We start from the raw sequence: 72,089 nt of genomic DNA, 5'->3' as shown, positions 1-72,089 counted from the left end.
TACAAATTGGGAAAGACTGAAAACACCAACAGAGGTAAGAAGTTTCTTGGGATTAGCGGGATATTATCGCTGATTTGTTCAAAATTTCTCAAGGATTGCAACACCAATGATGAAGCTTACACGGAAGAATGAAAAGTTTATATGGAACGATAAATGTGAAGAAAATTTTCAGGAATTGAAGTGAAGATTAATCACGGCACCTGTTTTGTCACTTCCAGATGATCAAGGGAATTTCGTAATCTATAGCGATGCTTCTCATAAAGGACTCGGATGCGTTCTAATGCAGCACGATAAGGTTATTGCGTATGCGTCAAGGCAATTAAAACCACACGAACAGAAGAATCCTACTCATGATTTGGAGCTAGCAGCCATAGTATTCACTTTGAAGATTTGGAGACATTATCTATATGGAGAGAAATGCAAGATTTATACGGATCACAAAAGCTTGAAGTACATATTCACACAGAAGGAGCTTAATATGAGACAAAGAAGATGGTTAGAGTTGATTAAGGATTATGATTGCACAATTAACTATCATCCCGGTAAAGCAAATGTTGTAGCAGATGCATTAAGTCGGAAAGAAAAGTTGAATGTGTTATCAGTACCCGAAGAGATATACAAGGAATTTCAGAAATTGGAATTTAAAATCAGAGTTTATAAGCCTTATGAAGCAAAAACGTATAGTATGACTTTCCAGCCAGAGTTGTTAGAAAAGATAAGGAAGTGTCAAGCAGAGATAATGGATCAGGACATTAATCATTTGGTAGGAGAAGAATTATGCACGCAAAAGGACGATCAAGGTATTCTTAGGTTTTCTTCTAGAATTTGGATTCCACCAGTAACGGAGTTGAAGAATGAAATTTTACAGGAAGCTCATAATTCAAGGTATTCAATCCATCCAGGAAGTACCAAGATGTACAGAGATTTAAAGGAAAATTATTGGTGGCCCGATATGAAGACGGAAATTGCAGAATGTGTTAGCAAATGTTATATATGCCAGAGAGTTAAAGCAGAGCATCAGAGACCAAGTGGATTGTTGCAGCCATTAGAGATTCCAGAGTGGAAGTGGGAGCATATTGCCATGGATTTTATAGTCGGATTACCAAGGACGAAAGCCAATCATGATGCCATTTGGGTTATAGTGGACTGACTTACCAAGTCAGCTCATTTTCTGCCTATAAATGAAAGATTTTCACTAGACAAGTTAGTTCATATGTACCTGAAAGAAATCATAGTTCGTCATGGAGTTCCTGTGTCTGTCGTATCTGATCGAGATCCGAGATTTAATTCGAGGTTTTGGAAAAGTTTTCAAGAATGTTTGGGAACGATACTGAATATGAGTACGGCTTACCATCCACAGACGGACGTCCAGAGTGAAAGAACAATCCAGACAATCGAAGACATGTTACGTGTTTGTGCAATTGATTTCAAAGGAAGTTGGGACGAGCATTTACCCTTGGTATAATTTGCTTACAACAACAGTCATCATGTCAGTATTGGGATGCCACCCTACGAAGCTCTTTATGGACGCAAATGTCGATCTCCTGTATATTGGGACGAAGTAGGAGAACGCAAAATACTTGGACCTGAATTAGTGCAACAGACGAATGAAGTTGTTAAAGTTATCCAGAAGAAATTGATAGCAGCACAAGACCGTCAAAGGAAGTATGCAGATCAATCAAGAAAAGATATAGAATTTGAAGAAGGAAAACTGGTATTACTGAAAGTATCGCCGTGGAAAGGATTGACAAGATTCGGGAAGAAAGGAAAACTGAGCCCTAGATATGTCGGACCTTTTGAGATTCTAAAGCGTGTTGGCAAAGTAGCTTACGAGTTGGCGTTACCTCCGCACATGGAGCACATTCATAATGTTTTTCACGTATCGATGCTTAAGAAGTATAATCCAGACTCCAGGCATGTTTTTCACGTATCGATGCTTAAGAAGTATAATCCAGACTCCAGGCATGTAATCGAATACGAGCCAATAGATCTTCAAGCAGATTTGTCATATGTAGAGAGTCCGATAGAGATTCTAGAAGAAAGAGAGAAAGCGTTAAGAAATAAATTGGTAAAATTAGTAAGAGTACAGTGGAGAATCCCAAAGGTTGAAGAGTCAACCTGGGAGTTAGAAAGTGATATGAGAGAAAAGTACCCTCATTTGTTTTCCTAGGAGATTCTGAGGACATAATCCTTTTGAGGGGGGAAGGATGTAAAATCTGGGATATATCGTGTAATTATTTTGCAAATAAAAAAATATTATGCATGTTCCGTATTTATTATGTGAATTATTTGTTAAGTGGTATATGTGTTTGGATGTTTAAAAATAATATAAATTGAGTATTTTAATTTTTTATATGTCCAAAATAAAATATAGATAATTGTCATATCTTCGTACTTATTTTTATTTTGATTTATGATTTTATAGGAAATTTATGGATTTTATCTTTTTCCAAGTAATTATAAACTATTTTATATAATCGGGAACCAGCCGACTTCACCCGTTTTTACATTTTTATAATCCGAAACTCTTCCGAGAACTCCTTCCAAACCGAATTACAATATTCAGAGCATTTTCCATGTTTCGACTTTTTCAATCTGGTGTACGGTTTGTCCTGTGCGGGTTCCGGCGTAATATTTTCGATACAATATTCGTTTCGGTAAATCAATAAAACCCGTATTTTCGATAAACGGGATCTTTTTATTAAACTATTATAATTATCACCTTGTAATACGTGTAACCAGGCGCTGAGACCAAGACCGCAGTACAAATTGTACTGATTTGGATAATTATCCCGAAAACCGGTACCGTTTGGATCTGTTTTTATAAATAAATGTACTATTTTATATCCGGAATGATCCAACGGGATACTAATTTTCTGTAATTATAAATAGCCTTTACCATATTTTATTTCGTACCAAAAATCATTTGCAAACACTAATTATATAATTTTACAGAGAAAATACATATATTCATATAACCTTTGAAGAATCAAACTGCAAATGAGAGGTGTTATTGATCTTTGTTTGGAAAGCTCGAGTAACCAAATCGAAGGGTTTGAAGAGTACTATCAGATTATACAAGTGTCAGAACTGCAGAATCAAAGGTTATTTTTCTATAATTTTTATTAATTTCGAATTATTTTGATTAAAAATATGAATTTTTGTACGGATGATTGTTTGAATGATTTGATACTTGCATGTTGTAGAGCTTATTTTATTGATGATTTTAATATGTCATATGACTGATTTGGAGTTCAATAACATGTTCAAAATTGAGTTTGATCTTCGAATTTTGAAATTAGGGTTTATAATTCGTTTAAATGTTCTTTATTGAATTTGGGGGTTTCTTATTTCGGAATAAATAGATGTTCTAGAGGGGTGGGTTGTGTTCCTTATGGAATTTGCAATCTATTCGTATAAGTCTTGAAAATCGACGAGGTCTGTAGAGTAGGGAGTTGTCATTTGAAGTTTACGTCGAGCTCGCCGGAAACCAGCGAACTTTTCGGCCAATTTCCGGCCAACTTAGGGATTATTAGAATGAATTGATGGCATGGTTGTGTTCCTGGTATTGTGTAGATGTGATCTGGAGGTGGTAGTGGCCTGAGCATCCCTGGATCGTCTTCTCCGGCGAGACAGGGGTGTTTTCTGGCAAACCCCTGTAAAACTTGTAGTTTAGTACCTGTAGTTTTGGAGAAGAAACAATTAGGTCCCTGAACTTTCCAGAAATTTCAAAAATAGGATTCCTGTTTATAAATTATTTAAAAAAATTATATTTCTATTTATTTTAATTATAAAAATTCATTTTTAATTACTGAAAATTTCAAAAATTATTATTTTAATTTCCAAAATTATTTTAAATTCAAAAATAAATCTGAATTAATTAGTTAATTAATTTTAGTTAATAATTAATTAGTTAATTGGTCAATTAATTCGAAAATTAATTGATTAATTGATTTAATTAATTATTAATTGATTTTAATTAATTATTTAATTAGATTTATTTATTTATTAATGATTTAAAAATTCCGCAAAATAGTTTCGAGGTTTAAAATAATATTTTAAATTATTTTCAAGGCTCGATAAGTATTAGAAAGTTACTTTGAAGCCAGATGTGGCCAACCGAAACCTGTTCATTGCTTTAAAATCTACCCAACGACCCGTTTTGACTCTGAAAAATGTTTTAAAAATCATATTAATACCCGAACGACTGTTTTCTGACCCGAGACTTCCTTATAAATGAAATTGCATTGATTGTCTGACATGCTATGTGCTATATGTGACTTGTTTGTTTGACTGTCGGTCTATATGTTTAGTGTTTACTTGGTTTTAGCATAAATTTCAATCCGTTAGTCGGATTTGGGTAAAACGAAGGGTAGATAGAAGTGTATACCAAATAGAATCGTATGAGTTGAGTATTGATAGATACTTATGTTATGTGAGCATAAGAGGCAAGGCGTAGGAAAGGGAAACAGATAGTCAAGGAATAGGAGATTGTGAATGGAAATTGGTGAAGTATAGCAAGCTAGTACCAGGCAAGTGCTCTAAACTTTCTCGAGATATATTGTAGATTATTGACAGACCTATATTGCAAGTGCTTTGAAGCACTAAACCCTAAACCTTGTTTTCAGCTATTGATCTTTGAGCCGTAAACCTTATTCTTTCTGAACCATTGATTGTTAAATCCCCGAATACGAACCACATATATACGATACTACTCCACAAATACATGAAAACTAAATACCAAACACTGAATCAGATTGCTTACATATTCAAACCATTGCACCTTACGCTCTGAAAGACCAAATCCTTGTAACCTTGAAACTTTGATTCTTTTGTTATCCATTTCTTTCATCATTTAATAGCCATATTTCATATGTGAAGATTGGAACCATCTCATTATTGGACATCCAATATTACTTATGATTTTTGTTTACTGCTTTACATTATTTATTCTGTTATTATGTTAGAATTGGATTGTTTTATAAAATTGTGGACCTGATTCATGGTCAGACTAGATTGGTGGCCAAGTTAGGCCAATGTGTGCCTTGGATCCAGTAATTAGAGCATATATGTGTGCCTTGCTCGGGGTTAGTGCGTGACTGATCAGCAGCCTAACCTTGGTATTTAAAATAAAAATATAATATCCAATTCTAAATCATTATTCATTGTTCACTTGATACCATAACTCTTTTCACTTGATGATCATTATTCTCAGTCTTGTCAATGTAACTTGCTGAGCTAGTTAGCTCATTTATGCGATGTTGTTTATGTTCTTTTCCAGTTAAGAAGGAACCTGTTAGTAGCGAAGATCCCCAATCCAGTGCGAGAGCTAGGGGTCCAGGTTGATCGAGTTAAGCTAGTTGACAGCTTTTGGAATAGTTTATGTTTATGAAGTTTGTAATAATGTTTAATATTCAATTGTAAGTTTGAATAGTTGGGATTTGGGCCTTTGTAATATAAGTGTGTGTGTGTGGCTTGTGTGCATACTTTAACCTGTTGCGGTCTGTGGTAGTTGGTAAGTAGGGTCACTGCATATTATTATTATCTTTATTATTATTATAAGCAGGTTATAAATAAGATGTGTGTGTGTGTATGGACCCCAAACTTCTGACCCGTATTTGGAGGGCGTCACATGAGTATCTTCAACCCCGCCTTCATGATGTATGAAAGAAGAGGTGGTCACTGGTTGAGACTCTCCTGCATTCACAATATGAGGATCTTGATATGCAATTGGCATGTCAATTTTGGTACTGTCTGAAGCCTCTTCCCATCTCCAACCTTCTTCTTCATTAAAGATGACATTCCGGCTTATGAGAATCTCCATCTTACTTGGATTATAGAGAAGGTAAGCTTTATATTGTGGACAATAACCAACATGGATACATTGAACCGATTTCTCATCAAGCTTACTACGTTTACATGTATCAATCATGGCATAGGCAATACAACCAAAAACTTTAAGATGGCTCACTAAAGGCTTCTCTCCGCTTCAGGCTTCGTTGGAGTCTTGTTTAGTACAGCTTTAGTTGGTGAAAGATTTAGGAGGTGTATTAATGTTACAACAGCTTCTTCCCAAAATTCCTTAGGAAGACCCCTTGAGTTCATCAAACTTTTGGACATCTCCACAACCGTACGATTTTTGCGTTCTGCCACCCCATTTTGCCCCGGTGTATATGGGGCCGTTGATTCTCTATGGATTCCTTCTTTTTCGCAAAAGCTTGTGAACTCTTTTGATAAAAAATCACCACCCCTATCTGTGCGTAATACTTTCAAGGCTCTGCTACTTTGCTTTTCAACAAATGCCTTAAACTTTTTGAAGGCCTCAAATGTCTCCGACTTTAATTGCAAGAAAAATACCCAACTCATGCGACTATAATCATCAGTGAATAATAAATAGCAAAGAGATCCCCCTAGTGACATTGTTTTCATTGGACCACACAAATCAGCATGTACAAGATCAAGACATTTAGATGCACACCAAAAATTTCCTACATGGAATGATTTTCGAGATTGCTTACCAAGTACACAGCTCTCACACAAGTTTATAGCCTCAATTTTGGGAAGACCAGAAATCATTCCTCGCTGGCTCAATAATTTTAGACCATTTACATTCAGGATTCCATACTTTAGGTGCCATAACCTTGACTCATTATCTTCTTTAACAGTAAGAGCATACTTTTCTATATTTGACACCACAAGTGGGAAGAGTTTGTTTTGAGTCATGGGAATATTAGCTATAATTTTTGCAGATTGTTTTTCTTTAAGATCACATGTCCCGTCATCAAATATAATTGAGTACCCAGATGTCATAAGTTGTCCAGCACTTAGCAAATTTTGAGATAAACTAGGAATATAATAGACATTATTCAAAAATTTAGTCATACCGTTGCCATTGATTCCTACGGTACCTTTGCCAGCCACTTGGATAAGCTTGTTGTCCCGAGTCGTACTTTGACATTGCAATTCTCATCTAATTCTGTGAACATAACTTTTACACCAGTCATATGATTAAAGCACCCGCTGTCCAGGAACCAAACGTCATCAGCGAGCTTTGTATCGTCAATCTTTGCCATGAACAACTTTACTTCTTGTTCTTGATCCCCAATCTCTTCTTCAACATAGCTTGCTTGGTTGTCTCTCTTCCAATAATTCGCCATGACATGTCCATATCTTTTACAATAATAGCATTGGACTGATTGCCTTTGTCCTCTGCCCCTCCCACCTATTCCATGATACACGTGTCCACGTCCCCTACCTGCACTTTCTCGTTGGTTGTAATTCTCTCCTACAACATCAAATGCTTTGTCCTCAACTTTCTCCTCAGTTCTACGAAGCCTTGATTCATGCATAAGTAGTGAACCCTTCAACTCATCAAATGAGTAAGTGGACAGATCCTTTGATTCTTTTATTGCTGAGACAACATAGTCAAATTTTTGTGGTAGGCTCTTCAGTACTTTACAAACGATTTTTTTGTCGAAAACCACTTCACCTAATGCCCTCATATGACTAGCAATTCCAGAGACCCTACTGAGAAAATCCTGAACTGATTATCCTTCCTTGATTAACAAGGTCTCAAAATCACGACTAAGAAGTTGTACCTTAACTTCAATCACCTTGGTTGATCCTTAGAATTCAGTCTTCAAGATGTCCCAAGCCTCCTTCACCTTTGCTGCTAACGCGATTCTTGAAAAGATTGTCTCGTGCATTGCTTGCTGAATGAAAAACAAAGCCTTAACATCTTTTTTCTTGTTTTCCCTCAATCTATCTACATTATTATCTCGGTCCGAGTATCCTTTCTGAACAAGATCCCACAGCTCCATTGACTTGAATAAGGTCCTCATTTTTATGCTCCAAAAGTAATAACTTTCTCATGAGAATTGTGGAATCATTGCATGCGAGATGTTCTCTGAACTATCAGCCATAATTGACGTCGCCCAACTTCTTAATCGAACCTTGCTCTGATACCACAATGTTGGATTTTTTATTACAGATAATGAACAGAATGAAATACTAGTAAATTGCAAGAATGAAACTTTGATTCAGCATAAAAAAAAGATGTGCAACAAGCCCTTATATGCAGGTTTTACCTCCCACAATGCAACTACCAGATAATGGAGAAAAACTAGCAACCCACTATGCCTAATATGCTAAAAAACTGCTACTAGTTACTATCTAAAATGAAACTGCAAAAGAGAAAATATCGGAACATATGTACTGCCCCCTTTGACGTGCTCACTCTAACTTAGCTGTTTTTTTCAATCACTCTCCAACAACCACTACCTGTTACAACGAAATAATATAAAATTAACTTAACACATTGATCGATTAGAAACATATAAAGATCAAATACTAGTCAAATCTTATAAATACGCACACTTACATTCTACACTTGTTTTGTGACATATTCCCTCTAGTAATAACTAACTTCATGATGTAGTACATTCAAATTTCTCATTTTTATTTTTTCTTTTGAGAAAATATCAATAATTTTATGATTTTTTGACAAATTAGGGAAATTGAATAATCGATATTAATTTTCTAAAAAGATTTCAATCAATCCGAAAAAGTTATACAACTATAACAAAATAATATACAGTTCAATGTACATTTTATAAAATAAATTATTGTTTATATAAATATATATATATATATATAAATGATTTAAATATAAATATCATATATTAATACAAAATGATTTAAATATTATATTATAAATCTTATTTTCTAAGTTAAAAAATTTTAAAAGTAAAAAAAATCAAACAAATATAATATATAGGATTTGTACACCTAGGATTAAAATTATTAGATGGCCTTTTTATTTCCACCAAAATTGAAGTGCCTATATGGCTAAACTAATTAGCTACCTTTGTACTAGACTAGTAAATAATTTTTTCTTACTTTCACTTTGTTTACTTTCACTTTGTCAAAAATCAAAACTCTCATCGACATCCTTGGTATTTTGAAAAGGGTGGTAAATAACTTGTTTCAAAAAGACTATTAATTATATATAAAATATATATTAATTTATGTTTTTATTATAATTAAATCAATTATTTTACTTTAAAATATACCTTAAATTGTAATTAGAAAAATTTATACAAGTGATTAGTTAATATTTATTATTTGTTGTATATATAAATTTTATTCCAGCGTCGAGTTAAGGAGTTGGAGCCAAGTCTGAGCTAAACGAGCCGAGTCCGAGCTTAACATATAAAAAACTCGACTCAGCTTGGCTCATTTACCTATCCGAACTCATTTTCATATTCACGATCGACTTATTTAAGCAAACGAATCAAACTGAGTTCACTTAAATAAACTGATTTCAAATTTCGTTTATGAATGACTGTTCGTTGCAGTATTAATAATGCCATTACGCTGGTCGGTGAGATTGCATATTATAGATTATTAGTAGCTAGCATTAGATTAGATTGATTACTTTGAAGAAGTGACAAATTAAAAAATTCTTGTTCAAATCCTCTCATTCTTCTAAATTAAATCGATCATTGTACGTTAGCTGCAGTCGAATCTGAATTTGCATTATCCATATCAGCCTGTAAAATCAATAAATATAAATATCTATAAAAGATCAACGGTACCATTATATGTGACGATTTGACATTTTAGCATGTGCGGAAAGTTAAACTAGCGTTATGAGTTGAATGAACTGAAATTCTAGGAAAAATGGTTCCATCCCTCCAGCTAGAAAGAAATGGACATTAGCCTTGGTAAACTCTACCCAAGGGTGGTCCTAATAATAAATACCTGCTTATGTAGCTTACACCTGTTACGAATATAATACTGCATCTGCGTGAAGATATCAAATCGATACCTTGTCTTCTTTGTGTTGCACTGTAGTCGATCTGTACTCTGTCTGCAGATAGATACCCGAGTTCTGGATATTTTATGTGTGTGTTTGCCGTGTTAATATAAATGCAGCCATTATATTTGGAGAATGACATATGTCAACCTCAAATTTCAGTTCCCGACATGCATCTGCATGTAGTTCAAGTTTCACTACTATTATTCGACCAAAAAAGTAAATAAAGACCAAAGGATTATTCTACCGGGCTTATCCCTATCGTTATTTGTGAATATCGACCGATTTTATCCTTATAACGATTAAAAGTGCGGTTAGTAAAGATCATATTTCTTGTAGTGACGCTAAGGTTTAACGAAACTCGAGATTTATCGACTTATCTTCAGTTCTTGTTGCATGTACAGTGCACATTATTCTGGATGGGTATGTAAATTAAACAGGCTTATTGCTGTCAAAATATTTCAAAAAAAAACAATAGCCAAGTTCGAGGGCAATTCAACAGATCTAATTTATTGTTTTTCTTTATCCAGGACAATTATTGGAGACCAGAATTCTGTACTGCTAACATGGTACTTAAAATGGCATATAGAACTTGATCAATAAATAACAAAGAGTTCTATCTTATTGGCCTCCTTCAGTTATAGGGGGCCACATCTTCTTCTTGCTCTTCCGGTTTATGGATGTGTATCTGATAGAGAAATATGTACCGTATTTGAATCAATAGACGTGAATATGCTGCAAAGCTGCAATGCTTAAAACTAACTCCAAAGCTGTAATGCTTAAAACTAAATCCAAGAGAGTCCTTCATTCCTTAAATGTATCATAAAAAATTGCATCTTAGTAAGTTAGGATGTGAAGAGGTAAAAGCTGAAGGGGCAGGAAATCTTAGTGATTTAAGGAATTAAGATCTAACAGTGTTTTGTTTAACAGTGTGCTAGTAGTTTCTTTATAAATAATATAAAATATAAACTCTTAGCAATTTAAGATATGATTTTATATTTTAACTCTAACAGTGATCGCTATTTTCATTCCTTATAAGTATCATATTAATAAATTTGAATAGATATAGACAAAAAGTGAGAAAGAGGAGAGAGCAAAAAGTAAAAACAAGAGAGATAAATGAATTTTTTATTGATAAAAGTGATATAAGGGAGTACTAGTGGTTTCTTAAAATTAAGGAATGAAGGTCATGGATTAATGATTTAGGAAACTACTAAGACACTGTTGAAGTGTCAATTTATCCCAAATTCCTTATAATTCAACTTAAGAGTTAATCTAATTAAGTTGTTGGACTTGCTCTAAAAATACACTTTTGAAATTGATTTTTTTCCATATTTCTTATAATCTAGCCTTGGAGTCCAAATAACTAATTTATTAGAATTGCTCTTGGATGTTGGCCACTAAGAGCATCTCCAATCATGTAAAACCCTTAACAAAAAATCATTAATATATACTATAAATAAAAAATATAGAGATTATGTAAAAAAATATATATTCAGTGGTACATTACCCTGGTCTATAAATATAGGCAACGTCTTTGATATTGACTATATTTGTTGAACATTATAATCATTTATTACCATATTAAAGTAATATATTTTATTTATAACAACATAAAATTTTAATAATATACTATTTTCAAAATATAGCTAACCAATATAGTCAATATTATCAAAATACAATGTCTTACACATTCAACAAATTTTACCTATTATCTTACAAGTCTCGTTTAACCAACCAATTATAGCTAACACCATTTAAGATGCTCTAAACACCTACTAGTCGATGTATCCCTAGAGCATATGTAATAGGGTTGCCAAGTGCCAAATCTTATGTAACATGACAATTTTAGTTAATAACCTATTGAAATTCTATATTTTCAAAGAGGTTGGCCATCAAAATTGTGAATTTTCAAAATTTGGCAACTTACCAAAATGATTAAATTATATATACAAGTGTAAAAAATAGATATCAATAATACATATTTTAGTTTATGTAAAATTTATAATTTAATTTCAGGACCACATAAACAATTTTTGGTGGTTATTAATTATTGGAGTAAAATATCGTCAAGTTAATATAAAATCGAGTGAAAATAAAATAATAATATTTATGATAATTTGGCAAAATTGATAACTATTTTAACAATATCTTGTCGAAGATGATCTTAGTTTACATTTGTAATTTACTGATTTTGTACCTTGCCAAACGTTACATATACCTTCCCTAACGATATATTCTAATCCGATCCATTTTGTGATAAATCTTACTCCCTCCGTCTATTTCATGCGAGCCAATTGAATTTCACGTATATCAATGTGTCTGAAATATATTTTTCCTTTATAGTAGAAAACATACAAATCATATGTTTTTATATAAAACAAAAAAAATCTGAGCATAATTAATTAAAGTACCTCTTATAAGTTATAAGCATACCGAAATGCATGCAAATAAAGAAGTGATTCACGTGAATCACGTCAAATAAGATGGAGTGAATATCACTGATGTTCTTGTTTTTTCCCTACATATGTATCATCTAACTAATTACAGGTGTAATTCGTTTTAATGGTTCGCAAATTCACCTGACTCGAATTCGTTTAAGTGAGTTCGGATCGATTTGTTTAGTTAAACAAAAATGAGCCGAGTTCGGATAGAAAAACTGGCTCGACTCAACCTATAAAATAAATTAGCTGAGAAGTGGTAGAGATTTAGACTTAATTAAGCGTAAAACTAAACGAGCCGGTTCACCCGACTCGTCAAATCGGCTCCATTAGCCTGATTGAAACTGAGTTCGCTCGGCCCAAATTACAACGTTCTAACTAACACAAGCTAGGTAGATCATGATCTGTTTGGAAGTATATTTCGACACCAGCTAGATCATATATCAAGTTCTTTTCTATTTCCTTTAAAAGAACTTCGTGAAGTTTATTTGGTTATATTCGTTTTACTTTAGTTCCGGCTAGTGTAGTCATAACACACTTGGTAAATAAGCAACGGATACACCATTCAAAAATGCGATAAAAATTGAAATAGGAGTTAGGTTAAGTAGGTTCAATTATATTAGTAACGTGGGAAATGAGCCCACTAATACTGGCGCATGCGAAACCCTCATGCTAGCTAATTTCAGCACTTCTTGAACATAGATATGCTGGTTTTGACCTAGAAAAGAATGTTATAAGCACGTATACACAAAGCCCCCTGCTCAGATGACAGAACCATAGAGTATTAGTGTATCAACATGCATTATAAAATATCATGTACAGGACTAACACAGTAACACTACTACTCTATTATACTCTTGATGGGAATGATCAGTAATGAGGAGAGCACGAATGCGAGATCCAAGGAGTCAAAAGAGAATTCCAGAGGAGAAAGTGCAAGTGCTTTACAAACTACTAATATAATATACTCACTCGGTCCCCCAATTGTTATCCGAGAGAGTGTCACATGTAATTTTAAGATAAAATATAAAGTATAGTTCTATAATTTTTTTTAAAATTTTCTTTTTCTGAATAAAAATAAAATGTTTAAACTTTTATTCAGATTTTTTTTTAAAAAAAAATGGTATAGAACTATACTTTTTATTCATCTTAAATTTTGTGTCGGACATTCTCTTATAAACGATAACAATTGGGAGGGAAAGAGGGAGTACTATTCTATTTAGAATAATTGAATGTGAAAGAAAATATTTTGTGCATACCGTTTTTTTGTAATATTTAATTTGGAAATAAATTTGAATAATTTATGTGTTTCTATATTATAAGAAATAATTACGTAACTTAGGACGAAGCAAGAATTATCTAGCATAATATCGATAATATTTTTTTTAGTCCCCACAATTTTAAAATCCTATTACACACAGCTGCATCCAAGTTGGACATTTGTTTTGTTCAAATAATAAATAAACATAGTCTGTACGGTCAGAAAATAATGATACAATGTTAGCAATTGGATCAGTACCAAAGCATGATGAAACAGAAGCGCACTCGAGAAGAGAAAGAACAACAGTAACCTTTCTACTAATATAATTTAAAATGTGTGTGGTGTATTGAGTCTTGACTGATGCGAGCCCTGAAGTGAGTCAGTGCGCATGCGAGTACTAGTACAACTAGCCTTTCGCGCATGATCCTATATATTTCAAATACCAAACCCATGCCCCTCCTTAAACCTTGTGCTAACAGTGTTTTAGGACGAAAATCAAGAATCTAAGTTTATGCATTACATCTCTATGTCATTATAATCTGTATGCATAATTAGTAGAGTAGTGCATTTTTTTGTTCCCGAAACTCTTGTCTTGCATATATGGACGAATGTGAACAATTTTGCAATTTACGAGGAGTGTGTTTGTAGGTCACCCTTTATGCTCCCCACAAATATAAAGCTAGGATGATGTCACTGCTTGATTGAGTCATTCGACTCTATTAAAATGCCCACAGTTGTCGGTATGGGAGTCCGAAACGTGTCGCTCTATTTGAAAATATTTCGAGTTCAAATTGTAAAATTTTTGAATTGAACTTTAATTTCGAGTTCGAACTTTTCAAGCATTTTATTTAGGGGTGAGCAGAAAACCGCAAAAACCGCAAAAACCGCTCGTGCCGCACCAATCCGCACCGTAAAACGTGGTTTTTAATTTTCGTGGTGCGGTTGCGGTTTGAATTTTTAATAAACCCCGCCGTGCGGTGCGGGTTGTGGTTTTAAATTTCTGAAATGCGGTTCAAACCGCACCGCACTGCAATATTTAATATATATATAATAGTTTTATTTCATGATTCCATTTATTAAGTTTGATTCCATTTAACAAACTAGGAGTGCTTTCTTAGTGATCATCTTGTTTCTACAAGATCAATTGTTGCGTGGTGATCATCCTATTTATGTTTTCTCAAAAATAATGAAACACATGGTACAAAGCCAACTATTTAATAGTGAACTTATTTAATTGCCGAGCCAAACTTCTACGTTGAACTTTACAGTGTAGAATTTCTAATTTGTATTATTGAAGAATATTGGCGACTTTGTTATATTATTCGGAAATTTAATTAATTTAAGTTTTGTATTTATTTAAAAATTTTGAACTTGTAATGTATAAACCGCAGTGAACCGCACCGCATTTTTGTGGTGTGGTTTATGCGGTTTTTTAGGGTACACGGTGCGGTTGCGGTTTGAAAATTTGATCAAACCGCATGTGCGGTTTGGTTTGCGGTTTGAGTAAAAAACCACACCGCCCGCACCGCGCTCACCCCTAATTTTATTACATTGAGCACTAGTTCTCGACTATTTTATGTGTCAGCGTATGCAGCCCATTAGGTGAACAAAACCCAATTGAACTACTAGGTCCGAAGAATAGAAGCCCGTTACTCAAACATGGACCGACCGTTGAGTAAGCCTCTAGAAACAATGAAACAATTTATGATTCCATTCTCTAATGTTCGCTCGCTTTTATAGCATAACGGACGAATATTAACGAGGTTTGATTGTATATATTCACTTGAGGGAAAGATATATAAACAATTCTCTATACACTCTACTCTACTTTCTTGTATTCTCAAATCATTTACTTTCAAATTAACTGATTCTCAAATCGAAGGTGAATTTTTTGGGGATAGTTACTCGCATTCTCTTTTATTTCAAACAATTTCGAAGGGCGTTATAGGTAATCGAAAGGATGTTATAGCATCCACATAAATCTAGGCATATAAACCCAGAAAAGTGCACGAGTGGATATATCAATAGTCGTTGTATAACTCTTTTAAACTTTTGTTTTGAAATTTTTGAAAGATTATTGGCGGCGGGATATAAAGCATGAAAATTGAAAAGCTCTCGTCCAGTTTGTTCGGGCTTGGCATTAGAGGGATCAGATGCTTCGTTCGTCCAATCCATATTCCCGCATTCAAAAGTGAAGAGATAAGTTAGCCATGTACTCGGACTAAGATACACGTACATTAAAATAAAAAAAGAGGGGTCGAATACAGAAGGCCTGAATCGAACGAATGACCCTACGATCTGGGACAAAGCTGGAAAATGTCAAGGATTGGTTCCCGAAGGATGTTTTAAGGTATGAAGAATCTTAAAGAAAATTCTTTTCTTATAACAATTCGCATACCTTTAAACCCAAAAGTCACCAAGAAAAAAGGTATGTCCGAGAAATTGGAGGGCAAAATTCCGTCTGCTAAAAAACTTACCCATAAAATAAAGTAAACTCCTAAATAAAATCCCCTTTCACAAAGACAAAAAATTTCAAAAACAGAGCGCACAAAAGTAGAGTTGATGTTACACGTTTTGTAATAAATTTAATCCTTTGCTGAAAATTGAAGAAATCTGGGAGAGTTTATTTTTATGTGTTTGTGAGAAATAAAAATGATAAAGTGTTACCAACACTTATATAGGCGCCCAAGACAGACGATTGGGTACTAAAAAATCATCCATGGGCGGTTTGAAATCAATGACCCAGATAGGAGACGGTTGAGATTCAACGGATAAGATGAAATGTGAATCTCGAGGGTGTGAGGGCTGTCATCAATGATGGTTCCGGCTTTATCAAAATGAATATTACGTGCCTTAACACTTTGTGTCCAAACCGGACAACAGGAGTAAGCGATGAAAAATCCTAGGGTTTTCCTAGAAAATGTGCATCTATCGTTCATGTTTGGGGATTCGACCGAAAAATAAGGACATATTAGCGTCGACAACCCATTTGGCGAACGAAGCCCAATTGACTACTAGGTCCAAAGGATAGAAGCCCATTACCCAGAGATGGGCCGAGTGTTAGATAAGTTTGAGGCAACAAAGAAATGCTCATAATTCCATTCTCGAACATTCTCCCGCTTTTATAGCATAAATGACGAACATAAAGAGTTTTAATTGTATATATCACTTGAGCCAAAGATACAACACAATTATCTGCACACTCTACTGTAATTTCTTGTGTTTTTAAACCTTTTACTTCCTCACATTGGAGGTGAATTAGGAGAACAATCCTTAATATTTTCTTCAATTTCAGGAAAATCTAAAGGGTGTTCTAGACAATCCTAAATACGTTCTAATATCCACAGAAATCTAGATGTAACAATATGAAAAATGTTAGGTAATCAAATTGACCAAATTTTCTCCAAAGATGATACATACTTATCAACCCACAAACTAACATGTGCCAAATATCGTGTCTATGTCATTCGTTCGTGAATGTGCTTCTAGTGAAACCCTTAAATAAATATTATATAGTAAATTACCTGATATACAAGTATTTTATACAGTGTAAATTTGTAGTAAATAGTGATAAATAATTTTCTGTAATTATAATAAGACCCTCATATATTTATATATATAAAAAATTGAACTCAAAAAATTTATATGAAATGATCTCAGGAAATTCAATTTTATATGTTGACTCATATTCTTTGTAGAACCCTTAACCAAATAATTCTTAGAAGTTGTACAATTTAGGTAACTCATATAAGGTTTTCCAGAAGAATTACTCTTATTAAGCACTTTTGTATTTTTCAGTTGAACTTTGTATTTTGTAAGATATTTTATATTAAAAATTGAATTCGAAGAGTCCATTTAAAATTTAGTGTTATGCAGCAGAATTATCATGAGAGTCTATTTAAATTTTAGGATTCTGCATCAGCATTTGTCTTATATATAGTATTAATTAGAGTTCTATAGCAGAATTCGTTTTATTATATAGTATTAATTAATTTGCTATTTACGTAGAGTACAAGTGTATAACATAACATTCTAGAACAAAATTTGCTTTATTCTAAAATATTAATATACTATTTATGTATAGTTCAAAGGTAGAATTTTGCTTTATTTATAATATTAATTAGAGTTTTACAACAAAATGGCACATGTAAATTAATTATCCCGTTTATATATTGTATTTTGAAAATGTTAATAAGTATACACAACGATCCAAAAAATATGTATATAAGTTTAGATCCTAAGACTGTTTAAAAATTTAGTATTCTGCAAATCCTATATTATAATGATTCTAAGTTTGTATTTTAAAGATTGATTTTTAACTGAACGCGAGCCTATGCGAGCCTATGCGAGCCTATGCATGCCTTCTAAATGTCAAAATGAGCTAAAGCAAACATACGGATGCGAGATATACACGTGAGAATAGCAATATAACCATAGAGTGTATCATAATTATAGATATGATTAAGAAAATGTTACGGGTATAAATTATTTCTCTAATTGATTTCAAAATATCACATGAATTTTTTTTAATTTGTTATAAGGTTATTAAATAAAATAGAACCTGCATTTATATTAACAACATCAATAAAATGATTTCCGATTTCATATGACCACCGGAGACACGGTGCGCTATTTGAAAACAATATTTTGAAACCCATTTTTTAAGTCCTAACACAGTAACACTGCTAATGTTACCTTACAATCAGGCCCGGATATTTGAGTAGGTCCAAATGCAGTTATATATTCAGCTAGGAGCCTTGAAGGATACCAAAATAATGGAGTGCTGCGAGAGGTCTTTGAATTACCCCGATGGACGTCAATATATCAGTTTGGCCCAATTGAAATAAGGAGGATAACGAGCCATCTGCTGGTTCAGAAAATTTTAGGAATAGTATTTATTTGAAATATTATTATTATTATTATTATTTGACAGACTTCTTCCAAAGCTCTTCATCTTTGACTTTATTTGCTCACACATTTTAGAAAGGGAGAACAACTTTAAAAAATAAATAAATTATAGGCATTTTCGTGTGAAGGGATGTGAATTATAATTTATGAAGTTTTCATGTACTACATTAGTTTATTCAAGAATGGGATGGCAGCAAGTGGTCAACGTTAGGTTTTGTAGAATACGTAGAGATCATATTATCATTCATTCATGCTTTTACTCGCATTATTATGCTGTTTTAGACAAAGTTTTGACCAAAATCCTGTTGGAATTAATCTTAAACTTAATATTTAAGTATTTGTTTTATGTATTTTAAATAAATTTGTAGCTCTGTAGCTGTTTACATGGGTGACCAGGTCGTGCATATGAAGAAGTTTTAGGAGCTGCATGGAGTAGTTGATAGAGTCGTGGAGTTTTGTTAGGAGTATAGTTGCTGGTTTTTAGCTACTACTTTGTTCCAGTTGTTCTTTATATATACTTTGTATTTAGTTTTATGTTTAAGGAAAATGAACCGCTAGTTTCCTTCTTTTCCAGTTTATATGTTTTTAACATTGTCTATAACACTTCTTAAAACATCAGTATTGATACTACACTTGGTATCAGAGCTCTGGGTTCTTAGCTAGTGCATGCCTAAATACCAACCTAAACACATGAAGTAGTTTTGACCAAAATCCATCACCCAATATAGTAGTTTTCAACGTTAGGTTTTGTAGAATACGTAGAGATCATATTATTATTCATTCATGCTTTTACTCGCATTATTATGCTGTTTTAGACAAAGTTTTGACCAAAATCCATCACCCAATATAGTAGTTTTCTAATATTGTCTCCGTCCCTTTTTATTCTGTTACACCTGTGCTCCCTAGACTGAAGAAAGTTTTTACATGTTTTGATACTATAAAATAGTCTTAAGCTTTAATGACACTGCAGATCGACATTGACCCGCAAAAGGATGACCGTGTATTTTGATTAAACGATTAGATATTGTCAACTTCATACCAATTTGTAATTGGAATATATACATAGCAAGTCGTTGAACTTGGCTTCAAACTATGAGCTAAACTTGACTTCATGCTCCTGCAAGCTGTAAAACATAGCTGGTCAAGCATGTGCTTTGTTCTTTCGATTAAATTTTAACGACTCAAGTTACCGCAATAACATTAACAACTGCATAGTTACGTACGTCTCAATATTCAAATCTTATGTTTGAAGTACATTTCTCAACAAATTTGTAAAGTTAGAAGTGTGTTCTGCATGTATTTGTCATCTTCGCACGTTACAGCTTTCTACTAAACCCTAAAGTAATCTGCATAATACAGTAAAGTTGACAATGTGATTAGCTTAGCTGGAGATATTAAATTATCTAATCTACCTGCATATCTTTCCCCATCACATAAGAAATTTCCTATATATTCTCCATCTTTTCCTCTCCAAAACATAAAAACTTCACCTTCATATGCAGTGATCTGATCGCGCTTTAGGTAGCTTGTTTTCGAGGAATTCAACATTCACACATGAGCCCTCATTCTTTCGATCAAGATAGACCAGAAAGGGTGATCAATGGACCACGTCCCTCGCCTTTGCAGATCAACAAGCATTCGAATGTCATACAAAAATCAGCCCAATACCATCGAAAGCTTCCTGTGATAGTTTACGTACGTTCTCCCAAGATCATCCACACGCGGCCTAGTGAATTTATGGCGTTGGTGCAAAAGCTTACCGGCTTTATGCACCAAACTGATGATGCAGTACCCAATGATCGTGATGTAAACGAGTCATCTACTTCTGATGATCAAAACTTGAAATTAAATAAAGATATTTCAATTAGTGATATTTGCTACGAGAAAAAAGGATTGTGTTCGAATGCTGCAGAGGAGAAGTATGATGAAAATGGTGATGTTAGGGAGGCTTCTTCCTCTGTTCCTCCTACACCTCGATCACGCAATCGTACATTATTGCAAGATTTTCCTTTATACACACCTAATTATTCTGCTGATCATGTTTTGAGATTTTCGGACATGGGATATCAATCTCCGAACATTGGTAATGTTCTTATGCATTCTCCTTCTTTATGGAAGTCATGAAAGATGATCCCCAGTATTAGATTTTGTTCAAGAAAAGACAATGTAAAGAAAGTTAGCTTTTTAGATCTATAGATCTTGCAATTCTAATAAATATTTGCTATCTTCCGTACTTTTGCTTTAACTATAAATGTATTCAGTTGTCATTTGTAGTTCATCACTTTAAGCATTGGAGTGGAATAAATTTAAAATAAAATATTTATTAAGTTCAAGGTGTCAATTAAACTCAAACTTTAGAACTTACCCCGGCCCATTCAATCATTTATTATGTGGCCACGGCCCAATATATAGCACACTAATATTCAATATTTATTCAATATGGAGTTGAGGGGAATATTATTATTTTTGGTGTCAACCCTCAACACCAAGAACGAGCTTCCTCAAATCCGGATTTAACAAAATAAAACAAGGATAAAAAAGTAGCTCCATTATTTAAAGAGTTTTTAAATAATTCAACACTTGAACTGAACTAAATGGACGCACAAATGACATTATTATAAACGTGTACAAAAGAGTTAAAAGGTCGAGTATTAGTTTTCTATAGTTGGTGGTTCATGGTCATGGAGCAAAATAACTAGACAATAAAGAGATGAATAATGATTATAATCAACCCTCTTAAATATTTGTTTGGTGCAACCACTAATAGTTGTTGATTAATTAAATTACTAAAATAGCAGTTTTTTTCTGATTTAGGTTCGGTATTATATATAATTCAATTTTTGCTCAGTTCTGAAAAAAGCCACATTTAATATTTTTTTAAGGCTCTCACCTACTGGAGTTGTTTTGCTCTACAGCACTAATTTCATCAACGTACACATGTTTTTTTTATTATGTAAATAATATATATGTTACTTTGGTATAAATATATATGTGGATGGCACCATGTAATTCAGGTTAACCAAATTTCGCACGTTAGGTTTTGCTTATTTTCAAACCCGTTTGAGACCAAGAGGGAAGCTGTCAGTGAGACTACATGATTGGGTGTATGTTATTTTATCATTTTATCGCGTGATACACATTTTGTTCTAAATTGACAATCAAGACAATGACCCAAATAATATATATTTCACTACAAGAAAAATGGCTAAATTTAATCGAAAATTTTCGGTCATATTTAGCTAAATTTGACCACCAGCGGCCATATTTAGTTAAATTTGACCGAATTGTGACGGTCTTTTTTAGAATGGTCAAATTTAGAAAAATCGGTCAAATTTAACATAAATTTGACCGATCAAAGTTGACTGCCTAAAATTGACCGATTAAATTTGACCAAATGTTTGAAATTTTGAAATTTGTTTTTTTTTAAATTGGGGCCTAAAATTTGAATTTTTATGAATTTTGCCGCTAAAAAAATTAAAATTTGAAAAATTGTGAATTTGCCGCCTAACATAAAGCAAATTTGACCGAAAGCAGTCAAATCTTATGTTTGAAGTTACCGCAATAACATTAACAACTTCAAAGTTCCGTATGTTTCAATATTCAAATCTTATGTTTGAAGTATATTTCTCAACAAATGTCTAAAGTTAGAAGTGTAGGGAAATAGAAGACCTCTGAACCCGGGCTTTACTATATTAACACACTGGTTTTGCACGTCAAAAAAGCTGTGTGTGTTTACTGGTGTAAGTGAAATATAAACCAACAGATATGAGCAAAGCGCTATGATTTTTGTATTACTGAAATGAAAAGAACTGAATTACAAGGCCATACATTCAGTGTATATCCTGAACGTATATATAAGCAAAATTACTAATAGAGGGAAAGATAGTGGCTATAAAATAGGTGCCACTCCTATTCAAGCTCCACTACTTTTAACCAACTTCATCACCTCCTAACGACTCGTTACTGGGTTAGACCTAGTCTTTGCTGACAATTACAAACATACAACTATTTATTTAAATAAAACAACTAAAACAATAAAACAATAAAACAATAAAACAAGATATAAGTTTAAGATTAAATCCCAACAATCAACCCCTTAATCTTAAACTTGTTATCCGCCCGTCTGGCTTTCAAGTTAGCCCGTCTGGCTAGCCCGTCTGGCCTTTTGTTTGCCCGTCTGGCACATCATTTCTTTGCCCGTATGGCACGTCTTATTTGCCCGTCTGGCACGCCACTTTTTTTATAACAAAGCTGGTTCATCATCCTCAACCTGTGCAAGGTTCACTTCTTGTTTGTGTTCTCTGTCTTGTCTAGGTTTTCTACACTCTGCTGCATAGTGGCCAAATATGTTGCAGTTATAGCACTTTATTCTGCTCTTGTTACGTCCACGAGCTCTTGCCTTCTATTCTTCCTGAGTTAGCAGCAGCTGATTCGCATTATCTTCAACATGCCCACGAGTCCGCTCTTCATGAGCCTTTAGCCTCCCTATTAACTCCTCAACAGACATGTTGTCCAAATCACCAAATTGTTCAATCGTTGAAGCAATCTGCAGAAACTTTGATGGGATTACCCGTAGTAATTTCTTCACAACATAAGACTCTTCCACTTTATCTCCTAGAGCTCGTAGTTACTCACAATATTATTTAGTTTCATTGAGAAATCATCAATAGTTTCTGTCTCTTTCATGTTGAGAGCTTCAAACTCAGACCTCAGAGTTTGCACTTTTGCTTTCTGGATACGATCAGCTCCGACACACATCGTTTTGATAGCATCCCAGGCCTCTTGGCGGATTTCTTTTCTGCAATGGATAGTAACATGTCCTCCGGGATACCTTGATAAATAGCAGCGAGGGCCACCTTATCTGTCTTCACTGCAACAGCTTCTTTGGGGTCACTTTTCTCCACCGCTTCCCAGACTCCTCGTGCCTGAATGAAAACTTTCATTTTTACTGACCATGCAGTGTAATAGCTTCATGCCAGCATAGGGTAGCTGAGGCCTACTGCTCCATCCTTTCCCTTTGTTGCATTCATTATCTCTGCTCTAAACTTTGATATTCACTTAACCTGGCTCTGATACCACGTGTAGAGAAATAGAAGACCTCTGGACCTGGGCTTTACTATATTAACACACTGGTTTTGCACGTCAAAAGACATGTGTGTGTTTACTGGTGTAAATGAAATGTAAACCAACAGATATGAGCAAAGCGCTCTGATTTTTGTATTACTGAAATGAAAAGAACTGAATTACAAGGCCATACATTCAGTGTATATCATGAACGTATATATAAGCAAAATTACTAACAGAGGGAAAGATAGTGGCTATAAAATAGGTGCCACTCTTATTCAAGCTCCACTACTTTTAACCAACTGCATCACCTCCTAATGACTCGCTACTGGGCTAGATCTAGTCTTTGCTGACAATTACAAACATACAACTATTTATTTAAATAAAACAACTAAAACAATAAAACAATAAAACACGATATAAGTTTAAGATTAAATCACAACAAGAAGTTTGTTCTGCATGTATTTGTCATCTTCGCACGTTACAGCTTTCTACTAAACCCTAAAGTAATGTGCATAATACAGTAAAGTTGACAATGTGATTAGCTGGAGATATTAAATTATCTAATCTACCTGCATATCTTTCCCCATCACATAAGAAATTTCCTATATATACTCCATCTTTTCCTCTCTGAAATTTTTACCATCAAAACATAAAAATTTAACCTTCATATGCAGTGATCTGATCGCGCTTTTGGTAGCTTGTTTTCAAGGAATTCAATATTCACACATGAGCCCTCATTCTTTCGATCAAGATGGACCAGAAAGGGTGATCAATGGACCACGTCCTTCGCCTTTGCAGATCAACAAGCATTCCAATGTCATACAAAAATCAGCCCAATACCATCGAAAGTTTCCTGTGATAGTTTACGTACGTTCTCCCAAGATCATCCACACGCGGCCTAGTGAATTTATGGCGTTGGTGCAAAAGCTTACTGGCTTTATGCACCAAACTGATGATGCACACAATGAACGTGATGGAAATGAGTCATCTATTGATCAAAACTTGAAATTAAACAAAAATATTTCAATTAGTGCTATTAGCTACGAGAAAAAAGAAATGTGTTCGAATGTTGCAGAGGAGAAGTATGATGAAAATAGTGATGTTAGGGAGGCTTCTTCCTCTGTTCCTCCTACACCTCGATCACACAATCGTACATTATTGCAAGATTTTCCTTTATATACACCTAATTATTCTGCTGATCATGTTTTGAGATTTTCGGACATTGTACATATATCAATCTCCGAACATGTAATGTTTTGATACATTCTCATTCTTTTATGAAAGTCATGAAAGATCATCCCCAGTATTAGATTTTGTTCAAAGAAAAAGACAATGTAAAGAAAGTTAGCTTTTTATATTTATAGATCTTGCAATTCTGATGAAGATTTGCTATCTTCCAAACTTTTCCTTTAACTATATATATATATATGTATTCAGTTGTCATTAGTAGTTCATCACTTTAAGCATTGAAGTAGAATAAATTTAAAATATTTATTAAGTTCAAGGTGTCATTTAAACTCAAACTTTAGAACTTACCCAGACCCATTCAATCAATTATTATGTGGCAACTGTTAGTTGTTCACGTTTATGATGATAAGATTCTTCAACAACAAAATGCAGAAAACAACAGAATGGAAGTATTACTCTATTCGAGACTATCAATGCAGTTTTCCAGGATTGCAGTTTGGGTTGGTTAGGATTTTATGTATATCTTGTTTGACTAGATAAATATATCTTTAACTTATCTCAAACAAACCCTATCTTATAAACTAAGTTTGAATCTTTCAAGACTTATCCTTTACTTAGTTTATCTTTTTCAAATAACTAACAGATTAGTTTCAAAAGTCTCATTCAAATATTTTCAAACAAACTTATTTTCAAATCTTATTTATCTTATCCTTTGTTTGAAAATCTGTTAGAACTTTGCTTATAAATACAACTCATTTTTTTTCAGATTTGTGGTCAATGCTTTCACGTCAATCTTTCATCATCTGAAAACTCCTTCTTGTTCTCTATATACTCGAGATACATATCTAGTAAACAAGAAGCTTAGTTTGAGTTGTAAACTTTCATATTATATTCTTGTATCTGAAACACGTGTCCCGGGTTGTGGGAGTTTGATTACAATAGGAAGGCCAAGTAGCTTTGTGCTAGGTAGCTGTGTGCTAAGGAAAGGTTTCTTTCAAGTGGACCAAGTTTGTAATCAAGTAAAGTTTGTAAGTAATTTGTTTTAAGTGGATATAATACATTTTCTATGCTAGTTGGCATGGGGACTTGGATGTAGGCCATAGACTAGGTGTAGGGGCCGAACCAAGTGAAAACTTCTGGTGTTTTTACTTTTCAGTTTTTCAGCATTCTGCATGTCCTATTTCAGCATTTTACATTTTGTAGTTAATTGAGACTGTCCCATCCATTGTCTCATTTGTAAAGGGACTGTCCCATTTGCATAAGAGACTGTCCCATTTGCCTTGACAGTTAGATTATTATATTATCTATCGAGCCATCGAATTTCAATTGGTATCAGAGCAGGTGCATTTAATTCCCTCTTTAGTGTTTATTTTGCTAGCGATCCATGGCTCAACCAGATAGCTATTCAAACAATTATCCACCACTACTTCATGATGCTGAAAACTACAATCACTGGAAGTTCCGGACAAAAATCTTTCTCCAGCGGGATGTTTTCGAATGGGATGCTGTAGAAAATGGCTTTACAACTCATAAGAAAGAAGGGAAGCCAAAATCTCTCAAGGACCTCTCTCCTGAAGAAGTGAATGCAATGAACTCCAATGCTAAAGCTATGAACTCACTTCTCAATGGCATGATAGCTACAGAATTAAGAAAAGTATCAGCATGTACTACTGCCAAGCAGATCTGGGATACGATCAAAGTCAGCCACGAAGGCACGTCTAAGGTACGCGAAGTAAAATTAAGTATGCTCATGAGTGACTATGAAGGTTTCAGGTTGGAAAGAGATGAAAGCGTGCGAGATGCTCAAGGGAGGTTTTTGACATTGATGAACTCTATCTCACTTCTGGAAAGGATCATTCCTCAATCTGAGATCAACAGGAAAATCCTCAGAGCAATGCCAAAGAAGTTTGCTCCAAAGGTTACCATTCTGCAGGATTCAACGCTGCTTTCAACTGTGGACACTTTAACACTGTTCAGTGAATTGGAAGAATTCGAAAATCAGCTACGCAGATATGATGAAGAAGATAAAGCTCCTCGTAAGAAAACTCTTGCACTTAATGCAGATGCAGACGAGTCTCCTGATGATTCTGATGAAGAGATTGCTCTTCTAACAAAGAAGTTTCATAAATTTCTTGCCAAACGGAATTCCTCCAAATGACCTATGAAGTCACAGTTCCCAAAGAAGGACTTCAAATCTAATCCGAGCAAGGAGGTTAAAATGAATCAAAGCAAGGATACCTGTTTTGAGTGTGGAAAGAAAGGGCACTTCAAAAAGGACTGCTACAAGCTGAAAAAAAAGAAGGCATTAATTACTTGGAGTGATGATAAATCTGACGTGGAGATCGATTCAGACGATGAAGTTGCTCAACTTTATTTTGCAGGACTCGAGGACAACTCCAGTGACAATGATGAGGTACAAAATATAAAGTATAATTCAAATATATCTTCATCTATTTTAAATTTGCAGGTCCAGGTTAAGAAGTTAAAAGAAAAGAATGCTTATTTAAAGCAAGCATTAAGTGAAGTTCTTAGTGAAATGGATGACTCCATGAAGGAAGAAGCCTTGGTTGCTGAAAATAAATCTTTGCTTGAAAAGGTTTCAAAACTTACTGAAGAAAATCAATATCTCAAAAATGAAATTGAGATGAAAGATGTATGCCTTGAAGCCTTGAAGAAAGAGTCAATCTCTGTTGATCCAGAAATCGTTAAAGAAGACAGTGCTCCTGATCCCCTGGTTCCTGAATTAAAGCAGAAAGTTGAACAGCTTGAAAAGGATTTAGCTAAATGTTTCCATGAAGAAGGAACTTTGAATGTTCTTCTTGGTGAACAAAAATCTTCTCTTGATAAAGGAGGTTTAGGATGTGAATCAATCAAGACACGTGCATTTTAGGGAGGATATAAGCGAGTTCCTATGAAATATAAGATGTCTTATGAGAAATGTCGAGATTGTGGCAAAGCTGGTCACCCTACATCTGAATCTAGATTATGTGGTATCAAGGGCCACTCCTCTAACTCATCTTATAAATCGTCTGCTAGATATAAATCTGCTAATACATCTGTTAATATTGTTCAGATGTGGATGAAGAAATCAGATAGACATTTATATAAGATTTGTGATACTAACCAACCAGGACCCAAAGTTAAGTGGGTACCTAAGAGATAAAGAAATTTTTTGCAGGTCTGTTTGAAGGTCCATGTTTCGCGAAATAAATGGATCATCGACAGTGGTTGTTCACGACACATGATAGGTGATAAATCCAAGTTTCTATCTCTAGTTGCCAATGAAGGTGGCTTAGTTACTCTTGGAGATTCAAACACCCTGAGAATTATTAGAAAAGGCACCATTGGTAATGACAGGTTTGCTATTTCTAATGTTCGTTTAGTTGATGGTTTGAAATATAATCTTATTAGTGTAAGTCAACTTACTGATGCTGGTCATAAGGTTAAGTTCGATTAAGATGTATGCTATATCGGTACTAAGACTAACGAGTTTGCTTTAGTTGCCAAGAGGAAAGGAAATATTTTCGTGTTAGATTTTGATGAACATCAGGAGGAAATCTGTCTTGCTACTGTTCAAGATCAGCAGAATCTTTGGCATCGACGTGTAGGTCATGTCCACATGGATCTTCTTCGGAAGATATCTTCTCATAATCTGGTACGAGGTCTACCAAAGCTGAAATACAAGAAAACAGAACCTTGTACAGCCTGCCAACTTGGAAAACAGGTGAAAACTTCCTTTACTGCTAAGAATAAAGTATCAACTTCTGTTCCTTTACAGCTTCTTCACCTAGATCTTTTTGGTCCAGAAAGGTATGTAAGTCTGGGAGGTAAGAATTATGCTTTTATTATAGTTGATGATTATTCTCGTTTTACTTGGGTATTATTTTTACGAACTAAGGATGAAGCTTTTGTTGAGTTTAAGGATCTTATTACTAACCTTGAGACTAAGTATTCATATAAGCTCAAGACTATTCGTAGTGACCATGGAGGTGAATTCGAGAAGGATTTCATAACCTTCTGCAAATCGAGAGGAATGGCTCATGAATTCTCAGCTCCGCGAACTCCTCGGCAGAACGGAGTAGTAGAACACAAGAACAGGACTTTACAGGAAACTGCCAGAACTCTACTGCATGAGAGTAAGCTTCCAAGAAAATTTTGGGCTGAAGCGGTACACACTTCTTGTTATGTTTTAAATAAAGTACTTATTCGTCCTATTTTGCTTAAAACTCCGTATGAATTGCTTAAGAAAAGGACTCCTAACATTAGTTATTTTCAAGTATTTGGTTCCAAATGTTTTATTTTAGATACTCAAAATAATCGAGGCAAGTTTGATGCAAAATCTACGGAAGGAATTTTCTTGGGATATTCTACTACAAGCAAATCTTATCGTGTTTATAATTCTGTCAAGAACAAAGTAGAAGAATCCATCAATATTGCGTTCAATGAATCCTCAAGGAATATATCTCAAATTGATGAAGACACTGCGGATCTATCGTCTCATTCCCAAATGAGACAGTCTCATTCTGAAAAGAGTCAGTCTCATTCTGACAAATCAAGCAGTCAAGACTCTCCAGGTCCATCTCAGTCTTTTGATAATTCTTCAGGATCTACTCAAGCTTCAGATGAATCTTCTGGCTCTCCAACGACTCCCGATAGTGTTTCAAATGTGATTTCTGTTACTCCTCCGGATAAATCTTCACAAGCGGAAATGAGGCAGTCTCTTTTGAATGAGACAACTCCTATTCATTTCCAGGCAGATAACTCTAATGAGGAAGAGATGAGTAATATTCAACTTCCTAAGTCTTCTAGGACTGTGAAGAATCATCCACCAGATAATCTTCTTACTGATTTAGATCAAGGGATTTCTACTCGAAGCAGATTTCACAATTTGTGTGCATTCTGTGCTTTTGTTGCTGAGTTCGAACCAAAGAACGCTCAAGAAGCAGTTGCAGACGAACACTGGTATGTTACAATGCAGGAGGAATTGAACCTGTTCGAGCGTTGTGATGTTTGGGAACTCGTCCCACCTCCTCAGGATGCCAAGATCATTGGTACTCGTTGGGTTTTCAAGAATAAGAAGGATGAAGATGGCAACATTATTCGAAATAAAGCTCATTTGGTTGCTCGTTTAGAAGGGGGAGAATTTTATTTGTTCGTGTTTATGATGATAAGATTCTTCCACAACAAAATGCAGAAAACAACAGAATGGAAGTATTACTCTATTCGAGACTATCAATGTCGTTTTCCAGGATTGGAGTTTGGGTTGGTTAGGGTTTTATGTATATCTTGTTTGACTGGATATATATCTCTTTAACTTATCTCAAACAAACCCTATCTTATAAACTAAGTTTGAATCTTTCAAGACTTATCCTTTACTTAGTTTATCTTTTTCAAATAACTAACAGATTAGTTTCAAAAGTCTCATTCAAATATTTTCAAACAAACTTATTTTCAAATCTTATTTATCTTATCCTTTGTTTGAAAATCTGTTAGAACTTTGCTTATAAATACAACTCATTTTTTTTCAGATTTGTGGCCAATGCTTTTACGTCAATCTTTCATCATCTGAAAACTCCTTCTTGTTCTCTATACACTCGAGATACATATCTAGTAAACAAGAAGCTTAGTTTGAGTTGTAAACTTTCATATTATATTCTTGTATCTGAAAGGTGTATTATATCACTTGTCCCGAGTTGTGGGAGTTTGATTACAACAGGAAGGCCAAGTAACTTTGTGCTAGGTAGCTGTGTGCTAGGGAAAAGTTTCTTTCAAGTGGGCCAAGTTTGTAATCAAGGAAAGGTTGTAAGTACTTTGTTTTAAGTGAATATAATACATTCTCTATGTTAGTTGGCATGGGTACTTGGATGTAGGCCATACACTAGGTGTAGGGGCCGAACCAAGTGAAAACTTCTGGTGTTTTTACTTTTCAGTTTTTCAGCATTCTGCATGTCCTATTTCAGCATTTTACATTCTGCAGTTAATTGAGACTGTCCCATCCATTGTCTCATTTGTAAAGGGACTGTCCCATTTGCATAAGAGACTGTTTCATTTGCCTTGACAGTTAGATTATTATATTATCTATCGAGCCATCGAATTTCGGCCACGGCCCAATATATAGCATACTAATTTATTCAATATGGAGTTGAGGGGAATATTATTATTTTTGGTGTCAACCCTCAACACCAAGAACGAGCTTCCTCAAATCCGGATTTAACAAAATAAAACAAGGATAAAAAAGTAGCTCCATTATTTAAAGAGTTTTTAAATAATTCAACACTTGAACTGAACTAAATGGACGCATAAATGACATTATTATAAACGTGTACAAAAGAGTTAAAAGGTCGAGTATTAGTTTTCTATAGTTGGTGGTTCATGATCATGGAGCAAAATAGCTAGACAATAAAGAGATGAATAATGATTATAATCAACCCTCTTAAATATTTAATCGGTGCAACCACTAAAGGCTGTTGATTAATTAAACCAAACGATTCGAACAATATCTGAATTATTTGCAGCTGGCTTAAGCGTCTAACGACGTCCAATTATTTTTTAAGGCTCTCAACAACTGAGTTGTTTTGCTCTCCTTGCACTAATTTCATCAACGTACACATGTTTTTTTTATTATGTAAATAATATGTTACTTTGGTATAAATATATGGATGGCACCATGTGATTCAGATTAACCAAATTTCGCACGTTAGGTTCTGCTTATTTTCAAACCCGTTTGAGACCAAGAGGGAAGCTGTGAGACTACATGATTGGTTGTACGTTATTTTATCATTTTATCGCGTGATACACATTTTGTTCTAAAATTGACAAGCAAGACAATAATGACCCAAATACAATACATTTTGCTAAACTTTTAATTAATCCACAAAGTTTTCAATTAAATAGTGTTCCTCAACCCGGCTACGTTCGGAGTGCGCACTAAATAAATCTCACGTGCACTCATGCAATACTTTGCAAATCACGTGAATCAAGATAAATCGCACTTAACCGATATGCTCTCGTTCAAAAAGCATGATCATAAATGCTCATCCAGTGGAATTCAAACCTGTGACCCATAAAATAATTATCCCTTATTTATTTAATTAATTGTGCCAATTCTTATGAACATTTTATTTTATTAATTATACAAGCACATATTAAAAAATTGATCTTCCGCGAAAGGATCAGAACTCAATCATAGTCGCTAAGTATATAAATGTTAAGGAACACATTCTTGTAATTATTTTTACATCTCACAAAATGTTGAATGAGCTTTAAAAAACTTCGTCAAAAAAAATATTCCATAATTCCAATTAATGCTACAATTATTTTATACAACGAACACGTAGTCACGTACTATACATTTCATAATAGTGCTACAATTATATAAGATAGATACTTTTATCATACAATTCCATTAATTACTTAGCTGTCACGGCGGCGCTTTAAGTCTCTAAAGCGGTGCTCAAAACTTTCAAGGGACTCCTCAAATTCCTCATATCGCAAACTGTGCACGCGCCACCATGCTTGACGTACACTACTTCAACGCCGCCGTAACTTAAACCCGCCACCTTTCCAAAACTTGAGCCCCACTCTGCGTACATTACAGGCTTCTCAGCCCTTATTCTCCGGTCATAAGCACCTATTTTAACGCCGTTACTGCCATTACTCATTTCGGTTAAATAAATAATCGCCGGAGATATCTGATGTGTCACGTCGAAAAATGTACCCACATTCTCATCTTTACTGATGTCGTAAATGGAAGGTTCACTCGTTAAATTTTCTTGAAACCCTAAACCTAAATAATCCCATTGTTTCACCACGCTCTTCCCTGTTGTAAATAATCCACATATATCAAAATTAACGTTACCTTGATGCTCAAGATAACTAATTTGACCCTGGTTGTCACAATACGAATACGACCCAGCAACGCTATAGTCTTGCTCACCTTTGTATGGTGCATGAACATCTTGATCGTCGTAGTATGCAAATATCGAGTCGAATTCATCATCAACTGATTCTCTAGCTGACAATGAATTGTTGTCATCGTCGTTATCGGAGAAGTCTGAGTCGTTGTTAAGCTGTTGTAGATGATCATGTAGTGAAACAGAAGAAGAATGTTTGATTGAATGTAGCCGAACGAGATACAGTTTGATTCTAGCGAAAAGACTAGTACAAGTTGCGAATATGGCGAATACTAAAGCGCCCCATTTCCAGAAACTAGCATAAAATTGTGGTACTCTAGAAATTGGTGAAATAAAATCAGTGATAATATTGAGTCTCGCAATCTCCATTTATGTTGCGCGTTTTCAATTTACGCGAAACAAGTAGTATTATGTATGCGAAGATGGAGAATAGATTGGAAGAGTGTGTGGAGATGCGAGAGTCGGGGGATTTATAACGATAGGGATGATAGAAGAAAAGGGTAGGGGTGACAATATAAAGAAATTTCAAATTTGGTGTTATGATTGAGAATCGGTGATTACTATTGACCAAGAAAGACTAGTTGGCAATTGATCAAGACATGTCCGAAAAGAGAACAAACTTTACTGAATAGAATTAGATAATTATCGGTGGACTCAAGAGCATTTGGTCCAACAAAAATTGATCACAAAAATTTAAAAGTTTAAAGATACATTATCTCTATTAATTAAATATCAATTATATAGAGAAAAGTTCTATGAAGACCACATTTTCATCGGAGATCTTGGAGACCACATATGTTCGTCAATCAAAACACTATAAAATATTTTATTTTGTGAAGTATGTTTTACGAGTATCACTAATTCATTAAAATTATTGAAGATCATATAAGTTTAATAAGTAGAATGTATATGTTTTGTAAGCTGAACAAATGTTCTGCAAAATTAACATGTTTTGCAGAATAAAATATTTTTGTAATATTTTATATGCAGTACATATATGATATTCAAGATGTTAAATAAAATAAGGATCTTTGTAGAGCATGATTCGCAAAATAATATGTTTTGCAATGTTTTTATGTAATATTTAACTTGCAGAACATAAGTGGTCTCAAAGAAAAGGTGGTCTCCATAGAACTTAACCTATATATATATACACTATTATATTTAAAACGAAATATTAAAAATTTGGTTGTGGGTCCTTAATCACTCAATTTAGAGTCTTCAGATTAAATTGATGAGAACCGTTAGATATAATATAAATATTATTTTCAAGTAATATAAGATCGAATATTACAAATAATGTATTATTAAATTTATTATAATTTATAATATTTAATAATAAAAACGATCGTGAATCGTACAAGATACATGAAAAATTAATTAATATATGTATAAATCTCGACCTCTTGGTAACGAGAATTAAGGATCCTAGCATCATCAAGGCTTGGGCGGTGCACTGAGGCAGACAAATTTACCAAGTAGACCTCAAAAAATGAGGGGGACCCACCCAAGTGTATGTGTGAAGGATTGAGTTAACACGTGTTCTTGGATTGTCCAATAGCCTTGTTTGGATTGGGACCTTGGGTGCCCAATAATAATGTTGAGTACATCCGCTTTTGCTTTTGGTAGGGACAATGACTATTGCTTCACAATTTTGCTGGACTGGCTCTGGTAGTTGCTCTCTATTTTATCTTTTAGTATAAACAACCACATTTTTTTAATCAAAATTAGCAAAAAAAGATGTTAGAGCACGCCCAATGTAATACTATCTTTGGTGTTATTGATATAGTATAACACAAAATACAAAACTAATCAATTTCAAAGTGGTGTCATACTTAGATGTAAATACGCATCTTTGGTTCTATATTTGAAATCAAAGATGTATATATACATCTTTGTCACATCATCGATTACTACAAATGAAGGAAAAAAGTTAAATATTTATTGTCTTGTACATGTTAAAAAGATTTATGGGAATTTGAAACTAGTTATGAAACTAGCATTGGAGTGCAACTTTTATTTTAGCATTAAAAAACACTTTTTTATATCAAATTATAACAGTGGTTATAGCCATTTTGCATCTAACATTAGACTTGTTCTTGCAAATAAGATGTTAACAAATAAGGGGTCAGCTTTCAATAAACGTATGATATATTATTTCGTACTTCCCAATTTTTTATTTGAATATATACATTTATATTTTTACTAATACGTCATAAAAAATCATTTTTCCAAAATTATCTCCCAGTACATAATCGAAAATGTTTTTACAAGACCTACAATTAAAATGTACTTCTCACTCACCCAGAGATACTCAATTGTAAGGCATATAAGCCAAATTAGTAAAAAAAAATGCCATAGAAGTCTTAACCTTAAAATCTTTCTTTTCAATAAGACTACTTTACATAATCCAAAAATGATGCAAGGTTGATTACAAGCAAAAGCTACGGAAGGGTAATAAAGTTAACTAAAATTAGAATTTACAAGCAAAAGATTGGCAGCTATTGATTCGTGTTGTTGCAGAGTGTTTTATTCTCATGTGTGCTATGATTAAATCAGGTCGAAACTACGTCTTAATTATCGATATCAACTGTACAAAGAAGTAACATTTCAAAAGAATATGATCTAAAATAGCAGAATTTCATAATGTGACATTCTGTAGATGATCTTTCTCTGCCAGAAGATGAGTTGCAGAACTTCTATTCTGCATTTTCACCATCAGTCTAATTCATAGACCATTAAATTTGAATCCTAGTGCAACTTCTACCTTAGATGGGCCATTTTTTGCTTAGAAGTGCAGAAACCACAAGGGGCTTCTCATGGCAGCATCTGCACCCATTTCACATACTATTACAATCAGTCCCCGCACGAAACGCACAAGCCTCAGTCTCACCTCCTCTTCTCTTGTATATACTGGCTGGTAATCTTTGTTAAGCCAAACTGCTGTAGCCGTTGCTTCCATAACTCGCTGTACACAAAAACACACGAGCCGTTGTAATCATTAATAATGTGTGGCGACCAGCTATGATAAAGATTTCTGCTTCTTGTTTTTCGCTTTTCATCAATAAAAAGAGAGGAGAAGAATGAAGCTTACATACCTCTCGATTTGGTAATTTCAATATGTAATGTTCAAAGTATAGTCGAGCAGCTGAATAGTCTGATGCGCGCACTGTAACAACAAATCTGTCTCCTTTCTAGTTTTATAGAACAATAAAAACAGTAAATACAGTGAGGCCACATAAAAAATATGTGTGTTTCCGGAGACAAGATCAAGTAATGCTTTAACTCACTGCTACAACTACAGAGTGGCGGAACCAGACTCTAAAGTCAGGAGGGCAGAATACGAGTTTTTTAAGAACAAATGAAGATTTAGCATCAAGAAGCAAAATAAGTGCATACTCTTAGGGGTGCAAGGAGATTGAGTGACAGTTCAGTCAGTGCCAAAGTACCACCAGCTCGAGCAACTTCATCAACCACGCCAATCTTTTTCAAAAGTTCATAACGAACTAACCAGAAGGAAGCGTAAAACATTCGAGTAATATGTAAGTTACTGAAACAAGAAAAGCTTTTTCAAAGACTAGTTGGACTTCTTGCAAAATTATAACTTAAGTATTTTATGCTGGTAATTATAACTTAAGGATTGCAAAATTATCCAATAGATCAAAATCTTCATCCATTGCCGATTAAGTATTTCAGTGGCGAGATTAAGGAGGAATCAGTTAATTATAAACAAATTTCCCTGCTTCCATCTTCATTCAGTTTGATCAACATCTAGGACCGACTCCATACTTTTATCCCGGACTTTTTCTAACTCTCATCAGATTATTTTTACATCGTTTTTAGCATACATAATCATTTTCCATAATTAATATTTTATCCTCCAAACTCTACAAATCACCGGTCACATACAAATCGCCAGTCAGAACACCAGAAATCATGAGTCCACCGCTTTTTAAATAGTAGGCGAAATTTGTACTTAACAGAACAAGTGAACATGTACATGCCTACAGTGTGGAGAACTCACCCTGTTGGCAATAACTTGCATACTGATCATTGTTCACAACTCCATTTTGATCTAAATCGCAGTCACAGACCTTAAGTTCCATCCTGTGGATTCCACTACTCCGGCCAAGGTGTAGATAAAAAGACTGCTTATCCGCCCACATAATTATATCTTGGCACCACCTAGCAAACACAATTGCAACCTCTGTTAACTCTTTGCTTTAGTTCTTCCATTATAGCTATATACATAAGAAATTGAAGTACCTTTTAACCTCTAATTTAAAGCCGGATGATGCGACTACACTCTTATAGCGACTGATATGTGGTACTGCTAACGGTCGCAGCTTGCCATGCGGGCTAGAGACTGGAAATATCGACGATGATATGTGAAATGCAGGCGACGACAACGGTGCTGGAAGTGTCATTTGTGCATGCTGCGGGGAGATCAAAGCTCGGGACATAATAGAATATTTAAAACATATAAAACGATGAAAGTAAAGGTTTGGTTTTGGTTGGGAGTTTATATTTGAGTACGTTAAACGGGCGTTAAAGCTTATAAGGACTGCGGACTATTTGATGTTATTTGATGTTCTGGCCTGCGACGCATGTTAGTACAATTCCGGACTTTTATCAATTCGGTCTTCATGGATGATTATTACAATTCCGGACTTCTATTACTAAAGTAAAACCTCCATAAATGAATATTCGAGACATGATATACTAATAACTTTATCAAAAATTTATTTTTTTAATCCTAACATAATAGTGGTAATGTATTTGTGAACTCAATATATAAAAAGTGAACAAAATTTTCTTGTTCTTAAGTAGTTAGTAATTTTCATTCTTGTTCATTTTGTACACAGTAAATATGTAAAGTTAGATAATATCATTCTCTTCTTAATACACAATATATATTTATGAGAAATTGATCTAAGATGCAGAAACTTTCATGGTATCAGAGTCTAATCGATCAATATTCCGCAAATTCACGAATTGAGATTCTAATCGATCAATATTCCGCAAATTCACGAATTGAGATAGCTCAGCTTCGCTAAATTTCGATCGTAATTGCAAATTTCAGTCAATTTTCTAGATATTCAGGTGTTTTCTGATCTCGTTTACTGAAACTCTTCTATTTTCTGCAATTTATGCAAATTTTCTGTGAAAATACATAGTTAAACAGTTCGATTTCATTGATCTCTATAGATATGGTTGATTGTCTTCAATCTGTTTGTTATCATGTATACTCGTATTGCACAAGATCCTTCAAATATTTAATTCATACATCCGTCTGATTCAAGCTCGAATCAGTTAGTTTTTGTTAAATTCAATGACGAAGGTTTCAATAATTGGAAACGAAGCATGATGCTTACGTTATTTGCTAAAAATAAGCTAGGATTCGTTAACGGTACAATTGAGACTCCTGATGTGTCACATGCTGATTACAAGTTATGGGAGCGATATAACGATTTGGTAATATCCTGGTTATTGTTCAATTTGGATGAATGTATCGCCAGGAGCGTGTTGTTTCTGAAGACAGCAAGATCAATTTAATTAGATCATGAAAATCGCTTTGGATACACATCTGTTACTTATTTGTTTTCACTGTAACATAAATTATTAGAATTGAATCAAAGATATCAATCTGTATCTGAATTCTATACTAAGATTAATACTATTTGGGATTCCATTGACGATGTTAATCCACTGCCAACTTGTACTTGTGAAAAGTGCACATGTGTTTTATCTTGGAAATTTAGGCAAATGCAACAAAATGGCAGGGTTCTGCAGTTTTTGATGAAGTTAAATGATCAATATTCCATGATTAGAGCTAACATTCCGATGATGATTCCTCTTCCTGATCTAAATCAAGTATACAGAATGGTTTCTCAGGAAGAGAATCATAAAGAATTATGTCAAGTGTCAAATTCTCCGATTGAAAATCTTGCATTTGTTGCGAATAAGAGGTTTTCTCAAAATTCCAAATTTCATGCACCAGGTCATGGAACTGGAAATTTTCAGAAGCAAAATCAAAGTGTTAATTCCTTTACTAAGAAGCCTGTTCAGAAATCTGGAAACACCTATTTTTACACTCACTGCAAGATGGCTGGGCATAGTAATGACAGGTGTTTTAAGCTACATGGCTGCCCCCTGGTTTCAAGAATAACAGAGAGAGAAAATTTGCTGCTAATGTTACTTATACTACTCAAGACTCAGAAGATTCTACCAAACAAGACCTTTATTCTCCTGTTTCTATGTAACAATACAATCAACTTCTTGAACTCATCAACAAGCTGAACATTGGTTCTATGGATCAAAACACAAAGTCTCTTGATATTGTAGAACATGCTTTACTTGCAGGTAAAGTATGTTTAATGTCATATTTTTCTTCTGAATGGCTTCTTGATAGTGGAGCAACAGATCATATCAGTAACCCCCTCTCTGATTTTAAGGAATTTACAATAGTGAGTGATGTAGGTAGTCACATTACTATACCTGATGGTAGTCAGAGTAAGGTTACACATAAAGGAACTGTTAGACTAAATGACAAGATCACACTTCATAATGTGTTGTTGGTTCCTGAATTCAAGTATAAGCTGATATCAGTACACAAGCTTTGTAAAGATATGCAATCTAATCTTTACTTTTCTGACACAAAATGCTATTTACAGGACCTTCATCTTGGTGACTTGCAGAGTGGTTTATACACTGTACTTGCTACTGAATCTATTGATGGTGCTCCTTTACAATTCTTTCAGATGTCTAATCAGCAATGTAAAGCTTTCTTTGGTATTACAGAAGAGGCAAATTATGGCATTTAAGGCTTGGTCATTTACCATTTTTACGACTCAAATTTGTTCAACCAGTTTGTTTAGTCAAAGAGTAGGCATAATTAGATGTTTTTTGTCAAATATGTCCAAAAGCTAAGCAAACTAGATGCTCTTTTCCTATAAGTTCTATCAAGACTACAGTTGTGTTTCAAATGATTCATGTTGATATTTGGGGTCCTTATAGCTAAAAACCATAATAATTGTACTCAATTTGTGACTGTAGTTGATGATTTTAGTAAATACACTTGGATCCATTTAATCAAGTTTAAATCTGATGTGATTTCTATACTTCATAAGTTTATTAACTATGTTGAAGTGCAGTTTCATACTAAGGTTGAGTGCATCAGGTTTGACAATGCAAAAGAATTGACAGAAGGAGATTTACAGATTCTTTATCAAGTAAAAGGGATTATCCATCAAACAAGTTGCAGCTATACTCCCCAACAAAACGGGATGGTGAAATGCAAACATAGACATCTTTTGGAAACATCCAGGTCATTAGTTTTTTAATTTTAATTGCCTGCTAGTTATTGGGGTGAATATGTTTTATGTGCATGTTATCTAATTAATAAAATGCCACTTAAAAGCATTGATAACTTGACTCTCTTTCAGAGGCTATACAACAAACCTTCAAATTTAAATCACCTTAGAGTCTTTGGATGTTTATGTTATGTGTCCACTCTCAAACACTCTGGATCTAAATTTGATCCTAGGTCTACTCCTTGAGTATTTCTAGGGTGTCCACGTTCTCAAATGGCTTATAAAGTTCTTGACTTACACACTAGACAAATTACAGTGTCAAGAGATATTTCATTTCATAAACATCATTTTCCTTTTCATCTGATTTCAAAAACCAGCTCTCATCCTTATAAAACTGCTATTTTTCTTCCAAATATTTCTTCTCCTAATGATTATTTTGATGATGATACTGATCATCAGCAGTTTGTTAATTTTACTACTAATTCTGATTCTCAGAATCATACTTCTTCCACCATTCAACACTCTCAACATTTCCCAAATTCTCATCATTCACAAATTCATGATTTTTCTAATTCTCAGAATGTTTCTAATCTTTCACTCCACTCTGATTCATCTGATCACATTACACGTTCCACTAATTCTTCTACACTTGTTGACATCAACCAGAATTAGAAAACCTCAATCTTATTTAGAATCTTACAAATGCAATGTGTCCCACCTGGCATCACCACCACACTGGTGCAATCTGGTCAGATATGAATCTTTCCCCACTTCACATAAAGTCTTCTTATCTCAAACTGGTGTTCTCATTGAGCCAAAGAATTACAAAGAAGTTTCTCAACATCCTTTGTGGCTTGAAGTTGTTAATAAAGAATTAAAGGCATTGGCAAATAATAATACTTGGGACTTAGTTGATTTGCCTGCGGGCAAGAAACCAATTGGTAACAAATGGGTTTTTAAGGTAAAACTAAAGGCAGATGGCTCATTGGAATGATGCAAAGCCCGGTTGATGGTAAAAGGGTTTAATCAAAAATTTGGAGTGGATTACTATAAAACTTTCTCTCCGGTCATTAAAATGACAACAGTTAGGTGCTTAGTTACTTTAGCAGCTAGTCGTAACTGAAAGTTGTTTCAACTAGACGTTAATTATGTATTTCTTCATGGTGATTTACGAGAAGAAGTTTGCATGAAAGTTCCAGATGGTGTGCCACACAAAGCTAATCAAGTCTGTCGTTTAAAGAAGTCTCTGGTCTCAAACAAGCTTCATGAGAATGGGTTGCCAAATTATTACATGAGCTTATTTTTCAGGGTTATAAGAAGTCCAAAAATGACTATAGTTTTGAAAGGCATATGTCATAGCCTACTCGTTTATTCGAGTATTTAACTCAACTCAAATAAGAATGTAATAAGTAAATAGTGGATCAATCATCAGAGAGATCTCACAATGTAACATCTGTCAAAGAATAAAGAAACATTGTTCATCTGCAGACTTGAAGATTCACTGGAAGAAGTTCAAGAATTAGATCATGCCTCAGTGATATAAATCAAGATCGTGGATTTAATCAAGTGACAGAGATCTCGTCAGGGTATCATTTATTACAAGGATTCAATCAGAATATCAAAGTCAAGACATGTAGAAACGTCACTGAAGTTAGTCACTCATGAACCAGACAGTACATCGAGTGTCAGCATTGAAGTGGGGGAATTGATTTATAAGTCTCAGTGACTTTCAGAAGATTGTCAGAAGAATGGATGTTGCTCAGGGTTAGTATTAATTCTCTATTAATTAATTAAGTCATATAATTTAATTAAGAAAATAAATTATATCTGCAAAGATTAATTTATTGATTAATTGAATTAAATTGATTAATTAATTTAGAATTAATATTAAGGATTTACAAGATTTTAATTGGTTTAAAATCTGCTTAAATTCAGCAAGACAATTTATTTGAACTAGTATGACAATCGGTATGACAATTGATAGTCATACCGAAAGTCATGCCAAAACATTTAATTGTCTTATTAGAATTTCTGTTTAGATTAAAATCTGTTATTAATTCAGCAAGACAATTTATTTGAACTAATATGACAATCGGTATGACAATCAATAGTCATACCGAAAGTCTTGCTAGCTCATTTTAATTGTCTTGCTAGTTGTAAATTTTGTCATACCGAAAGTCTTGCTGGCCAAAGAGATTGTCATGCCAGTACATGTTTACATTCGGCTGTTTGATAAAAAGAAGCAGAAGTCTATTATTTCACTAGCAATCAAACAAAACACAAACTCAAGAACAAAAGAAAAAGGAGCAGAAAAATATTTCATCTCATCTGCAACTTCAAGATCAATTTCTAGATTGTAAAGTTAAATCCAATCAACTAGAAATACTTATCTTGTTCTTGTGTATCAATCTAGCGGATTAAAATCCCTAGAACTTAATCTCAAATCGCATTTAGCATTTGATCTTTTAATTACAAAAATAGAAAAAGTTCATGTCGAATTTATTCTAGATTTGTAATAATTGATTTGAGATTAATCCCTTGTAACCGATACCGTAGTTGTAACACCTTTCAAGTTTAATAAAAGTTTTATTTAACTTGAATTTTGTTTCACAATTTTATTCCGCATTTTATTCGATTAAACGGTATTGTTTGCATTCAACCCCCCCTTCTACAAACAAATTGGGACCTAACAATTGGTATCAGAGCCTTCTGATTAACGTACAAATCTAGATCCTAGACTTTTGTGTTTCTTTCACTTCTTGAATTTTTTATTCACTCAAAAAAAATTCATAATGACTACACAAAAAGTTGGAACCGTTAAAATTCCACTTTTCGATAAAGAAAATTATGTTATGTGGAAGAAGAAGATGCTACTATTTTTACAGGTTGCTAATCCCAAATATTTGCAAGTGTTGAAGAAGGGTCCAAAAATTCCTATGGTTATGGAACCAGAGGTAATAGAAAATGATGTGGTGATCACCAAAGCGAGAACTTATGTGAAGGATCCTGAGGACTTCTCTCCTGCTGAAATAGAAGAAGCTTCCCTGGATGCTAGCCTTCAATTAATCTTAGTAGATTCCCTTAATCCCCTGATGAATAGACATGTGATGAATTGTAAAGATTCCAAACATATCTGGGAAACTATTGAGATTATTAATGAAGGCACAGAGGAAGTTAGGGAGAACAAACTAGAAATCCTAACCTCTGAGTATGAATACTTTAAATCCAATCCAGGAGAAGGAATCACTGAAGTGTTTGAGAGGTACAATGCATTGATCAACAACCTGAACATTAATGGTAAATACTATTCCATCAGGGAGGTCAACAAAAAGTTCCTTTTAACACTGCCAACTCATCTCGAACATAGAATCACTGCCATAAGAGAAGCAAGAGATCTGAGTGAGATTTCTTTGGAAAGGCTCTATGGTGTGTTAAAGACTTATGAGTTGGAGCAGATTCAGCAGAAGGAAGTTTATGGGAAAGGAAGAGTGGTCAGCACGTCTACTGCTCTAGTAGCTGATGAACAACAACAACAACCACAATATCAACAACAATCTCAACAGTCAGAAAGAATGGTACAGTCTTCCAAGGTTGAAGATAATGTGATAGTAGCAGAATTTGATTCTCCTACTACAAATCAATCAGGAGATGATTATTATTCCTTGGAAGAACTGGAGCAATTGGAGGATGAGTCAATGGCCCTGATTGTCAAGAGATTCTCAAATGTCAGATTCAAAAGGAATCCCAAGTTCAAGTACAAGTCCAACTACAACAGATTCCAGAAAGGTGGATCTTCATCCTCTAACACCAGCAGTGGTGGGTATAAAACAGGGATGGTTGATCGAAGCACCATTCGATGCTTCAACTGTAATGAGTTGGGACACTTTGCCACAGAATACAGGAAGCCAAAACAAGCTAGGAAGAACTCTTACGATTCTAATCAGAAGAGTAAATCTGAAAGGGCGTACCTGGCAAAGGGAAGAAGCTGGGATGATACTGACAGTGAAGATGAAGAAGTTGGGAATCTTGCTCTCATGGCTAGTAATGCAAGCACCTCATCGTCAAGAAAAGAGGGCATTAAACAGGTACAACCTGTAGTGTGGATTTTTGACAGCGGATCGTCAATACATATGACCGGAGATAGAGCCCTGCTATCAAATGTGGTTGAGAAAGCTGGCCCAGTGGTTACCTTTGGAGATAACAGCAAAGGTTTAACGGAGGGATATGGCTGTTTGCTAGCTGGAAATGTTATCATTGAAAATGTATATGTTGTGCAAGGACTTGAACACAATCTGCTTAGCATTAGTCAGTTCTGTGACAACGGCTACAATGTTTTATTCGACAAGCTGAAGTGTCAGATTCTGCACAAGAAAAGTGAAAAACCCTCCTTAATGGGAATCCGGAAAGGAAATCTGTTCGTAGCTGACATGAACTCTGGAAGCAATCTTGAAGTCAATTGTTTCTATGCAAAGGCATCGTCAGATGAGAGTTGGCTATGGCACAAGAGACTTTCTCATCTCAATTTCAAAACAATGAATTCTCTTGTCAAAAGAGAATTGGTAAGAGGTCTGCCTCAGCTGGAATTCTCTCCAGAAGGACTATGTGAGGCTTGCCAGAAAGGAAAGTCAAAGAAAGCAAGTCACAAAGGCACTGACACATCTTCCATAACTGGTGTTCTGCAATTATTGCACATGGATTTATTTGGTCCAGTTAATATCCATTCTATGTCAAAGAAGTGTTACTGTCTTGTGATAGTTGATGACTATTCCAAGTATACGTGGGTTTTATTTCTTCACTCTAAGGATGAAACACCACAAGTTGTGATTGATCATATCAAGATGATTGAGTTAGATTCTAACGTCCCTGTTAGAGCAATAAGGTCAGATAATGGGACAGAATTCAAGAATGCACTTCTCAATGGATTCTGTACAGACAAAGGGATTACCAGACAATTTTCAGCTCCTAGAACCCCTCAGCAAAATGGAGTGGTAGAAAGGAAGAATCGTACATTGATTGAAGCTGCAAGAACGATGTTAAGTGAATCAGGTCTTCCAATGTACTTTTGGGCTGAAGCTGTCAATACTGCATGTTATCCTCAGAATCGAACTCTAATCAACAAAGACTTCATGAAAACTCCTTATGAGATTTTGAATGAACAGAAACCTTCTATCAAATACTTTCATGTATTTGGTGCCAGATGCTTCGTGCTCAAGGATGGAGATGATCGTCGTGGTAAGTTCGAGGCAAAGACATATGAGGGTATTTTTGTTGGATATGGAAGAAGATCATATAGAGTGTATATCATTGATCAACACAAAGTAACTGAAAGTGTCAATGTTACATTTGATGACACTAAACTCCCTAGTATCCAAACTGAAGATCCTTCTGAGAAACTGAAGTTTGATGATACGTCAGATTCAGAATCAGAACATGGTCAAGAACCTGAGGTTGTTGCTGGTAAAGAACCTGTTAATCCTGATGATACTCAAGGTAATAGTGATGGAAACTTTGGCAACAATGGAGATACCACTGCTACTGACGGAGAATCTTCAAGTCAACATGGCAACAACTCAGGGGGAGATGCTGAAGGATCATCTAGTAGGACACAACATCACAATGAATTTCAAGGCGAATCATCAAGATCAAATCTTCCAAGACAGACTGTCTGGAATAAAGCTCACCCTTTTGAGTTGATTATTGGTGATCCAGATGTTGGAGTCAGAACTAGACGTGCTACTCAAAATGAGTGTCTGTTCTCAGGATTTCTTTCTGAGATGGAACCTAAGAAAATTGAAGAAGCACTGACTGATCCAGATTGGGTGATTGCTATGCAAGATGAACTCAATCAGTTTGAAAGTCAACAAGTCTGGAAACTGGTACCTAGGCCTGTACACAAGAAAGCTGTTGGTACTAGGTGGGTATTCAGGAATAAACTAGATGAAGATGGTGTGGTTACAAGAAACAAGGCAAGACTGGTAGCTAAAGGGTATTCTCAAGCTGAAGGCATTGATTATGATGAAACCTATGCTCCAGTGGCTAGACTTGAGGCCATCAGGATATTTCTGGCATTCGCAGCATTTTCAAACTTTAAAGTTTATCAAATGGATGTCAAGAGCGCCTTTCTGAATGGAAAGCTGGATGAAGAGGTATATGTAGAGCAACCTCCTGGTTTTGAAGATCCAGATCATTTGGATTTTGTCTTCTTTCTTTTCAAGGCTATCTATGGGCTAAAACAGTCTCCAAGAAAATGGTATGACACTCTCTCTGAATTTCTTATTGAAAATAGCTTTATTAGAGGTGTCATAGACAAAACTCTCTTTTCTAAAACACATAAGAAGGATACTATATTAGTCCAAGTCTATGTGGATGATATAATATTTGGGTCTACTAATGATAATCTCTGTAAGAGATTTGCTAAGTTAATGCACAACAAGTTTGAAATGAGCATGATAGGAGAGCTGAAGTTCTTTCTTGGATTACAAGTAAATCAAAGGTTAGATGGAACATTTATTTGTCAATCCAAGTATCTCAAGGAACTCCTCAAAAAGTACAATCTAGAGGATTCTGCATCAGCAAGGACTCCATCAACTACAGCTGTCAAGCTTGGACCATGTGAAAACTCCATTAAGGTAGATGTCACAAGCTACAGATGTATGATTGGCTCGTTACTCTATCTTACTGCAAGTAGACCAGATATTATGTATGCTACATGTTTATGTGCAAGGTTCCAAGCGGATCCTAGAGATATTCATCTCGTTGCTGTTAAACGAATCTTAAGATATCTTAAGGGAACACCAAATCTAGGTATTTGGTACCCTAAAGAATCTGGTTTTAACCTTGTTGGATATACAGATTCAGATTACGCAGGAAGTGTTGTTGATAGGAAAAGCACCTCAGGAAGTTGTCGATTCCTAGGAAGCAGGCTAGTCTCATGGTACAGCAAGAAACAGTAAACAGTTTCCAACTCAACGGCCGAGGCTGAATATATTGCTGCTGGAAGCTGCTGTGCTCAGATCTTGTGGATTAGGAACCAACTACGAGACTATGGCTCTGTATTGAACAAGATTCCTATTTTATGTGACAATACAAGTGCAATAGCCATCACCAACAACCCTGTGCAGCACTCGAGGACAAAGCACATTGACATCAGGTATCATTTTATTAGAGAGCACGTCATGAATGGTACTGTTGAACTATTTTTTGTTCCAACAGAAGAACAAATAGCAGATATTTTCACTAAACCACTTGACGAATCCACATTTACCAGATTAGTTGGTAAATTGGGCATGTTGAATAGTTTTAGTGATTAATTTAGTTAATATCTGTGATCTGTTCTTGAATAAATTTACAAATGAATTTTTCATAAATAAAAAAAAAATTTCATTTGCAAATTTATTTTATCATTTTATCATATTTCTTGCTTATTTCTATGTAATATATATTATCTTATCTATTTTTATTTTCCCTACTTGTTAATTTAAAATATCTCAGAATATTTTATTTCCTCTAAAAATATTTTACTATGAATTTTATTTGCTAAAATTCAATAGAAATCTATTTTTGAAATAAAAATAATAAATTCTGATATATTGTCTTTGTTTCTGTAAATATTATAAGTCTGTATTTCAGTTTTACTATTTTGTAAATATTTTCTGATATTTTTACTAAGTTATATAAGTCTTTATAAATTTATATATGTGTGTGTTTCTGTGTTTAAAGCTGATATGACAATCGGCAAGACAATTGAAATTGTCTTGCTGAAAGTCATTTCAGTTTAAATTTTGTTTATTATATTATTCAGTACAGTTTTATACTGGCAAGACAATCGGTATGACTATCAATTGTCTTGCCAGTTATAAACCATATATATAATTATTTTCCTTTTATTATTATACTGGTATGACAATCGGTATGACTATCAGATTGTCATACCAGTTATAATTTTAGTATTTATTCTATTTTTTTCTTTTCCTTCTTTTGCCTGGTATGACAATCGGTATGACAATCCCGGATTGTCATACCAGCTGTAATATAAAGGCGTGTGTTTGTTTTTTTTTTTTTTTTAAAAACCATTTCAACAGTTCATTTTTTTTAAGTCGAACAGTTTTCTCTCTTCTCTCTCTTCGAACTAAAACCAACGAATTGCTTCTTTCCTTGCTCGAGTTTTTACTCAGCAAACTGAATCTTCACTCCTGTGATATATACTTACATATATATACATACAGGAGTGCTGTCAAAATTTTCAAATTTTTTATATATATCAGTTTGCCCCTTCAAATTCAATTTGTGTTTGTTGATTTTGAACTTTTTATTTTTATTTCAATTTCTGATTTGTGTCTTTTGGTTTGTCAAAACTGCGTTTGTGAGTTAAGAATTTTAACGAGATACATTTCTGTCTAAATTTTTCGATTATAATTAATTTAATTCGAATTATTAAATTAATTTAATTAATTCGAATTTTCTTAATATTATTCTTAAAATTCTGAAAAGCGTGTGTCTTATTATTATTTTAAATGGCTCTCAATTTCCAAATTGTCGCGCATAATCAGGTTGGTTATTTTAATCCGGAAAAATGTGATGTTGAAAAATTTAAGCCATGGATTAGATTTTTAAATGACCATTCGATTGTTAGCTCTGCTATTAAATCAAATGTGATTTTAAACGTCGATCTACTTAGACTGATTTGCACAACCTCTACTGTGGCCGATGATTCAAAATCTTTTTCATTCACCGTCGCAAACACACAGTATGTAGTTGATGAAACAGTCGTCAATCGTGCGTTAAATTTTTCACTAGACAATTTCTGTAATTTACCCTCTGAAAATGATATCACAAATTTTTTCAATGCTATTCACTATCAGGGGGTGATCAATTTAACCAAACTTTCTAAATCAAATTTGGTGTCTGAATGGGATATTTTCTTCGATACACTTTCCAAAGTGTTTGCCAACTGCACAAAATCCAATTTTCATAACATCACTTCCACTCTGCAGTATATTGGTCTGGCGGTTGTTTTCAATCAAAGGATCAATTTTGGCAAACTACTTTTTCCCATTCTCTTGAGACGTCTAACTTCTGCTTTACGTGATCATTCTACAAATCGTAGGGTATCATGTTACTATGCTCGTTTTCTCATGCTTATAGCAGATCATCTTCTCACACCTGAACACAAAGCCCTTTTTGCTAACTCTGCAGTAACCGAACCCCTTCCAGTTAGCAAAAAGATTTACACTCGCCAAGACACAACCTTCAAATTCATGCAAGTTCCAGTACTTGTATCTGCTTTCATGGCCACTTATATTCCTTTACCTATTTTCAATCTTCCCGGTCATGAACAGCAACCTCAACCTCCAGTGGTTCAAGCCACCCAGGCTCCTCCAACATCAGATGCTCTTCCATTACAGGTAGTAATTCCTCACTCTCACTCTCTTCCTACTTCTGTTGAAAGACCCCCAGTGGTTGATAGGGCTGACCATGAAGTTGTAGAACCACAGCTTCAATCCCAGGTCATAGAGCCAAACACAGAGTCACATTCTATCTCAACCTTTCCCCCACTGTCTAAAATGTTACCCAGAAGATTACTAGGAAGTAGTACATTGTTAAATATGAGTGAACCCTCAGCTCTGCCTCCTCCTAAGAAAAGAAGAACATATTCTGAGGCATCTGAAAGCCCATCCTTGTCCTCCCAACAGGACATGGACTTTGAAATGGCCAATGAACAGTTACTAGAGGCATTCTCTCAACAGGATGCATCTATTGAAATTCGCCATAGGGCCATGGCATCTTGTACTGAGTCAAGCACAATTCCATTACTCACAATGGAACCATACACTTCCCCAGATCATACTCAGGACACACAGCGAGGAGTGCACATAGAGTCGGTTACAGTGCCTGCCATAGTTACGGCAGAAGAGCAGTCACATGCTTCAGAGGGAAAATCTGACTCTCCGCCATCTTTAATAGAGTCATTTTCTCCCCTCCCAGATCCAACACCTCTGGCTCCCTTATGGGATTCTCCACTCGCAGATTTATCTGGAGAAAGTGGAGGGCAACTCGGTCAATCTATCCCTGAAGCAATTCAGACATCTATTCCAAAAGATTTGATAGTATTGACTGAGGATCGGGACTCGCGAATTCCCATTGCACCACCACTGACCTCTCTTGAAGAGGCTAGGGTGATTTTTAATGCAGGTACAGAAGAACAGCAACAGGAAGACTCCTCACGAGCAATTATATTGAGAGAAACACATGCACGTGAGGTGAGTGAGCCAAACACGAGTGAAATTCAGGTGAGAGCACACACAGACACTGATACTGTAAACCTGTTAGCTCAGATTGCTGCCCTAAAAGAAGAACTTGCTAAAAGCCAAGCTAAAGCTCAAGCATTCAAAGCACAAGTGGTTGAACGGTCTTCTTCTTCCACCTCTGTCAACAATCAGCTTGCAATCATAAGGAATGACATCTCAGATCTAAAGACCACTGTAATACCAAAGCTCAATTCTATTCAGGACACTCCAACTTTATCAGCTGATGACATATCCAACTTCTGCTCTCTAAACACAAGAATGACTTCTCTTGAAGACCTCGTTGAGATGAATCATTCACTGGACTCCTCAAGATTTCTAAAGATAGAGACGGGCATGGAACATCTCAATGAAGGGATGAAGCACCTATATTTCATGATCAAGAATTCTCATTGCCCTAATGAAGAATAAAGAGCTTATTTTGAAGGACCGTCTGGTGGAGGATCAGGCTCTGGAGGTGATGGAGGTTCCAAAGGAAGATCAGAAGAGGATCCCTCAACTAAGGGGGAGAAGAAAGGGAGTAGTGCCAAAGGGAAAGAAAAAGATACCTCTGCTGGAAATAAAGGAAAGGCTGATGATGTCTACTACAGTGGAGAACAGGATGACTTTGATATTTTTGACATTCCCACTGAACCAGTTCAGGAAGATAAAGATGGGTTATTTAAAGCTGAAGAGGAAAGTGATTTTGGAGAATGGGAAGAAGAAGCTCAAGTGGATCCTATGTTTGAGAAAGAATTTCAGAAGGAGCAGTCAGAGATGAAAAGAAAAGAAGCTGAACTCAAGAAGGTCTCTCAGATCATTGACATGAGAAAAGACATTCAAAGAACAGAAACTCTTCAAAAGCAACGTCTTCATGACATTAAGGCTCAAGAAAGGAGAAGAGATGTCAGACTAAAGATTGGTGAAAAATGGGATGAAGCTAGGAGAGTACTTGATATGCCTCAGCTGAGCACTAACAATGATAGGCAGTTCTTACATCTTCTTGACAAGCTGGAAATCTCAAATCCTAACAATGACATGTACATGAATGCTATCAAGACTGAAGTCTCAAGGATCACAGCTGCTTTTGATAGATCCCTAAATGAGATGAGCATTTTTGTATATTGTCAGAGTGAAGGATCTTTCAAGGTGTCACTTCATCTATTTGAGAATCGTTCTTTGTCAGAGATTTGGGTTCTTTTAAACAAAGTCAAAAGAAGCTCAGAATTGAATGAAGTTCTTCGAGAAAGGCTTAAAGAGTTTGCCAGCAGGGCCAGTCCTCAAGTGGTCAACAATCCTCATCAGGTGAGATTCTTTAAGTCTGATTGTCTTCAAATCTGTCAGCTAGATGTACAATCTCTTAAAGACTACTCAGCTAAGCATCTGGTCTGGATGGAACATCATTTGAGAACTGCTGGATATTCATCCATGTTGAAGACTCAAGCTGCTGACTTGATTCAAGCTTATTGTGAAAAGAATGTTAAAAGGTACAATCAACTCAAGAATAAGCTGAAGTCAGTTGGAGTTCAACCAGTCAGACCAGCAAGCTTCACTTCAGAAAAGGATCGTGTCTTTGACAAGGAATTGCTTCAAGATTTAGAAGAAGGTGAAGTCAGAAGAGAAGACAACTGAAGTCAATTAGCTCAAAACTCAATGTAATATGATTAGAGCTTTATGAATCAAGATAGTCTAATGTAGTTATATGTTCAGGCTAGAGGAACATCTATCTTGTATTCACTTGTAAATTTCATTTGGAATCTGGAAAATGTTAAATATAATCCAGAACTTTTCTGCTATTTACTTTACATTACTGTTTATATCTTTTTCTTATTTGTTAGTTGAGTTATCCTCTAGGTATTTGTTGTTATTGTCTAACAAACAAATAGGGGGAGATTGAAAGGCGTATGTCATAGCCTACTCGTTTATTCGAGTATTTAACTCAACTCAAATAAGAATGTAATAAGTAAATAGTGGATCAATCATCAGAGAGATCTCACAATGTAACATCTGTCAAAGAATAAAGAAACATTGTTCATCTGCAGACTTGAAGATTCACTGGAAGAAGTTCAAGAATTTGATCATGCCTCAGTGATATAAATCAAGATCGTGGATTTAATCAAGTGACAGAGATCTCGTCAGGGTATCATTTATTACAAGGATTCAATCAGAATATCAAAGTCAAGACATGTAGAAACGTCACGGAAGTTAGTCACTCATGAACTAGACAGTACATCGAGTGTCAGCATTGAAGTGGCAGAATTGATTTATAAGTCTCAGTGACTTTCAGAAGATTGTCAGAAGAATGGATGCTGCTCAGGGTTAGTATTAATTCTCTATTAATTAATTAAGTCATATAATTTAATTAAGAAAATAAATTATATCTGCAAAGATTAATTTATTGATTAATTGAATTAAATTGATTAATTAATTTAGAATTAATATTAAGGATTTACAAGATTTTAATTGGTTTAAAATCTGCTTAAATTCAGCAAGACAATTTATTTGAACTAGTATGACAATCGGTATGACAATTGATAGTCATACCGAAAGTCATGCCAAAACATTTAATTGTCTTATTAGAATTTCTGTTTAGATTAAAATCTGTTATTAATTCAGCAAGACAATTTATTTGAACTAATATGACAATCGGTATGACAATCAATAGTCATACCGAAAGTCTTGCTAGCTCATTTTAATTGTCTTGCTAGTTGTAAATTTTGTCATACCGAAAGTCTTGCTGGCCAAAGAGATTGTCATGCCAGTACATGTTTACATTCGGCTGTTTGATAAAAAGAAGCAGAAGTCTATTATTTCACTAGCAATCAAACAGAACACAAACTCAAGAACAAAAGAAAAAGGAGCAGAAAAATATTTCATCTCATCTGCAACTTCAAGATCAATTTCTAGATTGTAAAGTTAAATCCAATCAACTAGAAATACTTATCTTGTTCTTGTGTATCAATCTAGCCGATTAAAATCCCTAGAACTTAATCTCAAATCGCATTTAGCATTTGATCTTTTAATTACAAAAATAGAAAAAGTTCATGTCGAATTTATTCTAGATTTGTAATAATTGATTTGAGATTAATCCCTTGTAACCGATACCGTAGTTGTAACACCTTTCAAGTTTAATAAAAGTTTTATTTAACTTGAATTTTGTTTCACAATTTTATTCCGCATTTTATTCGATTAAACGGTATTGTTTGCATTCAACCCCCCTTCTACAAACAAATTGGGACCTAACAAGTTTATTTTTGAAGACTACTGGCATGCACACAACGATTGTAGCTGTTTAAGTTGATGTCATTATTGTCACCGAAGATGATTTAATTGAGATTGATGCTTTAAAATCTCATTTAAATCGTGTTTTCAGTATTAAAGATTTAGGCATCCTTCACTATTTTTTAGGCATCGAGGTACGATATGTTTAGGAAGGTATTTTGTTAACACAACAAAAGTTTACTGGTGATTTTCTTATGGATTGTCATCTTGAGCTATCTAAGATAGTTGTTACTCCTCTGCCTTTGAACCTAAAACTCAATATGACTGACGGCTGTTTACTTGATAATCCTGAACATTACAGGTCTTTAGTCGGGAAGCTTAACTACCTTACAAATACGCCATGATTTATCTTACGTTGTGCAAACTTTAAGCCAGTTTATGCAGAAGCCTCGACCTCCTCATTTGTAAGATTTACATCATACATTACGGTATGTTTCTCATTCATCAGGCCAGGGCATTTTGCTTAATGGTTCGAGTACACTCAAAGTCCAAGCCTTTTCTGATTCTGATTGGGGATCGTGTCTTGACACACGACGTTCTATTAGTGACTGTGTTATCTTATTTGGAGATTCACGTGTGTCGTGGAAATCAAAGAAACAAGGCACGATCTCTGTCTTTTCGTCTCAGGCTGAATATCGGGCTATGGCCTCAACAGCTTCTGAAATTACATGGTTAGTTCGATTACTACAAGAACTTGATGTAATTGATATACACCCATTAATCTTCATTGTGACAATATTTCTGCCTTGTACATTTCTAAGAACCCCGTATTTTACGAGAGGACGAAGCACATTGAACTAGATTGTCACTTTACTCGTATCAAAGTACTGGAAGGTCTTTTTCAGCTATCTTATTTGCCTACTCGTCACCAGTTTGCTGATTTGCTCACTAAGGTGGTTCAATCTCCTCATTTCAAAGAACTTTTATCCAAGTTGGAAATGTCAGATATTGCTTCTCTTCCATCCTCCAACTTGAGGAAGACTATTGGTAATACAGAATGCTGATGTGTCATTCAAGACAATGCTATTCGCCTATCATTCTAAACCACCAGCTGTAATAACAAACTAAACATTCCAATGCTTAATTTTCATTCTTATTCATCTTGTACACAACAAATATGTAAAGTTAGATAATATCATTTTCTTCTTAATACACAATACATATTCATGAGAAATTGATCTAAGATTCAGAAATTTTCAAGGTATTCATTTGTTGAGGTTATACAAAAAGATTATGATTATAAATTTACATTTAAATTTTAGTTTTTGAGGTTTTGAATCTTATTATCGTTTTTTTCATATTACAATAAAAGCTATTTATGATAATCATATGTTTGTGTTGTGTTCGTATTAAGAATGGTTATGAAGTTTGACTTTTATGTGTTCAAATACGGGTTCATTTTATGTAGCAAGCCTTAAAATTATGTTTGAAGTCGAAATCGAACCTAGAGTTTTTTCCGGTCGGAGTGCCAAGTTGCTACAAACTCAGCACATTCAAGTACATATATATAGGTCATTTGGATTATTGAATTTCATATATCCTGGTTAAGAGGAATGAGAATGGGTTTCTGATACATTTTTTCCCGGTTGAAATCCGTGATTCAAAATGGGTACATATAGTTGTACTTCAAAAAACAAGAGAAATAATGAGGCATTTCGAAATGATGCAGTATAAATAACAAATTTGTAGAGGAAATATAATATCAATTATAACGAGGGAGGAGATTTTTCAAATCCTTGCATCAAAAATCATAACTCCTAGCTAGCTAGCTAAAGCCACATATGCAGTACACTAGTATGTAAACAACTTTGAGATGAGCATGTAGCTCAAAGATGAAGAAGCCTATATATATATATAAGTTGCATTGCATAGATTATTCAAGTACATAAACAATATATGTAAGATATATGTAAGATCAGTAGCATTTATGGCTAGCTAGCTTAAAAAGGCCATGACTGAAACTGAGGAAAACCAGCTCCATACCCATGATCTCCCACCATCCTCTCCATAACTTGCGTTTCATGCCCGTTTGTCCCCTGAAAATATGTTCATTCTTATTACTGCCTTTCTTTTTTAAACCATTGCATTTAAGAATCCGATATGTAACATTGTACTGTATAGAATCTCTTAGTTTGAAATTTGAACTATATAGAGAGTAACAATTAGAACTTGCGCGCATAGGCACGATGCTAACAAATGAAATTAACTTGGTATAATTATATAAGAGGATGAAGAACTGTCGTACATATTTTACCTGCATTGTTTCCAAAGCATCCATTTCCGATGAGTTGAAGTCGTAAAACAAACTTGCTGCTGAAAGCTTCATAGACAGAAACTGAAACAAAAAACAAGAAGAAAGTTTGGAATTCCTTTAATATTATCAAATAGTTAATTTGAAATGAGAGATCAACTTTCGCGCAAAAAATTGTCCTTCATAAGATTGCTAGCTATAGTTAGCTATTAATCCAAAGAGTTTGTAGAGTTGAACAATGTACGGACATGTAATTAAGAGATCATACTGCAAGCTAATCATGGTAATTATAGAAGTAATCAGTTACCTCAATTTGATTTTGTAATGATCTGACATAGTTTATAATTACATCCAACATCACTGCCATTCCCATAGTCTGCAAAATTTATACAAACTGATCAGGCCAGCAGCAAATTGATTAAAGAAAGTATATACTGTAAGCTCATCTTATGCTATGTGAGACTCCATATGTTATGAAAATCTAGTTAATAATGACTAACGATTATATCGATCATAAAAACAAAAGTACAGTAAGAAGATGAACTCCATGTACCTTATAGCACCCTGGAACCAGATCTTGCAAGGACCTCAACTTCTCATTTATTTTCTCCCTTCTTAACTATTTCGTAACAAAGAACAAAGGACTTATTAGTGAAAAATCCTTGCATCATGAACTATAGCAGTTTCTAGGTCTTATAAAGTAGAAGCTAGCTAGCTTTTTTTCTAATAAAAAAATACTAGTTTCTAAGATGTCTTACATTCAGATTGATAGATTAATTTATGAGAACAGATTAATAGATGAAAACATAAACGGAGTATATAGAAAATCGATCAATAATTGATGAAACAGTGTAATAAAATGTTATTGCAAACGACTTACCCTTTCGGCCAAGCTGTGGCTATCAGTAGCTTGGCCTCTCCTTGCTCGTACATGAACAACTTCACCGGGTTTCTCCACTTCTCGTTCATTGTTTCTCTTTCTCTTCCTCCCACCATGGTTCTGCAAGCATAATTTATAACAAAATTAAATAAATTCGAGAAATTATAAGAATTTAAACTTTTCTATCAATTACATTCTCTCACAGGAGTGATCAAAAGCTATAAGAAACAAGAATTTATGTTTTACATACATAATTCTTACTAGCCTTGCCATCGCCAATTAACTCGCCAGTCTCCAAAATTAAAGGAGTCGAGTTCATCATGCTTTCGGCTTCAAGTCCTGGCCTTGTGTTGTTAAATTCACGGCCAGGGATGTTGTCGATTGATGAAAAGAACTGAGCAGACGGATCATAAAATTGAGCATGATACGGATAAAAAGAACTCTGAATATTATCCATACTTGTAGGTATTGGAAGCTGAGGTGCCCTTTCATAATGATCAGAAAAATTGTCACTCGACGTAGCCAAGAGACCAAGAAAGTTTGAGTTAAAATTCTCCATTGTCGACATATTGTTCAGGAGCTCCATGTTTGAGTTCATTCTAAGGGAAGAGTTGTACAGTTTCTAGGTTTTATAATTGTAAGGCCTAGCTACTGTTGCTTTATCAATGTGGGGGAGGTTTTATAGTACTTGAAGCTATGTACGCTATGATAAATGATAGATAGACATTTAGAACATAGGGATAGTCCTATAGGACAGAGGGCCGCTCGTGTATTTTTATGGGTCCTGGTCTCCGGAACCATATATCCACATAAATTTTGACGAATAATTTAACACTAAAAATTATTGTGAATGCAAGATGTCACGTCGTCCGCGTTTAAGTTAGCGAAAATTTACCAATATTGCTCCTAGCATTATATCCGAATTCAATCTTTTAGTCAGTATTACCGTTTTACACTTTACACACACAATTATGTAGCCCAACATATTTATATGAGGCGTGTAAATCCTTGTATACGTGATTTGCTCCATACTATAGTACTAAACGAGCCATAACATGCATGAAAAGGATAACTGAAAGTGACTCCGCTGAAATTAACTGCGATGATCACTATCACTACTATTATTGAATCTCTTCTCAGCCGGACCCTTAGGTTTTCCTATATATTAAATATATATACGTAGTGTCCTACAGAAGTTTATAGAGTAGATCAATAAATTTAGAAGTGTTACTATGTGAACATAAATATATATATAGATAGACGATAGCATAACTCTGTCAATAGTTCAGAGCAATATCTCACACGAACAAATTGACAATGAATATATGTATCAAAAGTTCAGAATTGTTAGATTTTTTTGACTGAACTGTGACGGATCTAATCGGTATACACTATTTTTATATACATATAAAAAATAAAAACAATTTTGTATGATTACTTAAAAACTTTCAGATTTAATATAAGATTCATATTAACCCACATCACTACAAGAAACATGACTTTTACGTACAGCCAAATTAATTGTTATGTAAGGTCAAAATCGGCTGTTTTTTAGCAAATAACAACCGACACAAGAACGGTCGGATTAAACTTGATCGGTGTTTACTAGTTTGAATTTTAATTTGTTTGACTATGACATGACTACTGCCACGTTGGCAGGACACGTGTCGGGGCCCATCCGACGTGTCACGGGTCTTCACTTGAAATGTCAATATCACGTGTCATTAGCGGGATTCGGCCATTTTTTGTGATGTGGCGGGTCTTCGCTTGAAATGTAGTATCACGTGTCATCAGCGGGATTCGGCCATTTTTTGTGATGTGTTCGAAATTTATCTGCCTAAGTTTTTTTGTTCGATCACTGTTTTGTCAATTTTTTTTTGTCGGTCAAAATTGTGCGGTCGAAAAATAACTTGTTTCTTATAATGCACGGATAGTCCATTATAGTTATGAAGAAACTAAAATAAAAAAATGACAACTCTTTTTTTGGGAAAACTTTTGGACCTAGATAATTACTTATTAGAAGTAAAATATGTACCTAATTAATTATAAATTAGGGTTCTATCATTTGAGTGCGAATAATAGAAAAGTCTAATCATATGTTTCCATGATGGGGAATACTTACCTAAAATGGGAGCTCTACACTTTAACATTCAAATGTTACATACAGCCTTGTTTGGAAATTACTGACAAGTGAAATCTAATCATTTATGGCGTAATATCTTCACAGTAACAACCACTGAAATCAATGCGAGCCCTAATTGTAAATCAAAAATTTTCATTTGTCAAAGCTTTAACCGCCCTAATTAGGGTTGTTATAACTGGTTAATAAGAGGTTAAGCCCGATACACATATATGATTAGGCAAATGAACTTTTCTCATCCATATCATTATTTTCAAAGTTAACTTACAAATGATCTCTTTATTGATAGATGATAGTTTGTTCGGTAGTGACTTTTGTCTTTTTCTTGCTAATTATAGCAAAACAATGTTGTTAATGTTCTAGTTAATAATGAGTTAACAGTGACCTAGCTAGTGGCACTGTCCTATTTTCTACGGGAAGCTTGCTCGATTAGAGTCGATAATGATCTTTAATTAGTCTCCCTACACGCTTTATTTTGCATCTGCTTGCTAGACAGGGCAGACTTTTTATCAAAAATCTTTTACTTTGTTGAAAAATGAAAACTCAATTGAATGTTATAGTTGAAAAAACCCTAATTTCAAATTCAAGTTTCTCGTGTTGCAAACTTAAATAGCGCGGTCTAATTTCATCTACAAATTGTGCTTTGTTATAGATATGATGTTATGAATATTGACCACGCTTTTTCCCGAAAGTTTTTCCCAAAAACTGTATTTTATATAAAATACTTGATTGGTTATGATCATATTGAAGGCCAAGTTGGTTGGTTATTTTCGGTTGAAAATAAAAATGAAAATCAATTAATGCATGACGGTTGAATTTGAATTGGTTGCTAAAACCATCGTGTATTTAATGAATTTCGCTTGGGTTTGAAAAATTGAATTGCATATGAAGTTCTGGATTCTGTGCTACCAAGTTTTTTTTATGAAATTAAGAAGAGAATATAAGATAAGAGAAAGGGAAAGAAGAGAGCAAGATGTTCATAACTTATTTCTCATAAATGAGGGAAAATTTTAAAAGTTTTGATTTGGAGAGAAATATATTGAAAAGTAGGTGAGAACTTCTCCTCAAATTATCCCATTTTTAAGAAGAAACTTTTGGGTAAAAAATTTTGAAATTTTTTCTCTCTTAATCTTTTCTCTTCTCGTCTGGAAAAACTCGGGAGCACGACCATGGAAGAAAATTATAAACAAAAATTCCGTTGTTTTCTTTTCTCTCCTGATTTTAACTCAGGAGCCCAGCATTAATCAATTAGATAACTCTATATATTTTATGTGACAGTTTTTGACATACACACACTGATAAACTTTGGAAAAAATGACAAAAATAACCGATTTTTGAAAAAATTTAATAAAAATAGCCATTCTAAAAAAAGTGGCCAATTTTGGCCGATTGAATACTCCACTGTCAGTTGGGTATCCCAATTTGTATAAGATACTCCACTGGTAGTTGGGTATTTCATATATGGGATACTCCACTGCCAGTTGTGTATCTTATATAAAGTGGATACTCCACTGACAGTTGGGTAGCCCATCGGCCAAAATTGATCAATTTTTCAGAAATTGGTTATTTTTGTCAATTTTATGTAAAAATAGGCTAAATTTGTCCTTCACCCTAAACTTTGCCCATTTGCCCATACGAGGCTACGACTTCTGAAAGATATAAGTTCGTGTGGCCCAGAATGAGTTGAATCGATAAGATTGAAAGAAAGAAATTATAAAGCAACTCCATAAATTTTCAGGCTCGTACAAAGTTGGGGGGATATTGACAATATACTAGATTTGGAGTTGGAAGTTAGAATAATCTTCTGACCAACTTTTTGAACGGCTTACTAAAAATGAATGGGTAATCCTCCTGCCTAATCACATCTTTAATTAAACACCACTTGCTTTCTAATTTTACTGGTCGATTAATGTTTTTCAATTGCAATGTTACGTGTTTAGTCCTAATCAAATTTCCCATAACTTTGGTTAACAACCCTAAGAATCTAATCTTAGATGATTGGCCACGCCCCTAATGGTTTTAGTTTGGACCAAAACTTACATTTTTTAGACTTAGAATTGTTGATGACTCGTAGTATACAAGCAAATAAGTCCGGCATATATACTCTTACATTTTAAACTAGTTATCTTGCCCGCGCTACGCGCGCTCCATATTTCTTTAATTTTAATTTTTTTTCTCGAAATTTGTAATTTTTATAACATAAACGGTTATCTTCTAGTTTTATTTAATTTATTTATAACAGTTATTTAGGTTCCGTTTATTTTGAAATATAAAATTGATATTATAGTTTAACTTTAAATCTCAATATTTTATTTTAGTTTTCTTTCTCTCACATTTAACCAATTAAAAGTCTCTTAACTCATATTTTAACATTTCTCTTTTACGTTTTTAGTAGTGAATATTTTAATAATTTTTACAACAAAACTGAGTATATATATTTTTTAATTAAAATACTTTTTTTAAAAATACAATAAATATTTTTTTTGTCCGCTAACACAAAAAATTCGTCCATAACTTATATAATTTTAACTATATTATGAAAAATGTCAAAGTCTTACTTAAAAAAATGCTAAAGTCTTAACTTTTAAAGTTGTAAAAATTTACGTATTATATTCAAAAATGACGTAATATATTATAATTATAAAATTAGTAATCACTATTATTTTCTCCGCTAACACAACATTCCGTCCACAACTCAATAAACAAATAATTAAATTCAAATAATTATGTTTTTAAATTTATTCTAATAATTATGTAAAATTCAAATATTTTCAACATATCTCATTTGATTTATTACGTAATTAAATCAAATTATTTTTAAATTGTTTAGTCATACAATACAAATTTATTTATTGATTCATAAAAAAGGATATAGGTCAAAAGTAGTTGAATTTATTACTTATGTCTAATGTACAAAAGGGGTTGCATGCAGATATAGGACCATCTCGATTCCTGCTCAAATCCCCGGAGTAGAAGGTCTATCAATCCTCATACCAAGCTCAATCCTCAGATAATCTACACTACGGTACTAATTCCTCAATACTCTGTTACTGTTTCTTTAATTTGAAGTTCGGTTGTATGCTTCAATTTCTCCCAATCGGTTGTTATAGTAGTTTATCTAACTTATCTGGTCTGATCTGTATGATCATTGAGAATGTAATTCAAGTTGTATTGATCTTAATTGATGCATGTAAAGACTTAATCCGATCGGGTTATGAATAGTAGTATCCGAATAATTTGATAAGTAGAGCAAATTGATGTTTTATTTTATGAGTAGTAAACATGTAGGTATGTTCTATTTGATATATGCATTCACAATTGTAGTTTTTCCTTTTGTTTAAAATCATGGTAAGGAATTTGATATGGGGCACTCTTCCTCAATTATAAATTATCTGTTATACTCGGTGCCCAATTTATCATTTTTTTAGTAGTCTCCGCACAATGTGAGAAGCAGAGAAAATTGATGTTTAATTTTAGCAATAGTAAACATCAAGGTATGTAGAATTCGATATATGAATTCACAATTGTAGTTTTTTATTTTGTTTAAAGTCATGACCAAGTCATTTGATATGCGATACTCTGCTGTAATTGTACAGTACTTGGTGTTATACTCGGTGTAGAATTTCGATAATTTAGTAATGGTGAATACAATAGCCTTTAGTAATAGTAAATACTTGTTATTCTACTATGTTTTTTCAGTCGTGATACCATTGACAGATTTCCAAAGTTTAGTTTGTTGCAATGGGTATAATGATTCGAATGTGTTCCTCATTCTTGTTACTTAATTGACAGTTGATTTAGTACAATTTTTCTGGCAAGTAAACATCGGAACAATCTTGCTACTTTTTAGATGTATTAGGAGATGATAGTGTTACAGAGGCTCCGATATACAATCATTGTCATTTCATATGAGCTATATTGCCTCTTTATATTGCAGATATGAGTGGAAATACTGATTTCCGTAGTGTAAACATGCAAATCTTGAAAAATTCAGAGATGGTAAACTAACATTCACTATCAATCCTTGTAACGTACTATATTATATTCATAATTTTTAACTCTACATATTATGTGTGCTCTTTATCCAACATTACATCAGCTTAGGTATTTTAGCGAGGAAAATCCATCGTTCTTTGTAACTCTCCCACGTGATGACAGAGACCTTCGTGAAATGGTATATTTCACTAATATTATGCTAATGTGCATTCTACTATCATTTGATCTTATTGCATACCTGAAGAGTTTAATGATATTATATGATTTAAAAATACTAATATGAAAACAAATTTATCAATTTACAGAAACTACCTGATAACTTTGTCAATAGTCTTCGAGAATCTTTTCCTAGTAAAGTAATTCTTGTACTTGCTAATGGACATGAAACCTATGTGAATTTTAAAAAGTCGGAACAGTCTCTCTGTCACATGAAAGAGTTCAACACAGGAATCTCTTGCAATATACAAAAATATGTTAATAATGTTTTTTCGTAAGTTTAAAAATATTTTAAAAAAATAAAAATGTATATTGTACATTGTAAAAAATATAGAGAAATTAATGCAATATTTGTTTGTTAAAACTTATATGCCAAAAATATTTCATTTCGTAATTATAGTATATATAATCATACAATATTTGGAATGTAGTAGAATACACTATGCTATTGAAATTTCTTTTAACTCCTTGTTTTCTTAAAGAGTCATTTTTCCAAAAAAAAATGGATGTTAGTATATCTTATGTTTAAGAGGCTTATTAAATCCGTAAGTACTTATCGATAAGTATTTGTTGATCCAGCTTATCAATATATATCTAATTCTTGAAGTAATCCATCCCTCCAAATTACCAACTATACCTTTAGTTAATCCTTAACAAAGTTAATTTTTATTATAATAAAGGTCATTAATGTCATTTCCACATTTATTTTTCCACTCCATTACTCCACTTATTCTCTCTTCTCAAATTATTATATTACCCTAAACTCATTCTCTCTCTTCTTTATTTTTAATTATCGTCCACTCATTCTCTCTATTCTTCATTTCCTATATCCACTTTATCACTTCTTAATTATTTACATCCATTTATTATCATTATCATCTATTTTTTATTTATCCACATACCAACCATTAATGGTATTTTTTAATCATTTTTCGGTAACTTTTTATTATCCTTTAAATGAATTTAACTATTGCTCAATGGATTAATGGTACGCCGAAACGTCGAGTATAACATGCTCATTACTTCCAAGAGCTCTTATCAATGGATGTAACCTTTAAAAATTTCTTATAAATAAATTTATTTATTTATTTATTTAAGACTAACGTTCTTATTGAAAACTCTAAGAGACAAATATCCTAAACATGTAAATATACAAATATAAGATATGTGTGTATATGTATTGCACGATTACTTAAATATTACTCAAATATGATATGTATAAGTATATAATATTAGAATATGAATATTTATTAAAACTAATCTAAATATTTTAATTAATAAATTGGTTATATTATGTAAAAATTAATTATTAAAATTAATTTTAACAAATACAATCAAATATAATCACAGAGTATGTGTAATACGGGTATAATGCTTGTAAGTTAAATTTATAACTTATAAGCTGATAAGCTGAATGTGATCAATGACGTAATTTTTCTCAACTTATTTTAATTTTTAATTTTTTATTAACTTTAATTTTAAAATATATATTTGTAAGTATTATTTAAATTCAAAATTCATGAATTAAGATAATTATATTTAAAAATTATTTATTTTAGTTTATTTAGATAAAAAAATTCTGACTTTTAAATAATATTATCCAAACACTTATCTATACTATACTATTATAAGCAAAACATGGTTTCGTTTGTTCGGTTGGTTAACATAATCCTAAAAAGTTTGTTAACACTTTCCAAAATAAAATTTAAATAAATATGATTTGCTTAAAAAATTAAATCATGTATCTAATATAAATATAAATACTATGCATTATTATCTAACATAATTTCTAATCGCACGCAACTTCTTTCTTACCGGGGAATAAAACACTTCTAAAATTAATTTTTAATAATTTAAATAATAATATAACAAAATAATTAATAAATCAAGAAAAAATTAAAAAAAATAATACCAAATCATCCACATAAACCATTGTTATAAACCATTGTTATTCAAGGCTCCCACTTTTCTATAGGCTTTCCACCCGTGCAACGAAACGTACTTTAGATTGCAGTAGGACTTTTTAACATTTTATCTATCTAAATTTTTGATTTTTCAATAATATAATACATAAAAAATATTACGTAAATATTTTAAATTAATTAATCTCAATAATATATAATTATTATCTTTTATAATTTATTTTTATACTATAATAAAATAATAAAATTACAAATATTATAATCATCCCGTGCATCATAAGTTATCTACTTATCACTTATAAATCATTTATTCATTTTAAGTGATAAATTACGAATTTTAAAATTTTTCAAACAGGCAATTATTCTAGCATCAGTTATTTATGCTAACAATATCAATTTCTGCGTTGTTCGTTAAATGTAATGATGAAAGACTTGGCTTTGTAATAGATATCAACCACTTGTGTCTTCGTAAAAACAGTAATTCATGAGCTAAACTTTTTGATTAAAATACCTTGGAAATAAGTCTAATGGGACTTGCTGATCCAAGTCCTCTCACCTTCAGCTTAGACTTATATATTGCCACGGTGTTTCACATGAGTAACAGATTAAAAGTAATTGCATAATTTCTTTTCGTTAACAAACTTTAAATATTTTCTTTGTTGCAAGTTGTAACTTGCTCTAAATTCCTTGCCAAGGCATACTCATGATGGGCAAGAAGCTGCCACAACTCACCATCAATCCCATAACTAATACGAAAAAGATCATATCCAACCTTGTTTGTTGTTAGTCCACCTTAAACACTTGGGTTTGAAGTTGTTTCCTGAACATCTGACTCCATGGTAGTTTCAACTTCCATGACAGGTTTCGATTCATTTGTATCCATGACCTAACCGTCAAACACTTTATCAAATCATCCTTAAACCCCATAATTGGCAATTTCCGCTTCATGAGTTCATCATTTTTTTTGACAAATGCAGAAAGTTCTCATTAAATTGAATATAGTACAGTCGGGACAAATCCCCAACTGTCGATACAACCAGGTGATAAAACAAATAACATACTAAAAACAATTAGATGATTTGTTTCCTGATCGTTTAACACATAGAATTTAAAAATTCTTGAAATTAAAAACGAAATCAAAGACATCCCAAGCGATCCAAATTGCAGCAACATCTCTGAAAATAGCAACATCGCAATTGACCATATCACATAAAAACTATGGTTAGCCCAGTGTTCAGAAATACCAATCACATAATATGAGATTGGAGAAGCGGCACCCCAGCTATCTACATGCCGGACACCAGCTATAGACATGCCGAAGGCACCCTAGCTATCTACATGCCGGATACCAGCTATAGACATGCCGAAAGTATAAACCCATGAAAGATGAACAATCTTTAGTTGTGAAAGGTAAGCTCTTGCAATAATCACCACCGTCCCAGATCCGATGCAGGCTTTGCAGATCACCAAAAATATCAATAAATTCGTCCTCAACAGATCCATCACCAGATAAACCCAAGCATGACTAAATAAAAACATAAAAAACACTCCAAAAGGAGAGACAAAACACACACTCCAAGAGGAGAGACACACAAACACCCAAAAAATTGGGTTTTATTGAAAGAAAATAAACGAGAATAATAGAGAATTTCCATTGATCAACTGGTTTGTTTTACTGAACATTATATAACGACATTTTAAGTTCCCAAACTTCTACTTTTGCAGCATGATCAAGTCGTTTGCAAAATATGATTAGCAGTAAGAAAATACCATATTCCGAATACTAACAGTTAAATAAATCCACTGAACCACACTAATTTGTACTCCAAAGTAATAGTGTAGCAAAGATAAAGAGATTAAAAATAACTTATGAATAGATTAGATCCACCTACATGACATTATCGGTAAAACCCTGAAACTCATGATTTTCCAGCACAAGCTGGGACAACTATACTCTCTAAAATCTTGATTACCCGTGACTGGTAATTATTTAGCTGCTTTCTGTACAATTTGAGAAGCTTGTTCCTCTACTAAGATGAAAAGCAAAATCATGAAATGAAAATGAAGAATCAAAGCAAAATGAAACTACCAAGCAAAATGAAAATAGATGAAACTATTTTAGAAATGCAAAAAGATATGCAGCAAATTGAACAAATTTCACTAAGGTTTATTTGCCCACTTATTACAAAGAGAATTCAAAGTCAAACAACTTATTAGCTTAAACTCAGGTGGTACCAAAACAAACATCATCTCTTATAGCCAACTAAACTTATAGGCTGAGATATCTACTTAAAATCAAAAAGATAAAACTACTACATAGTAAGGGAACTTGTTGATCCATTAAAAAGATATCTATAAACTACTCACATAGCAAGCTTGATTACACATGCTCATTCCGAGATAATTACTCTATAGTGATGATGGATGGCCACAGTACAGAGCCAAGTACATGACAACTGATGAAATTGGTCATTAGGAGAATGCAGCTTGCTGCTACACATAGTAATGGAAGGTACATGGAGCTGCAGTAAAAAAAAAGAAGCTCACATGCAAACAGTAAGTTTTAAAAACAAAAATTAATGAAAAAAACTGATACTTTTGAAGTCATGGAAAGGAAACAGACTTGAAGTATATCTTTTGACAATTCTTGCTACTTAAAAGGTATGTTGCCAGTCAAATGAAATTGTCTAAATTATTAAGAATGAATCTTAATAAGTAAGACACGAACCAAATGCTCGTGGGGTTGTAAGCTTGTAGTTAATTGAACTTTAATCAAAAAATGTAGATCACGCTCTGATTAATACCAAGTTCTGCCAAATTACCTGATTTCTAACTGAAAGAAATTATAAATTTGTTGCAGGATTAGGGACACTCTAATTAATACCAAGCTCTACCAAATTACCTGATTCCTAACTAAAAATAATTATAACTAAATTACATGATTTCAAAAGTCTCTTATTGAGATTTTTGAAGTCGCAAAAATAAAAACACACTTGGAGTATATCATTTGATAATTCTTGCTACCTAAAAAATAAGTTATCAGTCAAATGAGATTGTGTAAATTATAAAGAATGAATTTAATAATTAAGACATGAAACAAATGCTCGTGGGTTGTAGCTAATTATAAACTTGTTGCAGGATTAGGGACACTCTGATTAATACCAAACTCTACCAAACTCTACCAAATTACTAATTAAATTAATTATAACTAAATTACATGATTTCTAACATAGTAGATGAACGTGTACTCTTTTACCTTTTGAATTATTAGTTTCGGTTTTAATTTGTTTAGCACCTAAGAAAACCCTTTTAGTTGTTACCTCTGGCATACGTTAAGGTTGAGGAAGTAATGAAGAGTTTCCATTTTTCAAAAGAAAAAATAATGTTAGTATAAGCTAGATGAACAACTCTTATTATCGCAAAAGGTATATACATCTTTCATAAAAAGCAATTAGGAACACTTAATTTATTGTCAAGTAGTTGTATATCTTAAAACATAAAAAAACTAATATTAATGACATAGATATAAAATAAAATAAAAAAGTTTAATCTAGACGGAAAATCTGAGTAATTTAACGGTTCGACATATCTCCGATACACTACATTTTCAGCTGGTCTATAAGTTATACCTGTGACTGTCATGTGTAATGACCTAATAATGTTCCATCAATTTGATGTTGTAAGAACTGCAATAAAGCATTTACACCCTCTAGATCATTCTGCAGTAAAGCCTTGTAATACTGCTTTTGCAGTTGGGATATCCTAACCTTGAGTATAGTTTCCTTTATGGGGGTAAACCTTTCTCCACGCAGATTTTAACCTTCGCAAAAGGAAAGGTCCGAGGACCTGTATAGAAAAAACACAGTAAATCATGTAATTGATGAAAACATGAAATCAAAGACTGGTAAGAAATAAGCAGGGACTCAAATTTACCTTGTAAAGTTCTTGGACAACCTCCTCCTGGTTATTTTCACCAGATATTGCAAACCATTCATCAAAAGTTGCCGCAGAGCTGAAAATATCATATAGGAGAAAGTTCAATAGGGATCAGAGTTCGTGGAGATTATTCTGCACCATAAAAGATACAGTAAAAAAACCAGAATAGCATATCATAATTTATCTACAGCAAATGATAGTAGTTGCATACAATTAATTCTTACAAAAGGATATCAAACTTCTAAAATGAGATGTCTAGAAGATTCACATTATAACATATATGATATGATGTCAAATTTCTTACAACTCCAAAATTTGGCCGGTAACTTTAATCCAACTACAAATTATCACCCTTTAGTACTATAGGCAGACATTCAAAAGTCACATCCATGACAAAAATATAAAAACCAGTCCAATATCACGACATAAAAGAATAATGTAAACTAATGAAAGTACCTGAATTGGAGTTCTGGTGATGAGAAGGCGATAATTAGCGATAATTAGTGCTAAAGAGCCTCATGGTTTTTGAAAGAAGTGAGTTCTCATTTTTAATCCGGTGTGCTTCATCAATTATTATATAGCGTCAACTAAAGCGGCGCAGGGTATTCTTCTCTTTAATTTCCATTTTGAAGCTGGTGACAGAGACATCAAACTTTCCAGCAGCTAGTAATTCATCACGTTTGTACCTCGGAGCACACCTTTAGAATACATTGATATTACAGTAGTTACAAATCAAACTTGGACCTATAGTGAGCAAAACTTGCTCTCTTTTTTTTGAAGTAAAGAATGCTCTTACATTATTGTACGAAAGAGCAGTAAACTCTAAAATACCTGTCACATGAAAGATTATTCAAAAATTCGAAACCCCATATTCTAAAAATACATAAAATTTCAAATAAAATAGGGACAATAAGAAATAAGGACAATGCACTAATTTACACAGTTGAACTTCATGATCTTGCCGTAAAAGATGTTATTCCAGAAACTGCAAAAATTCCAGTTGCAAAAGATGTCGTATAATCCTGTATACAAGTTCTATAGGAGAGAGGGGCACATAGTTCTGATTAATTTACCTGGAGCTTCTAAGAAGTTTAAGTTTGTAAGTAGTAGAATTCAATAAAAATAGTTAAAATGCCTTCAACTTTCTGGAGATTGTCATTGCTTTCAATTCATTCTGATTAGGAACTTGAAGAACAACTTTGATATTTGAAAGAGAAGTACTGGAAGAAATTTTGATTTTGACACGGTCTAGTATCCCGGGTAGTACTGGTATTGCTTTTTTCGTTTGATCTGTCCTCATCTATAATTTCCATGTGACCTGACATTTCTACAGATATACAAATGATCCTCCTTTTGTATTAATCGGACAACAACAAATGCCAAATTATAAGTTTATAGAATCTATTACAAACTTGGTCACTAATGATCTTGCTATTAAAGTGAGAAATAAGTTATATAATTTTATAATAAAACATGAAGACATTTCAATAATAGCGATAACAATTGACGAAAAATTGATGGGCTAATTTGAACTCAAACCCGTGAGAGAATAAAAGGGCCTCATTCAGACTCCCTGTAACCTTAAGTGGCTCATTGTCTATCCTGTAGCTAATCCCCTGAACATACTTCAGCCAAACAGGAAACCTATGAACACATTACATAAAACAAACACTATAAATTAATATTTGATTCACAGTAGAAAGCAAAAAATCTGCCTTAAAAAAATAGACTAATAAAAGTTCTAGAACCTTGCATTAACTTATTTGCTTACCTTAAATTTACCACAAAATACCTGACTTTGTAGCAAAGAAGCTCAACTACATTCTCAATAAGCAACTCATAAATTTCTAAGACCTGAAACTTTAAACAGTGAGAACTTAAAACTTACTTACAGCCAAAATCTTTCTCAGCCTTTTTTGTTGATGCATACACAATCGTGGCATCTACGCCCAAATGGGTTCATAACTTTCATCTCAAAATCCTCGACTGCTGTGATTTTTTCAAGTTGCCCATAAACAGTTGTAGACAAAGAGCATACCAACTACAAAACCAAAGAATTAGTTACTCATGTTACTTACGCAGAAAGAGAACTAAAAGCTGATTATACATTTGTACTGACAATAAAGTTGCTACTTGCTACCATTTAATTTATACTTTCTTCGGAATTGATTACCCTAATAAAGCAGACTACTAATGATTTCAAATTTTTAATCTTGAGGTAATTACAAAGGAATTAAGAATAGTCGATTAACCGAGGAAAGCTTAAGAACCTAAAACTCAACCCTTCTGAGACAAAATACGTCTTCACTTGTAACACTGGAGAATATCTGGCCATCGAGATTATCTACGATAATATACTAAAACAGATATGAAACATATTTAAGTGGAGAAATGACAAACCTTCTTATAATTATACTTGGTCATTGTTTGATACAAAGTAATTGATCCAATCAAATTATTGTCAAAATACCGAAATGGAAGAGCAACACTCTCACCAACAGGTTTAAGCCAGCAAAATGAATCACAGCAGCAAACCTATTTCACATATCCGATAAGTCAAAGTAATTTTTGAATGGTCTGATAAGTCTTGAAAAGTAGAATGAAAAAATCATGTTAAGAGGTAGAATCAAGGACGGAAGAAATAAGAAACTATGTATCAGTAAATACAAATATAAAATTACTAATGTAATGAATAGCAAACCTCTAACATGCTTGCTTGCTGCAGCTCATATTTCGTGATACACCTACTCTAGAAATCTTAAACGGGTAACTAAAAAGTTATATAATTCAGTAATTTACTCCTCTAATTTCAAGAATACCCTCCATTTTAAATGATATGCCAGCACACATTATATCCATCCAAAACCGAAACCAATTTTAATAAATTCTAGATGAATGATACAACAGTTCTGTTTTACCTATATTCATATACAAATATACACACATTGCACCCATGCAAAACTGAAGTCGCTATTGGCAAGTCTCGAATAAATACACCCTATGATGATATTGAAATGAAGTCGTTAAAAATTATACATATATTTGTTGATAAACTAAATTTCTCACAAAAATAGTGTGTTAAGCTAAACTCATGAATTATGAAATCTACTTATTTACTACAAATCAGAATGATATAGGGAGATTGTTTGGGACTACCTTGATTTAAAGGAGTAGATTTGCAAATAACTTTGAAATATTCCTTGAACATAAGCCCTTCATTATAATGTCCCTTTCTTAGTTCCATTTGGAGCACTCTCATGTTATTTCTTCAAGAA

General features: G+C 33.7%; 5 protein-coding genes across 5 annotated transcripts; 2 read left to right on the top strand and 3 right to left on the bottom strand.

The window, feature by feature from the left end:
* Positions 1-19,981: 19,981 nt before the first annotated feature.
* Positions 19,982-20,551, top strand: LOC141680779 (uncharacterized). Its single transcript, XM_074486904.1, has one exon. The coding sequence runs from the start codon at positions 19,982-19,984 to the stop codon at positions 20,549-20,551; it is 570 nt and encodes a 189-aa protein (XP_074343005.1).
* Positions 20,552-24,220: 3,669 nt separating this feature from the next.
* LOC141680778 (uncharacterized) lies at positions 24,221-24,754 on the top strand. The gene has a single exon (XM_074486903.1). The coding sequence runs from the start codon at positions 24,221-24,223 to the stop codon at positions 24,752-24,754; it is 534 nt and encodes a 177-aa protein (XP_074343004.1).
* A 7,199-nt stretch (positions 24,755-31,953) lies between these two features.
* LOC141676548 (uncharacterized) lies at positions 31,954-33,106 on the bottom strand. The gene has a single exon (XM_074482218.1). The coding sequence runs from the start codon at positions 32,962-32,964 to the stop codon at positions 32,116-32,118; it is 849 nt and encodes a 282-aa protein (XP_074338319.1). The 5' UTR covers positions 32,965-33,106; the 3' UTR covers positions 31,954-32,115.
* A 1,924-nt stretch (positions 33,107-35,030) lies between these two features.
* LOC141678796 (acyl-acyl carrier protein thioesterase ATL4, chloroplastic-like) lies at positions 35,031-37,102 on the bottom strand. The gene is made up of 5 exons (XM_074485189.1): positions 36,862-37,102; positions 36,620-36,780; positions 35,995-36,101; positions 35,694-35,789; positions 35,031-35,563 (listed from the first exon to the last, which is right to left on the bottom strand). Exons 1-5 carry the CDS (start codon positions 37,056-37,058, stop codon positions 35,384-35,386), a joined length of 741 nt encoding a protein of 246 aa, XP_074341290.1. The 5' UTR covers positions 37,059-37,102; the 3' UTR covers positions 35,031-35,383.
* An 18,067-nt stretch (positions 37,103-55,169) lies between these two features.
* On the bottom strand, positions 55,170-57,224 carry LOC141679043 (transcription factor BEE 3-like). Its single transcript, XM_074485525.1, has 6 exons — positions 56,855-57,224; positions 56,605-56,724; positions 56,278-56,343; positions 56,032-56,100; positions 55,728-55,808; positions 55,170-55,509 (listed from the first exon to the last, which is right to left on the bottom strand). The coding sequence occupies exons 1-6, from the start codon at positions 57,200-57,202 to the stop codon at positions 55,414-55,416; spliced, it is 780 nt and encodes a 259-aa protein (XP_074341626.1). The 5' UTR covers positions 57,203-57,224; the 3' UTR covers positions 55,170-55,413.
* Positions 57,225-72,089: the final 14,865 nt, after the last annotated feature.

Source organism: Apium graveolens, chromosome 8, assembly GCF_009905375.1.
Source record: "Apium graveolens cultivar Ventura chromosome 8, ASM990537v1, whole genome shotgun sequence".
In the NCBI taxonomy this organism is placed as follows: domain Eukaryota; kingdom Viridiplantae; phylum Streptophyta; class Magnoliopsida; order Apiales; family Apiaceae; genus Apium; species Apium graveolens.
Note: the sequence above shows the minus strand (reverse complement) of the source record. Positions and strands in the feature narration are given on the sequence as shown.

Coding starts and splice junctions, on each gene's coding strand:
- LOC141680779 (XM_074486904.1), top strand. CDS start 19,982: ATGAGCCCTCATTCTTTCGATCAAGATAGACCAGAAAGGGTGATCAAT.
- LOC141680778 (XM_074486903.1), top strand. CDS start 24,221: ATGAGCCCTCATTCTTTCGATCAAGATGGACCAGAAAGGGTGATCAAT.
- LOC141678796 (XM_074485189.1), bottom strand. CDS start 37,058: ATGTCCCGAGCTTTGATCTCCCCGCAGCATGCACAAATGACACTTCCA. Junction 36,781..36,861: donor TTTAAATTAGAGGTTAAAAG/GTACTTCAATTT, acceptor TGTGTTTGCTAG/GTGGTGCCAAGATATAATTA. Junction 35,790..35,994: donor ATCTCCTTGCACCCCTAAGA/GTATGCACTTAT, acceptor CTATAAAACTAG/AAAGGAGACAGATTTGTTGT.
- LOC141679043 (XM_074485525.1), bottom strand. CDS start 57,202: ATGAACTCAAACATGGAGCTCCTGAACAATATGTCGACAATGGAGAAT. Junction 56,101..56,277: donor TGGTTCCAGGGTGCTATAAG/GTACATGGAGTT, acceptor TAAATTTTGCAG/ACTATGGGAATGGCAGTGAT. Junction 55,809..56,031: donor CATTACAAAATCAAATTGAG/GTAACTGATTAC, acceptor TTTTTGTTTCAG/TTTCTGTCTATGAAGCTTTC.
- LOC141676548 (XM_074482218.1), bottom strand. CDS start 32,964: ATGGAGATTGCGAGACTCAATATTATCACTGATTTTATTTCACCAATT.